Source organism: Odocoileus virginianus, chromosome 1 (genome assembly GCF_023699985.2).
Source record: "Odocoileus virginianus isolate 20LAN1187 ecotype Illinois chromosome 1, Ovbor_1.2, whole genome shotgun sequence".
NCBI classification, from domain to species: domain Eukaryota; kingdom Metazoa; phylum Chordata; class Mammalia; order Artiodactyla; family Cervidae; genus Odocoileus; species Odocoileus virginianus.
Window position 1 is genome coordinate 28663773 of NC_069674.1, and position 72089 is coordinate 28735861.

At 39.5% G+C, this 72089-nt stretch overlaps 1 protein-coding gene, 1 non-coding gene and 1 pseudogene across 2 annotated transcripts; 2 read left to right on the forward strand and 1 right to left on the reverse strand.

The window, feature by feature from the left end:
* Nucleotides 1-6209: 6209 nt before the first annotated feature.
* GPR37 (G protein-coupled receptor 37) lies at nucleotides 6210-23664 on the forward strand. The gene is made up of 2 exons (XM_020900441.2): nucleotides 6210-7924; nucleotides 22300-23664. The coding sequence occupies exons 1-2, from the start codon at nucleotides 6902-6904 to the stop codon at nucleotides 23116-23118; spliced, it is 1842 nt and encodes a 613-aa protein (XP_020756100.2). The 5' UTR covers nucleotides 6210-6901; the 3' UTR covers nucleotides 23119-23664.
* Nucleotides 23665-27504: 3840 nt separating this feature from the next.
* LOC139036677 (U4 spliceosomal RNA) lies at nucleotides 27505-27651 on the forward strand. The gene has a single exon (XR_011489505.1). It is a non-coding gene; the product is annotated as a U4 spliceosomal RNA (small nuclear RNA).
* Nucleotides 27652-46814: 19163 nt separating this feature from the next.
* LOC139037985 (large ribosomal subunit protein uL22-like) lies at nucleotides 46815-47364 on the reverse strand (annotated as a pseudogene).
* Between the last annotated feature and the right edge of the window lie 24725 nt (nucleotides 47365-72089).

Genomic DNA, 72089 nt, shown 5'->3' on the forward strand with positions numbered 1-72089 from the left:
AGAGTCAGACACGACTGAAGTGACTTAGCAGCAGCAGCCGCAGAGGACAAAAGCCCAAAGTGTTTGGGTCTCCTGCTATTAACATATCACCTTGACTAGATGCCAGCCGAGAACTTCTGCGTCTCAATGGATTTTCACCAAAAGGTGGGACTGAATTTCACAGAGAATTTACCTCTAAAGAGCTGAGAAAGGTTAGAGCATTTATTTATATATGTGTCAATGAATCTTCAGTATGATCCTTTTTTACGTTTAAGTTTCTTTCCAATCAAAAAAGACTTGATCATGCAATATAGAGTAGATTTTTAAAATACATTTTATGTAGCCCAGCAGCTACATCTTTTTCTGTCATAGTTAAAGGACTATTTTTATTATTGTTGATTCATTTAAAATTTAAAAATGTTAACACTGATTGTTGATTTTCAAGATTTTCATTGATTTTCCATCATATTGGTGGTTTTTTTTTTTCATTTATTTTTATTAGTTGGAGGCTAATTACTTTAAAATATTGTAGTGGTTTTTGTCATACATTGACATGAATCAGCCATGGATTTACATGTATTCCCCATCCCGATCCCCACTCCCACCTCCCTCTCCACCTGATCCCTCTGGGTCTTCCCAGTGCACCAGGCTGGAGCACTTGTCTAATGCATCCAGCCTGGGATCTGTTTCACCCTAGATAATAAACATGTTTCGATGCTGTTCTCTCGAAACATCCCACACAGTACAATTTGTTCCCATTCATCAGATCTAGTTGGGCTCTCAACAGGGCAAGGGACAAGATGGAGCAGGTAGTCGATAGAGGCGTCTAAATGAACAATGTGTAATTTAGGGACAGAGTTTGCAACAACAAACTGTTTGCAAAAAGACATAGTTTGACTCTCAGAGCATAATCATCTGTTGGTTGCATGTTACAGTTTCTTTTAGAAAGTGGTCCTTTTGGATGGTATGAAGCCAAATACAAGGAAAGAAAAATTACTAACGTGCATTGGGTGCTGAGTAAAACTTCTCTTGTTCAGTGATGTATCTTAGAACCTGAAATAGTAATTTCTCTTATTTTGCAATGTGCCTTATTTTAGCATGCCAAACACTAAGTGAAGTGTAATAGACAGTACAGAAATGCCGAGACAGGTGATAATTTACATGTTCTCTTTTGTATATAAAGTCAGTGTTGTATATTATAAACTCTGTGGGATGCTGACACAGAAAAATCCATGTTCAAATCAGTTCTTGCACAGATAAACTATTTCTGATGTAAAAACAATGATTAGCCAACATCTTTTCTGATCTATTTTTCTAAAACAGAAATTATAGAAACAGATAAATTGTGACTATTCCCATTTAAAAAATTGTAGATACAAATGACATAAGTTTTGGGAAAAAATTGAAAGATTTTTTTCTTTCTTTTGTAGTGAATGCTTTCTAACTTTTAAAAAATATAATAAGCCTATTACTTTAGACTTTTATTTATCAAGTATGATCTCCTTAAAAACTTTTATGTTCTTTCTGGCATTTAAATTTTGCTAATAGCAACAAACAGTTGAACTAATAGAAATAACACAAACATATATTTATAAAGTCTTTTCACACCTTTGCAATCATTATAACAACTTGGGTGGGCATAGCTGAAAGCACATAGGAACATCCTTGTTTTACAGATAAGAAATTTGTGTTTCTCAAAAGATATATGATTGACATTGTTCCAGACTCCAGGTGGTTGAAAGTCTGTGATTTTATTCATGGTCACAGTAAGTCTTTACTTACCCAGCCAAAGAATGGCACATCCAAGTTGGAAGGCATCATCCTTCAGGTTAAGTAGGGGCTACTTATGAAGAAGGTATCCTTTCAGACAAGCACAGGAAGCCCCTCCACCAGGATTTTCCTAAACCACTCTCAAAGCTGGCTACCTCAGTTGTTCAGCCTACCACTTTGAGAACAATGCCCATTACGTATTTTCATTGTATTTCTCCTGTCTCTCTAGATATTCTTATTTTATTCTTTCATTTCAAAATGTGTAAAGAAATAGAGAGTGAGAGAATAGAGTAATGGATTAGGAAAGGTTGTCCTTTAAAAAGGATGGTCAGTGAAAGCCTTTCTAATAAGCTGATTTTTTAATACTTATGAACATATATCCAAGAATCCCAAAGAAAATCTTAACAAATTGAACTCAACACTAGCTTAAAAAAAAAAATACTATAGCATAGTATAAGGCTTATCTCAGGAATGCTTAACATTTAGAAAAATTTTAAAATAATTTATGAAATTAAGATAACTAAGGACAAATATATTTATCTCAACAGATGCAGGAGAAACATTTGATGAAATGTAATCATCATTCATTATTAAAACTGTTAGCAAACTAGAAATAGAAAATAAGCTTCCTTAATATAATAAATATTAACTAATAACAATATAGAAAATATTAATGTCAGAATATCAAAAGTATTCCCTTCAAAATCAAAACAAGACATAGATCACCTCTTTTAGTCAGCATTGTACTGGAAGTACTTAACAATGAAGTAAGACAAGGCAAACAAATGGCTGTTTGAAAGGAATAAATTTGGTATTATTTGTAGATTAGTTAAGTCTACATATAAAAGTTGAGGTCACTAACAAATTTTATAGATATTACATGGGCTTTCCAGATGGTGCTAGTGGTAAAGAGCCCGCCTGCCAATGCAGAAGGCATAGAGAATAGCTACCATACCAGATATTAAGAGTTATAAACTGTAGAAATAAAAATAGTATGATGTTAGTACAAGGATAGCTAAATAGACCAATGAAACAGAACTGAAAACAGGGAAGTGTACATAAATTTATGTGGAGTTTGTTAAATAAGAGGAATTCTCATTACAAATGGTAGGAGTGGGGTGGGCTAGTCAGTAAATGGTACTTAAACTCACAACTCATATATGTGTGTGCTCAGTTGCTTCCGTCATGTCTGACTCTTTGTGACCCTATTGACTGTAGCCCACCAGGCTCCTCTGTCCATGGGATATTCCAGGCAAGAATACTGGAGTGGGTTGCAATGCCTTCCTCCAGGGGATCTTACCAACCCAGGGATAGAAGCCATGACTCCTCCCTTGCAGGCAAATTCTTACCAGTGAACTGCTGGGGAAGCCCAACAACTCATATAGATAAAAATAAAATTATTTATCTCTCTTCATATTATATATAAAATATATTTCATATTAAAGACCTCAGTATGAAAACTAAATAGTGAAATGTTGAAAAGAATGTTGGGAAAGATGTGATTATGACATCAGAGTAGGAAAGATTTATTAAGCAAAACTCAAGAAGCAAAAGTATAAAAGACAATAATGGTTAGTATTTCTAAATGTTTTATGTTTCTGAACCAATAAGGACACCATCAGCAAACTAAAAATCAAGCCACAAGTTGGAAGCAGACTGTGGTACAGTAGTAGTAAGACCCATTGTCGTTCTAGGATGGTCTCAGGAATGTCACAAAAGACAAAATCTAGGTACCAGTAAAATGTGGAAGATGCTCAACCTCATTAATAAATACAGGACTGCAAATTATAGTAGCAATGAAATGCATTAAATCTCCACTGGACAGGCAACAATGAGTGAGAAAGACAATATTCAAACAACTTTTTGAGGGGACGGGAAGAAAGTGGGGGCTCTCATATCCTTCTCTTGGAGGAGAAAGCTGATGGTGTTAATGTCCTGTGAACCTGAAACATTAACCTGGCCTACAAGTTTGTTTGGGTTTTTCTGTAAGATGGCACAGAAAAATCCGAACAAACTTTCTGACCAATATCATGCCTAAGTATAAACCCTAGAGGAGCTCTTGCATGTGGGCACAAGGAAACTTCTATGCTTATGTTTAAGAGTAAAAAGAATGGAGACAACACAAATGTTAACCAATATAGGAATGAAAAAATTAATTAGAGCATACTCATAAAAAGGACAAATTAGACTTATATGTATGGATAAGGCTGAATCTCAGAATTACGAATGTAAGAGGAAAAGAGCAAAATTCAATGTTTCAACTGTTCTATGTCGCCATTTATGTAACTCTTAAAAAGTATGCAAAACCATATGATAAATCATATATGATCTATCGTAAAAGTATAAAATATATGGATGAAAAGATACACATCAACTTCAGAATATTAGTCACCTCAGGTGACAGAGTGATGGGAACAGAGTGGGAGAAATCTTCTACTTTAACTGTAGTATTTCATTTAAAAAAATCAGAAGGGGGCAATTCAGGTTGCTTGTGAACAAGAAAAATAAAGTTGCCAAAATAAAGCCAGAGATACTGCCTCCCCTCACATCTCAGTAGTTTTAAGTCTGGGTTATACATGTGAGCTATTTTTATATCCTTACTCTAGACCACATTAACGCGTCCCTAATTTCTACCTCTACCCATAGCAAGGAATTCAAGTTCAGCAAGAAAACATCTTTTTGTACTCTCCCCAGAAACTCCATTGTATTAACAACTGAGAGGTGTCTTAAAGTGGTTCAAAAAAACACAAATTCATTATCTTATCATTCTAGAGGTCAGCAGTCTAAAATGACCAGGCAGGGCCTATTTCTTGCTTTTTCCAATTTCTGGAGATCTCCAGCATTACTTAAGTTCAGGGTCTCACTTCATTCAGACCCTCCTGCCTCCCTTTTGAATCGTGATTTCAATGGACTCACTTGGATAATCCATGGTCTTCTCCCTATCTCAAGATCTTTAACTGAAGCACATCTGCAAAATTCCTTTTGCCAGGTAAGGTAATATTTTCACAAGTATTAGGAATTAGGATGTGGACATGTTTGGGAGGGCCACTATTCTACCTACCACCATTGGCATTAGTTCTCATTGTGTTTTTCTGCTGTCTCTCTAGATGTTTTTCTGTCTTCTGCTTTTTGGCTTTGTGGGATCTTAGTTTCCTGACCAAGAATAGAACCCTGCATTCACTGCATTGGAAGCAGAGCCTTAACCACTAGACCACCCAGGAAGTCTCTAGATGTTCTTTTCTTTTTTCAAAATGTGTTTATTTCTCCCTCTATCACTTGCTCTCTCTTAATCAAATTGTCTGATATTTGTCTGTTGAATTAGCTATACCCTGACAGCAGTGACCAGAGAGTGGGATTTTATAGTATAAAGGCTGGAAAGGCCTGGTCAGCCAGGCTGGAAGTTCTAAGTTAACTTCCCCCTACCTGTCATCTCCCTCTGCTTCATCAAACATAAGTGCTTTCATTGTGCTCTGACTGGTTCCATTGTCACCCCTGGTAGGATGCCTCCTAAGGTATTAAAATGGTGTTAGTCGCTCAGACGCATCCAACTCTTTGAAATCAGGCAAGAATACCGGAGTGGGTTGCCATTTCCTTCTCCAGGGGATTTCCCCAACCCAGGGACCAAACCTGTATTTCTTCTGTCTTCTGCACTGGCAGGCGGGTTCTTCACCACTAAGGCCACCTGGGAAGCCCAAGGTATTATAAAGGTAGAATGGTTAAAGGCCATGGGGCATCCCGAGCATCCCCGTTCTGCGTCCCACTCCCCAAAATGCTCATTCTCTGTGATGGAAGCCTCTGAGCATCCTTTCTTTCCCGTCCTCAGTTCTCGGGAATACCTAAAGAGGTGAGCGCCTCACCTTACCACTCCCTCGGGGACCCGGGCCTGAACAAGCGCAGGGGCCAAAGCCGATTGGAAGCGAACGCACGGGTCTCTTCCCTCTCTCTCCCGCAACCTGGCTCTGGGACCGGTCTGGCTGGTTCCGACATCTGGGGAATTAACATGTCCCGCCCATCCCTAGCCTCGAGCCGCGCAGGCTCCGAGTCTCCGCCCTTGTTCCCTCGCCGCTTCAAGCGCCTACGTGTGAAAGCCGCTACAAAGGGCTTGAATGAAACGTGTGTGGGTTTAGTGAGTCGTAAGCCACCAGGGGATCCCGTCTCCCCACAAACCAGAATCTCTCGCAGGAGGCTGAGGAGGGGGAGGAGGCGAGGAGCGGAGCGCTGGATTTCGCGGGCGCGCGCCGCGGCTGGAGCGGCGGGGAGAGGCCGGGCCACCTCCCCCCTTCCCAGCCATGCACCGCCTCGCCCGCGGCGGTTCCAGGCACCACAGTCTCCGCCCGGGCTGCGCCCGCTGTCGCCGCAACGAGCTCCTGCGGCCGCCGGCTCCGTCCACCGAGGAGCAGCGCCAGCCCTCCCCACCCCACCTCCACCACTGATTCCCTTCTCCGCGGGGACGCGCCGCCCGCGCCGCCCCCTGGTCAACTTTGAGCGAGAGGAGAAACAACTTTGGCAGTGGCCGCGGGTTTCCAAACCCTCGCCTCCAGGTCCGCAGCAGCCTCGTGGGTTGCCGGGGTTAGATGGGGCAGTTTCCCGGGCGCATCTGAGCGGCGTCTGGCAGCTAGCAACCTGTTTCCAGCGAGCGGGATGGGACTGTGGCTTCTAGGCATCCGAAGGAGGGCTACTTGTTTTTCTTTCCCTTGAGCGACCTCGGCTTGCTGCTGGATAGAGCCGCCTCGAAAGGATGTAAATAGGCGGAGCAACTGTTACCGAGAAGGCAACCACCCCAAAGGCAGGGAGGAGCGCGGTGCTTCGTCCGGGCTTCTCCCAGTCGCAACATTAATCATCAAGCAGGTGTTGGTTGCAAGTTTTCAAGGTCAGCCACTCGGAGCAGCGAGTCCCTCCCTGAACCTTGGGGATACATAGCGCCCGGGTTGGATTTGACTGAGAAATGCTCAGGACGCCAAACAAGGAAGGATCGTAGAGGGGGAGTGTTGTGACCCCAAGACCCATCCCCCAACACCCCCGTAATCTCCCGTCCCCCGCTGCCGGGGCGGGGGTTAGTATGTGACATGTGCCTAACTCTCAGCGGCAACTTAGGCAGCAGGTGTCGGTCCTAAGCGGGAGCCGCTGCTGCTGGGTGCGCCGTCGCCCAGCCATGCGGGCCGCGGGCGCACCTCTCGCCCGCACCTCGCGGCTGCTGCTTCTGCTGTTGCTCAAGGTCTCCGCTTCTCCTGCCCTCGGGTCCGCCCTTGCGCCCAGGAAGGAAAACTGTCTGGGAGAAAGCTGTTCACCTACACTGATCCAGCGTCGCAGCAGGGACGCTTGGGGACCAGGAGATTCTGCAGGAGACCTTCTGCCAACTCGTGCGCCCAGGGAGGAGGAGCAGGAGGCAGTGGAGCGCTCGGCGCCCCCGTGGGACCTACCGGCCGGTCCCGGCGGTGAACCAGGTGTGGGCAGAGGGGCGGAGGCGTCGGCAGCTGAGCCCTCGGGACCTCCGGCTAGGCCACCTGGAGCCTGGAGGTGGAAAGGTGCCCGGGGTCAGGAGCCCCCTGAAACTTTGGGGAGAGGGAACCCCACGGCTCTCCAGTTCTTCCTTCACACCTCGGAGAAGGAGAAGGGTCCCAGAGGCGCTGGCCTTTCTGGGCGTAGCCAGGAGCAGAGGGCGAGGAAGGAACCCGGAGCCAGCGACCTTTATTATTGGCCGAGGAGAGCCGGGAAACTCCAAGATTCTCCCCACGACCCCCAACCCAAGACGGTCCATGGACCGTCGGGGCACGAAGGGCGGACGATTGCACCCCCTGGCAGGGCGCTGGCTCAGAATGGGTCCTCCCTTGAAGGGGTTCATGAACGCGGGGGTCCCCGGCGGGGGAACAGCACGCACCCACGCTTGCGACTGAAGAACCCCTTCTACCCGCTGACCCAGGAGTCGTACGGAGCCTATGCGGTCATGTGTTTGTCCGTGGTGATCTTCGGCACCGGCATCATTGGCAACCTGGCAGTGATGTGCATCGTGTGTCACAACTACTACATGCGGAGCATCTCCAACTCCCTCTTGGCCAACCTGGCCTTCTGGGACTTTCTCATCATCTTCTTCTGCCTTCCGCTGGTCATCTTTCATGAACTGACCAAGAAGTGGCTGCTGGAAGACTTCTCCTGCAAGATCGTGCCCTATATAGAGGTAATGCCGTCCAGGGGTCTCGAGCTACTGGCTTTATTCATTTCCGGGATTTATAGCATCAGGACTGCTGCTCCACACACCTACCTGGCCGCTGAACCCCGTCTCTTTTCCTGAGTCTCTCCCCCATTTCTCCTGCCAATCATGTATATACATTGGCATTTATACACTGGGTGTGGGGGGCGGACCTGAGCCGGCTTTGTCCAGTCACCTTCAAACTCAGCTGCTCCTGAATTGGGAAATAACTATGATCATATTACACATAGGGTTGTTTAGGTTTTAAATGTATTTCTCTGAATATGGTGTTTTATGGTGTGTGTGTGTGTGAGTATATATATTGGCGATTGTCAGATTGTAGGGTTAATAAGTAATCAGTCCTTGACTGTCATTATTAGAGCCTAGCAGGGATAAAGCCCTATATCATTTATCTACTAGGTTTCTAGTGCTCCAATATGATTTATTCCCTAAGAATATTATTAAATTCTTTCCTTAGATATAAAAAATTGAGTAATATTTATTTAACAGAGGAAATCTACTTTTCTTTCTCACTTGGTCTTGACACATTAGTAACCTACCAAATTAGTTTTAGGGTCTGGCTGTCTGCCATGCTATCCTATCTGAATTCTTATATTCTTATGTCATTTCTGTCCCTCTGTTTTCATTCTCCAATTTTGTAACCATTTTATTTACTTTGTATGAATGACCTTAAGGAAGAATAACACTTTGTACCTCATGGCACAGAATTTACTGAACATTCTCAAATGTATGTATATATCTGTTATTTGTTAGGGTGTAATGGAGTGACTACTTTTCTAAGACTAGAAAATTTCTTAAGAAGTAGGGGATACTTAATAGGTTCTGAACTTTGGAAATGAGAATCTTTGAGTAAAATTTTACTGTAACATCCTACAGCTAGTGTCCTTAACCGTTATTATGGTAGTTGGAATTTGCTCTTAAAGAGCAAATGGCTTCTCTTTAAACACCAGCTCTTGGATGGAGCCCAAGTGCTTTGTTGCCAGTTGTGTTTTTAGCCAGCTGGCCCTTGATTTCCTCCATTCAGACTGCCCATTTCATTTATGGAAGCAGAAGAAGGGAAACTGTAAATATTCCAGAGCCCCTGATCCTGTCTGGCACCAGGGCCAGTGACACTATGTTCAACATTGTTCCAGGGCCTAGAGCTAGGGGATAAGTAAACAGAAAACAGTACCTACTTAGAAGGACCAAGGCAAGAAGCTGTAAATAAGACCCTCTGCTATCCTGGCAGGAATCAGCTGCAGGATCATTGCATGCTGGCTAAATCAGCTGTTGCTGCTTTACCAAGATCTAGGATTTCTCTTGTTGCCAAGCTCCAAGTAGCTCCGAAACATCTAATTTATTTGGAAGACAGCTCGTTTTTGAATTGCAGAGAAGGAAGTTAAATTTATGGAAGAGAATATGTGTCTACCAGTCATCATACAATGTAAGGTTTCTCTGATTGTTTAAATAGTGCAGAAGAAATTGACATATGCAAAAAAGAGACAAAAGTAAACTAGTAAGTAAATAGGAGAGTTACTTCCAAGAAAAGGAAAGCAAATTGGCTTGTTTTAATTGTACTGAACAGGATAAAATTTTCATACAGTAGAGGGAAAACAATAAAGAGAACAGAAAAAAGAAACTGGGAAAGAAAAAAAAATAAAACACCAAAGTTCTTAGGAAAAAAACACTTTAAAATAATTTCATTCAAAATCAGAAAATAATAATCAAATTTTGGTGAGTTTTATGAAACCTATGAGTTTCAAGTGATGGTATTATGTATGTGTTTTAATTTTCTTTCTAATTCTGAGGATTTTAGAAAAAAATATATATTTTCATTTGTATTTAGTTTTTAAATTTAATTCTCATCTTCTTAAGAATAGCAATTATTGTTATTTTTTACTCTGTATTTTCTCCTCCTTCATAGCTCTATTTTTTTAGTTATTGGTACAGAGCTTTTTTTCCCTCTAGAGAATCAAAGGCTTGAAAAAAAGATTCACTCATTTTTATTTCTTGAAAAATTAAACTATAATATACATTTTTACTTTTAGAGTAACGAATAAAGACCTTAAGATTTAGTGTTTCTATATCATAATTAATCTTGCTCTTCTGAAATAATTCTATAATATTTCATAATTTTATGAGAAAATTACTACTACTACTATTACTACTACTACTGTGATCAGACAGTAGTATTAGCTCCACAGTTTCTGATTATGAGTGCAAGAAATATAACTCAAATTTCAGAATAAAGCATTTCTACCTCCAAGAGGCATTGCTATTTTCACAGAAGAGGGATCTAATGCCTATTCCATGTTGGGTTTCTGGGAAAAAAACAGGGAAGTTGAACTGTGATGCAAATGTCACAAAGACTTCAGCAGACAACACAGGAGCTCTAGGGCTGGGATCGTTCTACAGGGATGTCTTGAATGGAGGCAAGAGGACTCAACCCTTACATAACCCCATGATGGACCTGTCACTAGATGCAAGTTGCTCCCAGGAAGGGGGCATAACCTTGAGCTGGGTGGATCTCTTTGGTCAAGGGCAATCCTATAGAGGAATGCAGCTAAGAGCCATCAAGTACCAATAGTCCCAGGAGGTAGGGAAGTCAGCATTTCCATTCCTTAAAGACTTTTGGGTGGGGAAGCAATCTGTGTGGGGAGCAACAGCATCCACTACAGTGACGTTTGAATTATTATGTTGAATTAGAACCAGGTAACATTCTAACTGAATCCCCTCATTTTAAAGATGAAGCATGACACTCAGAGAAGAGAAATGACCCCCCTAAGTATGTACACTAGTCAATGGCAACCAGACCCTTTGTCTCAACACTTGATGTTGATATTTGGTTATTAACAAACATCTATGAGGCAAAACAGTGTCCAGTGACTCTTTTCTTTTTCTGCTCCTTGTTATCTTTTAAAGAGACTTTTGAATCCAACAGGCAGGAAAAAAACAATAAACCTAGTTGACATCATTTGTTTTACGATAAAATTTATAGCTTTTTATATTTTTAAATTTCATCTTCCTTCCCATAAACTGACAGTAAATTCCCTAGTTGGTAGCTCATTAAATTTTAAAAAGTTGCAGTAATTTGGAACAACTGCACTTTATTTTTTTTACAATTGCACTTTTTAAAGTGCCAAAGATGATTATCTTAATAATCAAATACAGATATGTAGGTTGTACTTTATGTTCTTAACAACTACAAAGTGTCTTAGATTGGGGAGCACATTACAGATGTTTTTAAAAACCTTCTCCACAATTTGTCCTCATTCTGAATCTTTTTCTTCTTGGCTGAAAGACTCTGAAAATTATTTGACATTTCATCTCCTTTTATTATCTAGATTTGATCCTTTCTTTACTTTTTACTTTTTTATATTTATCTTATTCGTTGGCTATTCTTCCCTTTTTTTTTCCCCATCACACACTCTCTATTGATTTATAATGTCTGAGCTACCATTTTTCTAGTAGTTGTTTTTGCCTTTTTCAATGTGTTTATTTTAAAATTTTAACCACAATTCACTTTGATTGATCTGTACAGATTTTCTCTATCTTCTCTTTTGCCTTCGTTTCCTTCTCTACTATAGATCTTTCTTCTTCAGCTTGAGTATTAGCATCATCTTAAGGAGGTATAAGAATTTAGGGGAGAGTGCTGTTTGTATAGAAAAATAGGTGTTTCTTCAACAGAAAGGATAGGTCTTTGCAATTTGCATTCAACTCTTCTTTTTTATTTCAAAGTGTTGACATAAAGTTTAAGGAGAACACTGAGCTTCCAGAGTCTATCTCTAGAAAGGGAGTTCTATTATATTTAATGTTACTGTGAGTGGGATCATAGTGGGAACATTTGTAGTTGATAATTTCTCTCTTTCTGTTCCAGGATTATGAAGTCTCTGTGGTCTAGTGAAAAGTCCCATTAAGACCAAGGGTAGATGCAATGGTAGGAAAGGGGGACAGGAGAGAAAAAAGTCTGGGTGGATGGTGGCCACCCTAACACATGCATCATTTTAAACTGGTTTATCAGAGAGTCACCAGAAAAAAACAAAACAGAAAACTATACTCCAAGCAATAGTTTGTGGAGAGAGAGTGTATGTGCAGCTTGCATATGGAAGTCTGGGTGTGGATTGCAATAGGAGGATGGCAGAAGAGCTCCCTACTGTACCATTCTCTAGGGATCTAACAAATGCTTCAGTTCAGTTCACTCACTCGTGTCCAGTTCTTTGCGACCCCATGGACTGCAGCACACCAGGCTTCCCTGTCCATCAACAACTCAATGGAGTTTGAGCAATGAAGCTTGCTCAAACTCATGTCCATCGAGCTGGTGATGCCATCCAACCATCTCATCCTCTGTCATCCCCAGTATTCTTGCCTTGAGAGAACATCATGAACAATATGAAAAGGCAAAAAAGATATAACAAATGCTTAAAGCCAAATAACTCAGGCATTGAATGGGGCAACTGGAACAGCTCTTTGCTCATTACTTGATGAAAGCCGACCAGAGTGAAGTGTTACATCTGATCCAGATCCACTGCAAAATGTATATTTCTCTTGAGATGTCAGTTGGAGGTCTTGAATATGTTCTTGTTTTTTAGTTGCTAAGTTGTGTCTGACTCTTTTGCCAGGCTTCTCTGTCCATGGGATTACTAGAGTGGGTTGCCCTCTCCTTCTCCAGGGGATCGTCCCAACCTGGGGATGGAACCCTCCTCTCCTGCATTGGCAGATAGATTCTTTACCACTGAGCCACCACGGAAGCCATGAGAGAATCCTTGTTGTTGTTCAGTTCCTAAGTCGTGTCTGACTCTTTGTGACCGCATGGACTGTAGCCTGCCAGGCTCTTCTGTCCTTGGAATTCTCCGGGCAAGAATACAGTGAGTTTGCTATACCCTTGTCCAGAGGATCTTCCTGACCCAGGGATCCAACTCCCATCTCTTATGTCTGCTGCATTGGCAGGCCTGTTCTTTACCACTAGTGCCACCTCGGAAGCCCTTATATTGCCATACAGGTATTCTATTCTACACAGATTTCCCTAGAACTCCTACATTCAAGTACTAACATGCTGATCACAACAGATAGTAACTTTGCTTGAGGAGTGCATTAGATATTGGTTTGTTTAGTCACTAGGTCATTTCTGACTCTTTGCGATCCCATGGACTGTAGCCTACCAGGCTCCTCTGTCCTTGGGATTTCCCAGGAAAGAGTACTGGAACGGGTTGCCAATGGGCTTCCGTGGTGGCTCTTAGGTAAAGAATCTGCCTGCAGGAGACGCAGGTTAGATCGCTGGGTAGGGAAAATCCCCTGGAGAAGAATTAGTTATACTGATGAGCTTTTAAGTGGAAGAACACAGTTTTGAGAGCCATTTGAAAGTTACTAATAATATTCTCAGGGAAAATAAACACACTGAGTGATAATGGTACTTAACACATATTGTATGATTTCCTATTAATCCTTTATAATAATTTTCACATTCCCATGCAAGAGAAATAATTGGCTGATAACTCCGAAGAGTTAACCAGAAAAGAAAAAAAAAATGTGTGCCTATATATAACTCTATTCATGAACAGTGTACGATGAAGTTTACTGAACTTGCGTTCCACTGGAGAAATGTTGTTGTTCAGTTGCTAAGTCATGTCTGACTCTTTGTGACCCCATGGACTGCAGCACTCCAGGCTTTCCTGTCCTTCACTGTCTCCCAGAGTTTGCTCAAACTTATGTCCATTGAGTCTGTGATGCCATCCAAACATCTCATTCTCAGTTGTCCCCTTCTCCTCCTGCCTTCCATCTTTCCCAGCATCAGGGTCTTTTCCAATAAGTCAGTTCTTCACATCAGGTAGCCAAAGTATTGGAGCTTCAGCTTCAGCTTCAGCATCAGTCCTTCCAATGACTATTCAAGGTTGATTTCTTTAGGACTGACTGGTTGGATCTCCTTGCAGTCCAAGGGACTCTCAAGAGTCTTTAGCACTACAGTTCAAAAGCATCAATTCTTCAGGTTTCAACCTTCCATATGGTCCAACCCTCACATCTGTAAATGTCTACATACCTGACATGTCATAGCTTTGACTATATGTACCTTTGTTAGTAAAGTGATGTCTCTGCTTTTTAATACACATGAAGAATGAAAGTTTTATAATAGTCAAATGTGAAATTCAAATACTTTCCTAAACTATTGATTATAAGAATGCTCTCCTTTTGTAAAGCTTGCCAATGAAGTAGAAACCAGAATATGGGTTTTTCTTTACTTGTCTCCTAGAGATATCAGTTGGCTTTCAGCTTTTAAGAATTATACACAAAACACCAGCACCCAATAAGGACTAAAGAGCAGCTTGAATAATTCATTATTTTCTATAGTCCTCTTCCATAGATGTCATTATTCACTCATTTATTTACTATCCATTCATTCATTAAACATTTATTGGGCTTTTCTTCTATGCTAGGCACTAAGTTAGGAGATAACAGGAGGGAGAGAGAGGAAAAAGCTTCCAGAGTTCAGTAACATAGATGTGTTTATACTGTGTGTTTATAGATGTATGTTACTGCTATTATAGACGAGTGAAACCATGTGCTATATAGTGTGATAATACTATAAGAGGGGCTTAAGCAAGCTGTCATGGAGGTGCAGGAATGGCCCTGGAATCAGTCATCTCACAACCGTTCTTCCTCTCTCCAAAGAAAACATTCAAGTGAAAACTATGTTCCCTTTCATTCTTTTTCAATAATATTCTTGCTATTAGTTTTCACAAACATGTACAGCCTAGAGCCATGGTGAAAAGCTACAACTATTAATTCTTGCTTTCTTGTTTTTTCAATTTGTCCTAGGATATGAGGTGTATGAGACATTTCAGCAGATGTGACTGTCCTAGACATTTCATTTAGAATACAGAATTATTCCAAATATTGTTAAATGTTAAATTATCATTTAGAATACAATGCCTGAGATAACCATTTCCGAGTTGGAATTAGTCATCCTTATTAGTCATAAAGACATTAAGTAAATCGAGTTTTAAAATTGTACTTAAATGAATGGTTTATTTAGCAGTGCAATAGCAGAATGTTAAATGATGTCCTTTTCTCCTGAAAATCTCACAAATGTCCCAATTGTTTAATTTGACCTTAGAGGACCTGGGAAGAAAGGCTGATAAGAGAGATACTTCACACCTTCTTATAGAGCCAGGGAAAATGGAAGCATGGAGAATTGGAGTCATCCCTCAAGCCCACAGTCAACTTTAGAACTTACCCTCAGTTTTTGAGGGCTTTCAAAGTATCTGGTTAAATCAACAAAATATCCCTCAACAGTGAAAAATAAGTTATGCAAAAGCAAAATAGATCTGAGCTTCTGAGTCTGCCCAAGGCTGAGAATGTAAGGTTCTACCTTGTCGTCCACCCTTGTACTACATGGGCCATGAGAGAAGAGTCCCACCTTTAATAGCTCTTCCTGTGAATTGTAGGGTTTCCCCGGTGGCTCAGTGGTACTGAACCCACCTCCAATGCAGGAGACTTGGGTTAGATCCCTGGGTTGGGAAGATCCCTTGAAGAAGGAAATAGCAACTCACTCCAGTATTCTTGCCTGAGAAATCCCATGGACAAATGAGCCTGGCAGGCTACAGTCCTAGGTTTAATGGTATCCCACTGGAAGCACAGGGCTCTGAGTCTGGGATATGGACCATGTGGGGAGAAGAATGCGTAGACTGCTATGCATTGAGGTTTGTCGCTGACATTGCACTTCTGCACCCATCCTTCAGGGATCCTCTGTCATTTTTCTTACCACGAATTGACCTGCCAGAGTCCCATAATTAACTCAACCTTGTTGCCAAGACTAACTCTTAGGTATCCTTATGAGAATGGTATTCTTTGTGCCAGAAGAGATGATCTCTTCTAAAATTTCAAGGTGGAGTGGAGAATGGAATTACTACAACCTCAAATATGGGCTCTTTCTATTTGCAAAGTCAGTACAGACACTTTCCATAAAACTTCCATAAAAACCGGATATAATCACAGTTCCAGACTTATTCTTGAGATAGAATACTTTCAGCTTGTGAATTTATGATGGTTTTCAATGTGATCTATCAGCACACTTGAATGGTTCACAGCATGAACAAGGCCAAGGTCACTGATTTGATCCTAGCCTAGAATGAGTCATTTCAATTAGGTCTATGACTGTACTCGGGGCTGCCATTTTTCACTCCGTTCTCATCACTTCCTGCCTTCAGGGAACTTTCCTCCTACCTCTATTACTTCTCCTTGGTTCAAATTTCTCTCATATAGGAAATGCATCTGTTAACTAATTCACAGTAAGATGTGACATTTAGAGATACATGCCTTTTGTAAGAAGGATGAATAAAAAGAGGGTACTAATTCCTTAACCTATTACCCAGAATGGGATTTTGGTTAAGAACAGAGAAATTTTATCTTCAAATATGGCCTCTCAATGTCATTCAAATCATAATTACCTAACAACAAATGGATGAGGACAGTTCTGATTTTGTCTTTAGTTTAGGTTCACCACCATGTTCAAGGGACTACTTGCTATCCAAGGAGTCCCGTGGACAGCAAGCAGATCAAACCAGTCCATCCTAAAGGAGATCAGCCTTGAATAGTCATTGGAAGGACTGATGCTGAAGCTGAAGCTCCAATACTGTGGCCACCTGATGCGAAGAGCTGACTCGTTGGAAAAGACCCTGATGCTGGGAAAGGTTGAGGGCAGGAGAAGAAGGGAGCAACAGAGGATGAGATGGTTGGATGGCATCCCGGACTCAATGGACATGAGTTTGAGAAAACTCTGAGAGAGAGTGAAGGACAGGGAAGCCTGGCATCCTGCAGTCCATGGGGTCACAAAGAGTCAGACACCACTTAGCAACTGAACAAAAACAACATGACCACATGCAATGGTGCAGTGTCATTAGTCACAAGAAAAAACAGGTGAAAATTTGTTACTGATCTTTGGAAACTCATTGGAACCCCTAGGTGAAAAACAGAAATTCCAGTTCATTTTAAGATTGATTAGAAACGACATCATAATATTAAGAGTTGAAATTTAGACTATGGGCTTGTGGGAAATACTATGTTTTGAAATGAATTTCTAATTATTGAGAACAAATTTGTAATGATTAAATTCCTTAAGATCTATTGATTCCAATAGATGGCTTGCATTTTAGGACAAATGATATTAATCTTGCTTCAGTTGTTGTTGTTGCTGTTTTTAACCAATAAGCATTGGCATATTTATATTTAAATTATAACATTTTAGATAAGTTGTAGCAAATTTTTTTTTAACTGCAAAGGAATGTACTTCTACAGAAGTCAGAAGTCTCATATGTTAGGAATGTCAAGGTGAGAATGATAAAAGTAAAAGGATAAATACAAATTTTACGGTGATACGTTGACTTTTAAATAGTCTCCTTTTTATTTTAACTTAGTAAGAACATGTTACCAAGTTTAAAAATGAGGGAGTAGAGTTGAGAAGGCAGCAATAATGACAGCTGACACCTTGAAACTTGTCTTTCCCTGACCCTGGAAATCATGTAAAGATGAAATAGGCTGGGTACAGTTGAAATAAATAGATATGTATGATGTGCAGTTGTATCAGATTAAATCTCAGTGATTTTGATAAAAGTAAGGAGCCCTCTTTTTGACTGTGGAAGAACTGCTTTCGTGCCCGTGAAGGGCTTCGTTTCATTCCCGAGGCCTGCGTGTCCTCGCCAGGGTTGAGACACATCTCTCCTGCTCATTCTGTATTTTGGTTTGGAAACACTAATACAAGTGTATCACTGCCACAGGATCGTGATTAGCATGTGCTCCAAGATGAAGACCTTTTGATAAAAGCCATCACATTGACAGTGATGAATAAAGTGGCTTTGATAAACAGTGATGATAAACAGTGGCTTTGAAAAACATGGTTCCTACACTGTTGCTCAAAAAAGTGTCTCTGGTGGGGAAGTTGCCCTGAAGAGTTTCGAGGAGATGTGTCATGGGAAATGCAAGAGGAAGCCAGGGACACAGGCTCAAGCCATTTAGAGTTTCACAGGAAACTCTACCCTGTGCTCCTCCTGCTTTTTTCCCGGCTGATTGTTAGGTCTCTAACCATGGACTTATAATGGGTTATCATTCATGGCCCAAATGAATGGGTTTTCTTAACAATGATGCCCTTGTTTCGAGGGTTACTTGTGTACAAAGGACAGCCCATAAATAGATGCACTTGTCTTTCTGAGGTAAAATATAAGTTAGGCGAGAGTACAGTTGTCATGACTTTGGTTAGAAATTTTCCTGTTTTATAAAAATCAGTGTATTCCAGTTGCTTCACTGTAGTTAAGCACGTGGGTTCAATGTCATATGAAAGAATTTTTGCTTGGAAGTACATCAGTCTTTTCTTTCCCCATCAGTGTTATCACTGATGTCTATCAGAGAGTTTAGCAAAATATACTATTTATTGGTATGAGTTAAACTTTCATAGCTTGACCTCATTCATAAAGGTTTCTTATTTGCTTGTCTGCAGGAAGCTTCTGAGAAATAGAGCTATAGCTACTACAGAATTTTTGTAGATGACTGTTTTTCATAACATATCCATGTGCTCTTTCTTCACATCATTTTGAATGAACGGGGATTTGAAATAGTACTAGCTGAAGACAATACTTTCCTCTCAGCCGGATGTCTGTATCGAGGTAGAACCTTACATGGTAGGGAGAACTCTTGTGCATTGGAACTGCTGCTTCCCCGCGTGAGGGTATCCACTGGCTCTGTGCCTCTCTGGGCCCTTGAAGCTACACTGCAGGGGACCACAGGGGACCACAGCTGCCCACAGCCTCACTATTCTAGATGTTGACCAGGCAGCAACATTCACTGTTGTTCTTCTTCCAGGACACAAAGAAGAGCAGAACATTGCTGGTGGAAGAAAAGATTTCAGAGTTGTTCATTTTGATTCTCTAGTGCCTGTATTTTGATGCCAGTCCCCTCAAAATGCTATATTATTTTCCCAAATAGTTAAAGATTTCTGCTTCCAACTTTCCTTTGATCTTGATTCTCAGAATTAACCATCTTGTCCATTCAAATTGTTTACATTTCTGCTTTTGTTGATGTTAATTATTCCTCCGGTTGCAGTTTAATTAATAAGAGATTGCATCTCATGCATTCCATCTCTCAGAATATTGCTTCAAAAAACTAACCATCTAAGCTAACGCTTAAAGCTTTACTCCCAAGAGCATATTTCTAGTGATATGGAATTTTAGCAATCAGATATGGTCATTAAATGCAGAAAGATCCAGCCTTCATGATACAGTTTCATAATTGTATTTAATTGCACCATTCATCTTGGTAGAATTTCTAATGAGCTGTATGTAAACAAGTATATTTAAAAATTGTGATAGAAATCTTCTCATGGCCAAATGTTACCCCAACATTTAGCAATTCTAATTACATGGATAGATTCCATATATGAGTAAACAGAAATTAGCCCACCACTCCTTGTCCAGCTGATTTTTATCCATGCATTTCTATGGCATGCAGTTAATTCTCTACAAAGGTTTACAGCCTCCTGTAAATAACCTGGGGAAGTACTGAGTGGGGACCTTGTGCCTTTCTTGCTGTTTCACGTCATGTTTCAAGTGCATAAGTGAATTTGTAGAAAAATATCTGGAGTAATAACACTGCAGGCAGTGGCAGCAGGAGAGAGTAGCTATCTAGGACTGGCATTTGGGATGCAGTTGCTCTTGGCAACTGCGTGGTAAGTTCTGTCTGTATTTGGGGAGCTGTTTGTCTCAGTGGTTCTTTTAACTCTCTCTAGCTCTTGTGACCTTCCTGGATGGTTTACCTCGTTTCAGTTTACCTCTGCAATCCTAATTACAGAGAATTTTATCAGAGAGAAGAACAATTTGAAAGTAGGAAGCTAGATGCGGGAGTTTCCTGAAATTTGTGTATGACAACTGAGAAGTTTCCCATAATCCATGGTTTGTCAAGAGCACTACTGGTCAAATGTGTTTGAAGTCCTCAGTACTGCAGCTCTCAGGAGTATGGTTGAAGAACTGAGCATCTTCAAATAAAATAAAATGTAGAAGGATTCCTCAGTAAAAAAATCAAGGCACATGTAAATCCTGCTTAAAATTTGTCCTAATTTTTTCTTGTTTAATCTTATGAGATGAGTTATACAGAATCTAGAAACACCCTCCCCCTTTTTTTTTTTTGCTTTTTGAAGCAGTGAACATCTTTTCGTTTAGAATGAAGATGCAGCAAAGTTTATGGTATCCAAGGAGCTGATAATCTAACACACCTGTTTTAGTACCTGTCCACCTACATACATTTGCTCTTTGCTGTTACCTCACATTAAATGCTTTGTAACAGATTTGAGATAGGTATGCAAATGCTAGCTCATGTAGTAATTGGTTCAGATTTTAAATCTCTAGATTTAAAATGATGGAGATCAATCGGGGAGAAGATACTATCACTTATGCGTTGTGTGTTCTCTGTAAGTAATGATAGAAAATTACCAAGCAAACAGATTTTGTGAGCCTCTAAGTAACTGCTTCTTCTCAGAGTCTAGTATTTTCATATTGCCAAGCTGTCCTTTTAATAGAAATGTTATTCATAATTTAAAACGGCTGCAGAGCATAAACTTTTGTAGCTTTGTATTTTTGGACCGACTGTGGAAACAGGGTGCCAAGGAAATATGCACGTGATTTGTCTCAGTGAAGATGGTGCAGAAAGTCTTGCTGAGGACTCTTGTACATTTGATAGCCTGAGAATTTTTTTTTTGTTTGTGCTTTACAATCTTATAGAGAGATGACTCAAAACACTTGCAAAGCTAATATATACATAGAAATTTCCAAAAATCTGTACAAGAAAATACAGCAATTTCCCAATAATACTGTTTGATGCAGACCTTTAGAAAATGACACATTCTTCTTTGATTTCCAAAAGGTGATATTAAAAAAATTATTGACATAAAACACAATCTGATCTTAGGACAGTTGCACAGTGTGGACTTCAACTGTAGAATTATTTTGAATCTCTAGCATAAATGAAAAATATATTTCTATTAAGGTGAATGACTCATTAAGTTGAAAATTAATTTAAAAAGGTAAATATAGAGATGGCTCAGGCATATTAGATTAGTATTTTCTATGCTGATGTTTATGGAAAACTTCATGAAGATTTTGTAGTAAAAGAACTGTGGTTATAAGTTTAACCATGACCTCTTGATTTGCTCTGATGTAGACTCTGTTATTCCTATTTTTCTTCATTTTTGCTTTTCATACAGCTAACCCCTCATTTTATCTCACTTCAGACTGTCTCCAGCAATAGTTATGAGAGTAATCAGGACACGCATGCAGTATCCTTATTTTCCATATGAGAACGAGTAGACACTAACTAATATGTAGTATATAAGAAGCAAGACTGCCATTGGAATTCATAGAATCCACAAAGCAAGTTTCTATTTTTCTAGGGAGAGTGACAGCTTAAATGTAGTAGGTAAACAGTTAATGTTTTGAGTGCTGAAATTGTTAGGACAAATGATTTTCCTTTTGTCAACATGGTCCTTTAGAGTCCTAGAAATTTAGACATTAATGCATATTAATTATACACACACACACACACACACACACACACACACATATACGTGCGTGTGTGCATGCATGCTAAATCGCTTCAGTTGTGTTTGACTCTTTGCGACCCTGTGGATCATAGCCCTCCAGGCTCCTCTGTCCCTAGGGTTCTCCAGGCAAGAATACAATACTGGAGTGGGTTGCCTTGCCCACCTCCAGGGGATCTTCCCAACCCAGGGATGGAACCTCATCTCCTGCATTGACAGGTGGGTTCTTTACTATTAGTGCCACCTGGGAAGCCCATATGAAGTAGGTATTTGGGGTATACCCCAAAGCAGCCCATTCACTTCAGGATTTTCTGTTAGTCTCCTGTTTTATCTGAACCTTCAGGAACATTTTACCTCCTATCCATTGTCCTTGTTTAAATATATAAATAATGACTTCATTTATTAAACATTAAATGACTTTAATTTCACCCCAAACAGTGGAGTAAATTTGGTGCTCTCAGATGATTACTCTGCTTATCTTGTGACTTTGAGAACCACCTTACCTCTCTTGGTTGACTATGACCTAGCTGATCTTTATGCATCCTTCCAGCTTTAATATTTTTTGGCTCCATGACCCAGAACCACTATATTTCTTCTCTTTTTTTCCTTCTATTTTTATTTGTTGTCCTTACTATGACTCATCAGAAGTCACCAACAACAGTTACCCATGCCTGATTCCAGGAAATTGTTCTTTTCTTTTGAGGGGTACTTTCCGTCCATCTGCATTTATTGCCTAATGTTTTGATCTTTCAGAGATGACCCAGGATAAATATATTCTATGTTCCTCGCGCAGGTTGCTTCTCTGGGAGTCACTACCTTCACTTTATGCGCTCTGTGTATAGACCGCTTCCGGGCGGCCACCAACGTCCAGATGTACTATGAAATGATAGAAAACTGTTCTTCCACAACTGCCAAACTTGCTGTGATATGGGTGGGCGCTCTCCTGCTAGCCCTGCCGGAAGTGGTGCTCCGCCAGTTAAGTAAGGAGGACCTGGGCTTGAGCGGACGAGCGCCTGCCGAGCGCTGCGTCATCAAGATCTCCCCCGACCTTCCCGACACCATCTATGTCTTAGCCCTCACCTACGACAGCGCTAGACTCTGGTGGTATTTCGGCTGTTACTTCTGTTTGCCCACACTTTTCACCATCACCTGCTCTCTAGTGACTGCAAGGAAAATCCGCAAAGCCGAGAAAGCCTGTACCCGGGGGAATAAACGACAGATCCAGCTAGAAAGCCAGATGAACTGTACAGTCGTGGCTTTGACCATTTTATATGGATTTTGCATTATTCCTGAAAACATTTGCAACATCGTGACTGCATACATGGCCACAGGGGTTTCCCAGCAGACAATGGACCTTCTTAACATCATCAGCCAGTTCCTTCTGTTCTTCAAGTCCTGTGTCACCCCTGTCCTCCTCTTCTGTCTCTGCAAACCCTTCAGTCGGGCCTTTATGGACTGCTGCTGCTGCTGCTGTGACGAGTGCATTCAGAAGTCGTCCACGGTGACCAGTGATGACAATGACAACGAATACACCACAGAACTGGAGCTCTCACCTTTCAGCACCATACGCCGGGAAATGTCCACGTTTGCTTCTGTTGGAACTCATTGCTGAAGGAGTGAGCACAGCCTTGGGTTGGCTTCGCTTTCTTTTTTGTTTGTTTGTTTGATTTTCATACCCTGTGAAAGTTTTTACTCCTATTTTTCCTTACTGGGAAAAAAGTGCAAAAGAAAAACAAAAAAGAAATATTAACTACTGGTAGAACTGATTTTGCAAATTAATATTTGTGCTTTGAAAAAGAAGTTTATATTTAGTTATTTAAGAAGTATGGGAGGCCCATAGTTTTAGATCATTTTATCTGGTATGGTGCTAATATTTTATTTGAAAAAAAAAGTGACTGCACCTTAATTAATTGCTAACTTACTTTCATTCTTTTAAAAAGTATAATCACTGTATATTGGTTATAGCCATGTGATTTTGTAGGCTCTTTTCTGTTTGAGTTGTGATTGAAAGTATATTGTATGTGGTTTTGTGAGATGAGTTGTAGTAAGAAGCATTCACCAAGTAGCACCAAATAAATGACACTTTATTCTTTAACCTCATTGTCAATCTACTTTTAACCAAGATTCAATAAATATTTTAATTGCCTTAAATACACAATTACTGGTTTTATGCACGATTTCAAATCGACCTTATTGTTTTATAAATTCTATTTTCCTTTAAGGCTTCTCTGATAGCTCAGTTGGTAAAGAATCCACCTGCAATGCAGGAGACCCCGGTTTGATACCTGGGTCAGAAAGATCCGCTGGAGATGGGATAGGCTACCCACTCCAGTATTCTTGGGCTTCCCTTGTGACTCAGCTGGTAAAGAATTCGCCTGCAATGCAGGAGACTTGGATTCAATTCCTGGCTTGGGAGGATCCGCTGGAAAAGGGAAAGGCTAGCCATTCCAGTATTCTGACCTAAAGAATTCCATGAACTGCATAGTCCATGGGCTTGCAAAGTGTTGGGCATGACTGAGTGACTTTCACTCAGTTGACTATTTTCCTTTAAGGTGGGAAACCACTATGATACAAAGAAGTTTTCCTAACAGTACTATTTATATGTGTGATCCATAAAACTACATTGTATGTTTCAAAAATGTATTTTTAATATTCAGATAGAGATGTAAATTACTTCCAAATATTTAAAAAATATGAATAAATAGACAGCAGAGTAGGAAGAAACTATCTTTAAAAAAAAAAAATTCACCTCTTAACCAGCATATAGAGCTACAGGTTTTCCCATGAGGAATTATGAGTGGAACCAAAGATGAAAAAACAATGCATTTGTCATCTATTTCATCTAAACACTGACCTCTGAAGCGCTATGAATTCTATGAAGTACTTTGAATTCTTATTTTTCTCCTTTTAAAAAATGAACTTGGTTTAATCTGTGACTTAATTCTTCAATAAATTACAGTATAGTGGAATAATAAAATATTTATTCATCTTGATTAAAACACTTAAATATTCAAGTACTACCTTTAAATTGATTTTCTGTAAACTCCCAACAGAAAAACTAGTCCTCTCCATTTGAATTATATGAATCCCTGAAGGAGTTCACGTAAAAGCAATTGTATAGGATGCCTGCCACGTGGGACACACCCCTAATCAGATGGCAGAGGCAGTGACCTAGGTGACTCAGTGTGATGTTCATGTTGCTGTCCTCAGAAAATTCATATAGGGGAACCCACTTTCTGGCTGGAAACTGCCCTGTGTGTTTTCTGCTTGTTAATTTCTGTACTATTTAATATAACTGAGTAGCACATTTTTTCTTCCTGACTAAATGTTATTTAAATCATTAAACTTTAGTGCTAGAAAAATTAACAGTACTTAATTCAGACCACTCGTTTTCTGCATGAAACCCAGAATAACTAGATGATAGTGCCCAGAATATCTCCTTTTCCCCAGTCCAGTACTCCTCAAAGGGATTCTCCCCTACTGCCTGTATTTCAAAGAACTTGAGGAGGAATAAAAACAAGGCAGCATTGTTCCTCTTACAGATCCCTGTAATAGGTCTTTGGAAATGGGGGTGCCTGAACTAGGTTTTGGCTGCTGAGCAGATCAACAATTATCATTCCACAGTGTGTCTCATGATATTTAGTTGAAGAACTGACTTACTGGAAAAGACCTGATGCTGGAAAAGATTGAAGACAGGAGGAGAAGGGGACGACAGAGGATGAGATGGTAGGATGACATCACCGACTCAACAGACATGAGTTTGAGCAGACTCCTGGAGATGGTGAAGGACAGGGAAGCCTGGCGTGCTGCAGTGCACGGGGTCGCAAAGGGTCGGACATGTGACTAAACAACAGCAACAATAAGTCAAGAAACTGATTGAGCACGTGGGATAGAAGAGATTCTGTGCTGTGATCTGCAATAAATAAATGTAAATAAAGCTGAGTGTCAGAACTTATAAAAGCAGGTAGGGGTGGGCTGAGAAGAAAGGAATAAGACATGTATATAAACAGGTATGACACCCGCTGGGACTGGTGAGGAATGTGTAAAGTTCTAGGATAATTTAGAGAGAGCGCCTCAGATGAGAGGAAATCACGAATGACTTAGGATAACTGGAGGGGTAGGCTTTCAGAAGGAGCTGATGAAAGGCAGTGGGAGAAGTGAACACTTTAGGAGGAGAGAGATAACCGAGGAACAAGGCATCCCGGCCTGTGACTGAAGAACAGATAAACAGTCCAGTTACGTTCCTATACTACGTGTGAACAGAAGCCTCGTGGGAAATCCTGATGAAAATATGTGTTTAAAACATATTATAGAAGGATAATAGCTTTATGGTTTTGGCATTCCAAATATTCTGTGTTCACGTGAGAGACCCCGCCCTCCCCCTCCCCACATTGTTGCTCAGTCGCTAAGTCGTGTCCGGCTCTTCTGCGACCCTGTGGACTGTAGCCTGCCAGGCTCCTCTGTCCATGGGATTGCCCTGCCAGAAATGCTGGAGTGGGTTGCCATTTCCTTCTCCAGGGGATCTTCCTGACCCAGGGATCAAAGCCACACCTCCTGCACTGGCAGTATTCTTTGTCACTGAGCCACCGGGGAAGCCTATCTTCCCCATCCTCATGTGAATACAATATGTACATTAGCACTGGGAAATGGGAGCTTCCTCTCCCCACATTCACACCGGTCCTGAACTAAACATTGTTTGGTAGGAGCTTGGTTCCTCTGAGAAATACTTAAGATATTTCTATCAAGACATTTTATTCTCTGACCCTTCACCATCATTTAAAAAATGGATGGACTTTTCCCAGTTTTCAAGGATTCTCCAAGATAATACGTGGAGGTTTCTCCCTGGTAATTTGAATTAATCTTACATTTTAAAGTACTCTTTGATTACTTTGTGAGTTTGGCTTTCTCTGTTCTCTTTCTGGGCAGCATACCCCCAGTATACCTGATTATGGCTAACCCTCCTCATAAAGAAAGAGGAAGGAAAAATATTACAAGTTTCTATAATTTGAAACTCATGTTTTATGAGAGTTCTCTCCTTGTTTCTTGGGAATAAGAAAATATATGCTGTATTTCTTGGTCCCTGTCTTTTAGTGAAAGCAAGTGAGAAGTATTTACTGAACCCCAGTTTGCTTTGATGCATTAAAAATTTAAATTTTTAAAATTTTTTTTTAAAAATTAAAAATTTGATGCATTAAAAATGTTAGTTTTTGAATTCAAAGCAATCAGCGTGGTACCTGTAATAGATTGGAATTACATTACTTCAGAGCTTAAAGTGATCTCAAAGTCTTAGAATATTAATTACTCAGCTCTTTCTTTGTATGTACAAAACTGATGTTCTGAGAAGTTAACCAAGTTACGCAAAATCACATAATTGGACCCTGGTTGAATATTGACTTAGTTTAAGAATTCTAAGAATAGATAGAAGACTTCCTTCCAGGGATTATAAATAATAATTCTTTTCAGCTTAACCAGTAGGCTCACAGCAATTTATGAAACACTCTTGATTAAGATATGGGACAGGATTATAAATAATAATTCTTTTCAACTTAACCAGTAGGCTCACAGAAATCTATGAAACACTCTTGATTAAGATAGGGGACAGTGAATGTTCAGTAACTACTTGCTCAATGAAACAATAAACAAATCTTTAAATGAAAGAACTCTCAGAAAACACAGTTTAGCAAAAATACGGGTGGAATACCATGACTGTGGTTAAGAAGCAACGACATAGAAAAAAAAAAACAAGAAAATATGGTTTTTGTGTAAATGTGTTCAGCACTAATCAAATGACGTAAATATGCCTGGTGTGTGTGTGTGTGTGTGTGTGTGTGTGTGTGTATGTTCTAGACAAAGTGTAAAGACTGGGTGCTACAACTGACTCTTCAAACCTCTCTATCCCAAATTTATTAAGTCCAGGTATCCTAAAATCCACTTTAGTTCTTTGCACATATTATGCTTTCAGTCATTCACTCCATTCATTCAGTTAACACCTATCACTGACTTTGCGCAGTGGCAGCATCATAGCCAATGATGTGTATCTGTGGCACAATTATTGGTAATTGAAAACACCTACATGCTAGACACTATGCTAAATCCCAGGGACAGAATAATGTGTGATTTAGATACAATTCAGTCCCTTTTGGAGTTTGCATAGTGTGCGGTGCCTAAACATAAGATTATTCCCTACACATAGATTATTCCCTCTATTGAGTATTTAGTGAAACTGTGAGTAGTGCTGAAGAAGAAAAGTTCAGGAAGAAAAGTTCTCTGAGAGTTTGTTATAGGGGCTCCTGACCTAGTGATGGCGTCAGAGAAAATTCCCTTGGCGAAAAGCTCAGGGAGAGGGAGGAAGGAAGTGCATTAAGGCTCTGTGTGGACACAGACAGGTTTCCAGGTGGTGCTAGTGGTAAGGAATCTGCCTGCCAAGGTAGGAGACACACAGATTTGATGCCTGGGTGGGGAACACACCCTGTGTAGGAAATGGCAACCCACTCCAGTATTCTTGCCTGAAAAATCCCAAGAACAGAGGAGCCTGGCGGGCTGCAGTCCGTGGAGTTGCAAAGAGTTGGACATCATTGAGCAACTGAGTGTGTGCACACGTGCGCACACACACACACACACACACACACACACACGGACACAGACAGAGCAAGCCCAGGAACCAATAAGAACCAAGAGGCCTGGCATGCAAAAAGCAAAGGCAAGTATGAGACCAGAGTTTGTATGAAACAAATTGCTGTTCATCTGCAAAGGGTTTTGGTTATGTGTAGGTAAAATAACTTCACTTCGTCAATGTTAGACTGCCCTTCTGTGGTTCATGGGGGACTACTTATCACTGTGATTAGAAAACTGACTTCCTTTTATATTTAACATAACAGCCTCAAAATTCTGAGTCTTGATTTTTCATTATATTTCACTGAATTGTGTTTCCACACTTTCACCCCAAATATTGCAATATGAAATAGGATAATTATTCATTAATTGAAGAAATCATATTGGTATAAGTAGGAGATCATTGTTATTTGCTATCAAATTATGAGATCTTTGATTTCTACAAAGATCAAAGGAAACACTGATTCCTCTGGTGCTAAATCAATAATTGTTCATTGCATTTATAAACTTACAGAGAATTAGCGATCTTTTGGCTCCAGTGTTCAGAATTTAAACATTGATTTTAAAAAATAGTATGGTAATCAATCTCAAAGTGATCATTCTCTTGAACCAGTAATACTTTAATCAATTGCATAACTGTTAAATGACATTTTCATTTCCTTATTGCTTCAACTGCTGTCAATTCCACAAACTGAATTTAATATTTTTCTTCAAGTTTTAAGAGATATAAATAATTCATGTGAAATACATTCTGTGAAATCCATAGAAACCTGAGTTGAATGCCTTGCTATATAGACAGAGATGTGACTGGTTTGTTTTACTCTTTAGATATTTACACCAAATTTAAGTATGGGTGTGCTTGTGTGTGTGTAGTCTGTGTGCTGGGTTGTGTCCAACTCTTTGTGACCCCATAGACTGTAGTCTGTCAGGCTCTTCTGTCCATGGACGAATCCAGTCAGAAATACTGGAGCAGGTTGCCATTTCCTCCTCCAGGGAATTTTCCCAACCCAGGGCTTGAACCTGGGTCTCTAGTGGTTCCTGCATTGGCAGGCGGATTCTTTACCACTGTACCACTTGGGAAGCGGTAACTTTTGTAATTTTATTCCTTTTATTTGTCTTTGAATTGATACTGTGTTTAGACACTTAGGTCTATTAGGATTTCTTTTCCCTAATCAAATAAAATATGATGAACTTGATAAAATTTGAAAGTTTGCTACAGACAGAATTTGGAAATTTAAGGAAACAGTATTTCTAAAGAGATAAAGAGTGAGAAAAAAAGAGAGGAGAGGACATTTGGAGTGTCTAGAATAAACTGGGATGGTTATGAGGGACACTTTCAAAGGAGTTCATGAAAATACCATAGTCATGTTTTTCTTATCCCTCTTCTTCCACTAATGACTTTTATTCCTGATTTTGTTATTGTTTCTAATTCTGTTCACCGAGAAGAGTGGGCTCTGATCACCAATGCTTTTGAGGCAATGGAACAGTGACCTAAATCAGGAGGCATTTCAATAATGGGGAAGTTATGTTAGGAGGTATGATTATGTACTTTAATCATTCAAAAACACACCCATGGTTTTGTTTAAAAACATGTTTTAAACATGTAGATACATTTAAAAACTCTCTATATCTTGCTTCTATCACATGGACATTTCATGATTCAGGTTTAAAGCTATTACAAAGCACCAAGTTGTGTCTGACTCATGCGACCCCATGGACTGTAGCCTGCCAGGCTCCTTTCTCCATGGAATTCTCCAGGCAAGAATACTGGAGTAGGTTGCCGTTTCCTTCTCTAGGGGATCTTCCCAACCCATGAATAGAACCCAGGTCTCCAGCATTGCAGGCAGATTCTTTACCGACTGAGCTATGTGGGAAGCCCGAAGCTATTAAGAACAGTTTGTAAAGATAAATATGTTCTTTTGTGAATTGTCCATGTGTGAACAGGAAGGGCGTGAAGAATCACACTTAAATCCCCGAAAGTCATGTGGGCCATATTTTCTTTCATTTTGAGAATATGCTCTTGTCCTGTGGGCAGAATTCCCTTATATTAAATTTTAATCCTGCCTTCACTACTTTGGCCACCTGATGCGAAGAGCTGACTTGTTGGAAAAGACCCTGATGCTGGGAAAGATTGAGAGCAAGAGAAGAAAGGGGTGACAAAGGATGAGATGGTTGGATGGCATTCCCAACTCGATGGACATGAGTCTCAGCAAACTTCATGTGAAAGGGAAGGACAGGGAAGCTGGGTGTGCTGTCATCCATGGGGTCACAAAGAGTGGGACAAAGAGTATCAGGTGTAAAATAGGTAGTGAGAAGTTACTGTGTAACACAGGGAGCCCAGGCTGACACTCTGTGATGACCAAGAAGGGTGGGTTGGGTGGAGCGGAGGCAGGCTCAGGCGGGAAGGGATATATCTATAATCATGGCTGATTCGTGTTGTTTTATGGCAGAAACCAACACAACATTGGAAAGCAATTGTCCTCCAATTAACAAATAAATAAAATTTAAAAAGCTAACTAGAAAGTTTATAATTTAGTGACTGAAGAACAACAGCTACAACCGCTACTCCTGGAAAGAAGACTTATTTTTGGTTTGTTTCCCTATGTTTGGCTTAGCCTTGATGACTTGGTGTTGGGACAGCATTTGGTCTTGGTTTATGCTGAATTCCAAATTGATTGCACAAACCCCACATCACAGGTTGGCATTATTCTACGGGCATAATACAGTGATTGTTGGAGAAGTGTGCTTGAAAGTCCACCCAGAGTGTCAGAGAGTAAATGGACCTTTTGTTAGGTTTGGGGGATGGAATATTTTTCTTTGTCTTGCTGATTTTGAGGTTTCTGGACAGAAATTTAACTTTTTCTTTTTTTTTTTCTTTTGGAAAGAGATGAAAAAATATCACTAGTGTTTCTTAAAAAGGCTTCATTGACTTCCATAAAACTTTGTTTCTGACTTAACTTTTATCTCCTGAAAACCTGTGGGCAGGACAAGCCAGGCATATACAGGGCATCTGCAACAATTAGAAAGTTCACTGGTTGGAACTGGTCTTTGGTCACCGAGTTTAAAAAGATGGGATGTTGTCATGCCCACTGATTGTGTGATTGTTCAAACCTCACTCATAAAGGATTTTCGCTGAAGAGTCTTTGTGTGGGGTAGGCCTGTGAGATGCAGCTGCAGCGGTCCTGGAATGAATGCCTTTGTTTCAATGGTCAGCTCCCTCTGATATCTGATCAGCCCCTATTTGTACGGCGACCTATTTCTACATGGCAAAGTGTGCATATAATGCTGGACTTTGTAATCTGGTTGAGAAAATGCATGGGTGTTCAGAGGTTTCCCCTAAACTGTCACCTCTGAGGATTAAGTCGAAAAGTGTGGAAAAAAGTGTTCTGTGAATAATGAGAAACACAGAATGACTGACTCAGATGAAGTTGAGCTAGAACCGTGACTTTGTTTGCAGGGCTGCAATTTCCTGTGGTCAAGATAAGTTATCAGATTTGGTCGCTTTGATTTATCAAAAGTTGTAGTAGATGACCAAGAAGGGTGGGTTGGGTGGAGGGGGCACAGGTTCAGGAGGGAAGGGATATATCTATAATTATGGCTGATTTGTGTTGTTGTATAGCAGACACCAATACAACATCGTAAAGCAATTGTCCTCCAATTAACAAATAAATAATATTTAAAAAGCTAACTAGAAAGTTCACAAGATCTTCATTTCCTCCAGACCCAAGGACTATGTCATCAGTCTCTAGTCACTGAAAAATGAGAGAAGCTAATTTCTATTGTTAGAGTCTTGGAGAGTAAAGAAAATCACACAAAACCAGCCCGCCAACACCACCACCCCCACACACAGTTCTATACAACGATACAGAAATGGAAACTTAAACTGCTCATACCGTTTCCTGATCTAGCTGCAGTAAATGCATCTAAACCCCTAGTGTCTTTTTGTTTTAAATCATAATCTCAGAAGGTCTCCAGCAGTCCTTACATCACAAGCGACTAGGAGCACTGTTTCTCTACAGAAACACAATTGCATTTAGGACAAGACAGTTCTTTGTTCTTTGTTGTGTGTGACTTTCCCAATATTGCAGCATGTGTAGTATACCTGACCCCTCAGGACGTAGATACCAGGAATGTCTCCTAGTAGTTGTGACAAGAGAAAGCTCCTTTCTTGTCATCCCCACTCCCTATATTTCCAAGTGTCCCAGGGAAGCTCTGGAGTGGTGTCAGATAAGTAGATTGAGAACCTCAGTGCAGCGTTATTTCTGAAATAATACAGAAGCATAGCCACTATCCATAGTTTACCATGTTTTGTGAAATTTGGAATGTAAAAAGAAACATTCAATCCTAAAATTACAGAATACATGCAGACAACTCTTGACTAAAAATATTATCCCAGGGGAGTTTTTATTTTTTCAATGTTTTTAGAAAATAAAAAAAAAGATTTTTTTTTACAATGTTATGTTGGTCTCTGTCATACAACAACACATATAACCATAATTATACATACATCTTCTCCCTCTGACACTTCCTTCCTCCCCCATCCCATCCCTCCAGGTCATCACGGAGGACTAGACTGGGCTCCCTGTGCTATAAAACTTCTCATCCATCTTACACCTGATAGGGTATATATTTTTTAATTAGTTATTTATCTAACTTTATACACACTTTTCCATAGGCTATATCTCCAAAATTTATTTAGCAAACTGTAGACCTTTTTTTGTTATTTTTTGAGTGCCATCCAGTAAGAGGCCCTATAGAGATGAATTTCCCAAAGTGCAAAGTCTGTTTCATGGCCTGAACTTTCTCACCATAAACCAGGGACAATGTGACCTGGGTTGAGATGTGATAGAGTATCCATTAGTTTGTATATTTCAGGGTGTATACACAAGGTCCCTGATGCTGTATCCTACTATTAAAGACCTGAGAATTTACATTAGTAACCACCGTGTGGCTGCTTGGTAGGTGAGGGAAAATGATAGATCTGGATGACTAGTGTCTCTAGGTCATGGCAATGCCTGGGCAAAGTCATTTCACAACTGAGATGCCCGTGTCCCTCAGATTCTTTCCTTTGGAAAGTGATTGATAATCTACAAAAGTTTACTTGTGTTTTCATTTCATCCATTCAATTGAATGCTGTTTCTAGCCAAGCTTTCTGTTCCTGCATGTCTAAGAAATGATCTATTACTTTCTGTTTAGGGTTGACATTAATTTTACCTTCAGGATATAGGTCTTCTCTATACCTCAGGGTTACTCTGGAAGAAACTCTGAACCATCCCATATACTGGAGATACTCATTATAGAGATAAAATAACATCAATAACAGCAAATATTTATAGTATTTACTGTGTTCCAGAATCAAAAAAGTTTTGGAGAACAGGTCCTTGTTAATACACATAAGGAAGTCTTGAAAGACCTCAGTGAACTAAGGATTATATGATACATTTAAATGGGTTGCTACCACACTTTTTCATGAGTTTATGATTCTATATTATGTTCTAGCTAGGTAATAAAAACATCATACCTCCATAAACAGTTGGTTGTACTTTTGTTTTGGCCTTATTTTTCTTCCACTGAATCATTTTTTCCTCCATTAGGCACTGGGCGAGCATTTTCCAAGCATTAAACATCACTCACCTCATTTCAGGCAGGTCCTGAAATGTGACAAATTACAATCTCCTTAGACATTAAAAATACATTGATCAAGAGAAGTTGTAAGACATGGAAGAAAAATTAATCCATATCCCTCTTAGAAAGAAAAGAAGAAATCACATTTTTGAGTAACCTTGGAGCTGAACAGACCTTGGAGTCTTAAAGGAATTTCCCAGTTTCACAGCCCTGCTGAGGTCAGTGCACTATAGTACGTGTTGTAGACAGCCCACACATATTCTGTTCTCCATTGTGGGACAGCTATGGATCATGTAGATCACTTCTCCCAGCTCTAAAGGTTCATTGTCTATCTTTTTTTATTTTTTAAATTATAAAAGTAGGATAACACAATTACAGGAGACTTGGAAAACAGAAAAAGTTGCATATAGTTCCACTGTATATTACAATTCTGTTTTAAGTAAAAAAAATTAAGATTTTTAGTTGGAGTTTCAGTATAAAACTCTCAAAAACTAGTAGAATGAATATACAGAGAAGTAGAAGGACATAGTAGACCTGAAAAGCACTATGAACCAATTCAACATAATTAAGATTTATACAATTTTCACACAAGAGTAGGATACAAATCCTTTTCAAGTTCCCATAGACTATAAACTAGGAGTCGCTGGAACACATCCAGGGATATAAAACATGGTGTAAAAATTTCATGGTCCAAAGGTATTGAAATCCTACAGTTTGTTGTGTTTTCACTGTGGAATTATATTAGAAATCAATATCAAAAGATATTTGAAAACAACCCACATATTTTCAAGTGCAACATGACATTTAAAGTAGGCTTATTGATTCTTCTTTTTTAAATCTTATCCTATCTTTCTCTTCAGAATGGTTTGTTTGGTTACTTAATTCATGCCTCAGTCAATAAGCTCATGGTATTTCCCTCATCCCTGTCATGTTCAGCAGCGAATCTAAATCTGTGCAATCTACATGTCCTAACTCAGTGTGTTAGTTCTATGGCTACTGTAACAAAATAACCATGAATTTAACAGCTTATGCAATGTGAGTTTATTCTGTTACAGGTCTGTAGTTCAGAAATCAGACACCTGTATCATTGGGCTGGTGGATACCATTGATGGCAGAAGGAGAAGAGGGCGACAGAGGATGAAATAGTTGGGTGGCATCATCGATGCAATGAACATGAACTTGGGCAAACTCTGTGAGATGGCGAGGGACAGGAAAGCCTGGTGTGCTGCAGTCCATGGGGTCGCGAAGAGTAGGTCATGACTTGGTAACTGAACAACAACATCATTGGGCTAAGGTCAAAGTGTTGGCAGGGATGAACTCCTTTCTGGGGATTCTCAGGGAGAATTCCTTTCCTCGTCTTTTCCAGTTCCTGATGGCTGAGTGTATTCTTTGGCTTGTGACACCTGCTTTCCTGTCTTCAAAGACAGGAGCCCTGCAGAAGAACTCTGACCGTTCTTCTGTGGTCACATCTTCCTCTGAGTACAGCTGGGAAAGCTTCTTTGCTTTTAAGGACACAAGTTATTAGACTGGGTCCATTTGAACAATCCAGGATAATTTCCCATTTTAACACCCTTAACTTTAAACACATTTGCAAAGTCTCTCTACCACATAAGATAACATTCGCAGATTCTAAAGATGAGAACACGGACATGATTGGAGAAGGTCAGTATTTTGCCTATGACACCCAGATTTTTGTTCTACAGTGAGTAAAATGACTTTATTCTGGATAGTTTTATTTGTGAGTTATGACTGGAACCTACTGCAGCTATCCTAAAGAAGGCCAACCTGAATATAAAGTTAATATGAGACAGCAGCAGGGCTGGGATACAAAGCAGAGAAATTGTGTAATACTCATTTGAGTGTACACACTTTCTCCAGACTTTGCAGTAATGTGAGCCACTTTAGCTCCCTTTGTGTATCAGCTGGTTGTAGTTGAATATTACATTATTTTTACCTGAAGACTCCTAACAATATATACCCAGGTGGTTCATTTTAGTTTAAGTTATACCATGATTTTTGAAACATGTAGGGAATATATTTGTCCAACTTTCTAGCAGCACACGAAGGATTGTCACAAAGACAAGCCTAAATAGTGTTATTGATGCAGCAGAAGTACACCCCCACTGAATTGGCCCAACATAAACTTTCCCAGGAAGGATAATCCACAGTTGAATAGGGCAACTGGGACCCAATCGAATCTTTCATGTTGCTATGTATTTTCTGGGTAAATAAATGGATGGTCTGGTCACTGAAGCTCAGATCATTGTACAAGCTCATTGTCCATCAGAGTTTTTGTGAACATCAATACTCAGAAAAATTCTGGGCTCATGAAGCTATTCTATCTTCCTGCAGAACACAACATGCAATCAATTTCCCTCCTCGCAGGTGACCTAACTGCATTTTCTTACTAATAAGTGTAAGAAAACTCACTAACACATTTCTCAAGACTTTTCATGTAAATTGATTGTTTACTGTTGCTCTTGGCGTGAACCAGACTTGGTGTGAAATGCTTCTGTGTTCCAAAGGGTCTCATTCTCCCACCCTCTCTCATTTTAGAGTAACAGCACCTAAGTCAATTCCTGTAACATAACAAAGTTTACATAGTGGCTCATGACTATGATTGCTGTTTATAAATCTAGCTTTTGGATTAGGTAGAAGGGTTCCAGTAAACATATTTCATCACATTTACCATCCTATTCAGCTTCTCCTATTTTATTATCTGCAATTTAAAATTTTATAAACTTTTAAATCTTTATAAATCTTAAAATGCAGATACTTCCAGAAGAGGTTAATATATAATATTTAAGTTTACAGATATTTTCTCAGAAACAGATTTGGTAAGAGAGGAAATAAAAGAATACAAAGATAGTGAATTCCTAGACTTAGACATTAGGAGAAGTTTATTTCCAAATGTAAGGAAATGGTACCAAAAGCAAAATAAACTTTACTGTTGTTCAGTTGCTAAGTCACGTTCGACTCTTTGTGACCACATGAACTGCAGCACAACAGACTTCCCTGTCCTCCACTATCTCCCGGAGCTTGCTCAAACTCAGGTCCATTGAGTCAGTGATGACATCTAACCATCTCATCCTCTGCCTCTCCCTCCTTTTGCCCTCAGTCTTTCACAGCATCAGGGTCTTTTCTAATGAGTCAGCCCTTCACATCAAGTGGTCAAAGTATTGGAGCTTCAGCTTCAGCATCAGTCCTTCCAATGAATATTCAGGGTTGGTTTCCTTTAGGATTGACTAGCTTGATCTCCTTTCAGTCCAAGGGACTCTCAAGAGTCTTCTCCAACACCACAATTTCAAAAGCATCAGTTCTTTGGTGCTCAGCCTTCTTTATGGTCCAACTCTCACATCCATACATGACTGCTGAAAAAACCATATCTTTGACTATATGGGCCTTTGTGAGCAAAGTGATGTCTCTTCTTTTTAATACGCTTAAATCAAAATTCTGCCAGGACCAACTCAAAAGAATGAGAGTTGATTAAATAAAATTGATGGTATTTGTCATATTATACAACCTCAGGTAGCAGGATATTCTTTTCACCACTAGTATGAGAAAAGAAGAGCGCCAGAGAAAACACATTACTAAAGTCAAAGGAGAGAAAAATGGATACCAGACAAAAGATATTGACATAGACACTTTTCTAAGAATGGTGACTATGTTTCTACTCATAGAGTCACCCTCAGTATCCACAGGAGATGATTCCAGGACCCCTCAGGTATCAATATTTCAGAATGCTCAAGTTCCTTATGTAAATACTGCATCATTATATTTAAAGGATTATTTGCTTATAACCTGTGTATATACTACCATATACTTTAAATCATCGCTAGATTACTTACAATACCTGTACTGTGCTATGCTTAGTTGCTCAGTTGTGTCCAATTCTTTGTGACCCCATGGACTGTAGCCTGCCAGGCTCCTCTGTTCACCGGGATTCTGTAGGCAAGAATTCTGGAGTGGGTTGCCATGCCCTCCTCCAGGGGATCTTCCCAACCCAGGGATCGAATCCAGGTTTCCCGAATTGCAGGCAGATTCTTTACCGTCTGAGCTACCAGGAAAGCCCAAGAATACTGGAGTGGGTAGCCTAGTCCTTCTCCAGGGGATCTTCCTGACCCCAGGAATCAAACTGGAGTCTCCTGCATTGTAGGTGGATTCTTTACCACCTGACCTACCAGAGAAGCCCCGTTACAAAACCTGATAGAATGTAAATACTGTGTGCTGTGCTATGCTCAGTCATGTCTGACTCTTCATGATCCAATGGACTGTGGCCTGCTAGGCTCCTCTGTCTATGAAAATTTTCAGGCAAGATTATCGGAGTGGGCTGCCATTTCTTACTGCAGGAGATCTCAACACAAGGATAGAACCCACATCTCTTGTGTCTCCTATATTGGCAGGCAAATTCTTTATCACTGTGTCACCTGAGAAGCTCAAATGCTATGGTAATAATTGTAAATACAGCATAAATGCTATGTAAACAGTTACTGGTGTGAGACAAATTCAAATTTTGCTTTTCTGAACTATCTGAAATTAAAAAAAATCTTTTTGATCTGCAAAATCATGGATGCAGAGCCTGTAGATACGGAGGGTCCACTGTACAACCATTTTTAATGTTTGATTTAACAAAAGCACTCAAATAAGTTATTAGATATAATTCATAAAGAATGCAGTGCCATAAACAGAAGTTTCAGTGTGCTTCCTTCTGATATTTCAGGAAACTAAGGAATTTGTTTTTGTTATAATTTTCAAAGTGGGTATAATAAAACTAGGTCAACATCATTTGGTAAAAGAAGACCAAAAGATTATACTTTCCAGCTAAATTCTTCCTCCTCTTTGTTTCATTTTCCTTAGGGAAAAACTTTTAAACCATGAAAACTGATAATTAACAAGGCAGTAAGGAAATAATGAGAGGAAAACATTACTTAGAAATAAAAGGGATTATTATTAACATCAGAAATCACTGGTTTCCAAACGTTTTTAATCAAGTGAGAGGATAGAAATTGTAATCATATATTTAAAGAAGTAAAAAGGAAGTGCAGATATTTTAAAAATCTTTAATAACAAAAGTATATAATCAACTCCAACATATTTCACAGAACACACAAGTAAAATATTGCAAAAAATACTCATTGGTTTCTGTAGTTTTTGTTTCTTTATGCAAATTATACATTCATCTAAGTTCTCTAATAATTTTATGTTGACTATGATTTTAAGCTTTATTTTAAACTATTTTTGCTACTTACAATCCAATATTGATATTTTTATGAGCTGGCTGAGGAAGATTAAAAATTATCAAAAGTTTTACTGTCTGGAGTCTTACCTTATGATGCAAATAAAATTTTAAAAAGATTGAAGTTGTGCTTAGGGTTAAATTAGATTTTAACACTTAATATTTTAAAATTCATGGTTTTTCCCCTCAAAAAAACAAGCTAAAGTATGATAGTTTAAAAATAAATATTCTGAAAATAATGACCATAAAGGTAGGCATTTAAATCTTCAATCTGTTGTCCAGGAAGTACATTTTTTTATGTTCTCTTAGAATAACGTGTCTGCTTCTAATTAGATGTCTGAGAAAAATTATGTGTTGTTTTGATTTATTAACAGGAAGGTAAACCTTGCCACAGTAGTCAATATCAATTACATAGAAGAGAATAAACATCAAATCTCTCAAACTGAATAAATTTTTTTTCCCATTGGAGTTCAATGTGTTGCTTAAAAAAAATCAGAGGAGCAGCAGGGCAACCTCAGTATAGAATTTTTATTAAGTCTGGGTAAATTTAAAATCAAATTGAAACTATATCAAAGAGTCCCATTTTGTCCTAATTCTCTAGAAATACTCTTGCCGGGCATTGTAAAGGAGACTACTTTATTGAATGACCTAAAATTTTGCTACTTGAGTTGTTGCTCCCAAACAGCTCCTGGCACTTCAGAACCCCATGTGGAGCTCACAGAGGCAATGGGCTTCAATGTGTAGTTTCCAATCCTTCATTCATTTTCTAGCCTTCCTGTTATTTCTTCAGGCAGCTGAAATGGAGGGGGTCAGGATAAATTTATGTTTGAAATGGATACAAAAGAGTTAGGAAAAGAATTGCAAATCTGAGCAATTTGATGCTTCTGAAGACTTAATATCAGGGTTCACCTTAATGTTGAAATTTCTTTCTGTGTATTCCTTTAAATGTGGCTTTTCTCTGTTGCAGGATGTCTGAGCTTCAGCTGGAAGACTCAAAGGGTGGGGGCAGAAGTGATCTGGAGGATCACTCATTCTCACATCAGGTGTTCACACATCAGCTGGTTGATACCGGCTGTTAGCTAAGATGTCAGCTAGGGCTGTAGGCTGAACACCAACTTGTGGCCTCTATGTGATGTGAGCTTCTTCACAATGGAGAGTCTGGTTTCTGAGGGCCAGTGCCCCAAGTGGAGCTGGATAGAAGTGTGTGTGTGTGTGTGTGTGTGCGCGCGTGTATACACACATCACATCTGACTGTTTATGACCCTATGGACTGCACTCTGCCAGGCTCCCCTCTGTCCATAGAATTTTCCAGGCAAAGATGCTGGAGAGGGTTGTCATTTCCTCCTTCAGGGATCTTCATGACCCAGGAATCGAACCCAAGTCTCCTGTTTTGCAGGCGGATTTTATTTTTTAACCGCTGAACCACCGGGGAAGCCTGATGGAAGATACATCTTTTTTATAATCCAGCCTCAGAAATCAGTGTAACTTTCTGAGCTGGAGCAGTCACAAGTCTGCCCAAATTCAAGGACTGGGGAAATAGACTCCATCTCCTGATGGGAAATCAACCCTAAGCATTCACTGGAAGGACTCTTGCTGAAGCTCCAATACTTTGGACACCTGATGCAAAGAGCCAACTCATTGGAAAAGACCCTGATGCTGGGAAAGATTGAAGGCAAAAGGAGAAGAGAGTGGAGGAGGATGAGATGGTTAGATAGCATCACTGACTCAAAGGACATGAATTTGAGCAAACTCCGGGAGATAGCGGAGGACAGAGGAGCCAGACAGGACTTAGCAACTGAACAGCAACAACAGCCTGAAGGAGAGTGGAAGTTCTGCACCAGAATATGGGTTTGGGAATATATGAGACCAGAAATATTACTGTGGTTATTTTGAAAAATACAATCTTTCACACTGTGTAAAAAGGCAGATCTAATCACTTAACTATTTTGTCATAGAAAGTATAAACCTGTTTTGAAGCAGCCCATTCATTCACTCTAACACTACTCGCTGCATGTGAATAGTGTAAACAGTGTTACATGACAGCTCTTCAAACTCTTGAATTCTGTCACTTTGAATTCCTCTTTTCTTTATTTAAAATTCCTATGGATACACTCTGACTTATCAATGTGCTTTAAATGTGATATCCCCAAATGAACACAATATCCCAACATTTCAGGCTAGGTTTTAGTAAATAAAATAAATTGTAAGCCTTTTTAATTCACATTTTATACCTTAGATAGTGTGGTGGTGGTTTAGTCGCTAAGTTGTGCCCGACTCTTGCCACCCATAGACTGTAGCCTGCCATAGACTGTAGCTCCTCTGTCCATAGGATTTCCCAGGCAAGAAAACTGAATTGGGTTGCCATTTCCTTCTCAGGCGGATCTTCCTGACTCAGGGACTGAACCCAGGTCTCCTGCATTGTAGGCAGACTCTTTACCAACTGAGCCACCAGGGAAGCTACTAAAGTAGCCTAAAGGAACTAGCTTTTTAAAGTAAGTCACACTATTAGCTTAAATTGGGTACATTGCTAACTAAATCATATTCTCTTTTGTTGTGAAAGTTTCACCTTAAGTGATTCCTATTTTATTTTTTTCTCTTCACTCCCTTCCTTTCTTCCTTCTTCCCTTCCTTCATTACTTCTCTTCTGTCTTTATTCATTGTTCCCTGAGTTTAAAATGTGAACAAATATTATTTTCTCCTGCAAATGTTCTTTATATCAAATTTAGAACCAAATTGACTAATTTAGCCTATCAATTTCTTTATGAAATTATAACATTGTTCTACTCTCAGTAAACCATTCTCTCAGTTCAAATACCTACTGGCTCAGTTCTATATACATGGCAGATATAAACTTCATGACCATGAAAATTAGCAATGAGAAAAGAAAGAAAAAGGTGTTCTATCACTCAAGGAGGAAAATACATAATGAAAACTTAGTAGTAAACACTAGTTTAAATCCTTTTGAAAAAGCCTGCCAGGGCTTGACCTATTTAGATGAATCTTTGAGTAATGAAAGTAATGATAAGAACATAAATGAAAATAGGTGAGAAAAGAGATGTGAAATGCAAAAGAGGGAAGGAAAAATATACCCAACTGAGTGCAGAGTTTTAGAGACTAGCAAGGAGAGATAAGAAAGTGTTCTTAAGTAAACAATGCAAAGAAATAGAGGAAAACAATAGAACAAGAAAGACTAGAGATCTCTTCAAGAAAATTTGAGATACCAAGGGAACACTTCATGCACATGTGCACAACAAAGGACAGAAATGGCAAGGACGTAACAGAAGCAGAACAGTTGAAGAAGAGGTGGCAAGAATATACAACTAATACTACAGTCATTTAAAAGTACTCATCATGTGTGTATTACAGAAATGGCTTCTTGCAACAATGAGCATTGCAGTATTACTATCCCCATTTTAAACTGACAAAACTGAGCTTTAAGGAAATGAAATAACTTGTTTATGATGAAAACAGCTGGTAAGTGGCCCAACTTGGCATTCAACTGTTGACAGTTTTAATCATATATTGTATACATTTCTAACTATATCATGGATTTGTCCTTCTGCAGAATGCAACTGATTTTTTTTTTTTTTTTGCAAATCAGTTGTCTTATAATAATGCAAAGGCTTACAGCAATGGAAAGACTCTTCAGTTAATTTATGTGAAAGAATAGAGGTGCTTATATCTGAAAATAAAGGTACCATGGTAGCTCTGGGATCCAGATGTTTTGTTATTGTTGAGTCCCTAAGTTGTGTCCAACTCTTTTGAGACCCCATGCATGGTACTCCGCAAAGCTCCTCTAATCATGGGATTTTCCAGGCAAAAATACTGGAATTGGCTGCCATTTCCTTTTCCAGGGGATCTTCAGGACCCAGGAATCAAACTTGTGTCTCCTGCATTGGCAGGCAGATTCTTTACTGCTGTTTCATTTGGGAAGCTTGGGAACCAGATTAGGAACTAATATAAGGTCTTTTCTGAAGGGGAACACCATCGAGATGACTCTGAGCAAACTCCATTTTGCTAAGATTCAAAATCTTCAAGAGAGCTTCACTGACTCTGGTTGGATAGTATGCCCACTTTGTGGCTTATGGGGGAATATTGCGATTGACAGGGCTTCCCAGGTGGCACAGTCATAAATAAACTGCCTGCTAATTCAGAAGATGCAAGGCACATGGGTTCCTTGGGTCAGGAAGATTCCATGGAGTAGGAAATGGCAACCTACTCAAGTATTCTTGCCTGGAAAATTCCAAAGGCAGAGGAGACTGGTGGGCTACTGTCCATGGGGTCGAAAGAAAAGCCTGAGCAACTGAACACACATATATACTGTGATTGACAGTGCTCCTAAGATTGCCGTAATAGGTTCTGGAAAATGGTGGGCGATTTTCTCAAAGGAAGCAGGATTTTATTACCAAGTGAAGGCAGAAGGATGGTGGGCAGTTAAAAATAAAAGATATTCACTATGTAACCTTCTAGGTTTGTTGGGGAAGTTAAATGAGATAAAAAGTATGAGATGGTTGGGACCCAGTGCTCAAAAAGTAGTCATTGCTAAGATAATAGTCATCACTTAAACAAAACTCAACCATCAGTGCCTGACACACCAAACATTAACCAGGTTTTTGTATGGGAGAAAGACTTACCCCATGGGAGGCTGATCCACATACGCCTGAACATTCAGGGTTTTAAGCCAACCAGCTAAACACTTCATGTGTGGTTAAAGTGAAAGTGTTAGTCACTCAGTGGTGTTCTACCCTTTGTGAGTCCATGGACTGTAGCCTGCCAGGCTCCTCTGTCTGTGGGATTCTCCAGGCAAGAACACCAGAGTGGGTAGCCATCACGTGCAGAAACACCAGTAACTATCTCTCTCGTTCCTTCCCAAACTAGTGCCTAGACAAGAACAAGCCCTACCACTGGGGAGGGCAGTCCAAGTAGGCAGTGACGATAGGTTTGGAACCAGTGTTCCTTTCAAGATACTCCAAGCAAGACAGTAGTTGGTTCACTGGATGTTGCTCAAAGGCACATAAGGGTCCCATTGGGCAGCTTAATCTCAAATACCTTCAAGTGATAGAAAAGTGGTCCATGGCCATGAAACCAATAAGAAGAATTGCTGGCAGCAATTTGGGGAGAATGTGACTGACCCCAGGAGGGCACTTGATACTTTGTTCCAGCCAATGTAGTGAGGAGGGGAAATGTAGGTGTTGGGTGATCAGACTACGTGATTTTTGAAAGAACTAGAAATCCTGATCCTTAGATGAAGTTAGTTTGCAGAGAACTCAAAAGTTTGTGTGTGTGATAAGTTATTTTAATTGTGTCTAGCTCTGTATAACCCTAAGGATTGCAGCTCACCAGGCTTTTCTGTCCATGGGATTCTCCAGGCAAGATTACTGGAGTTTTTGCTGTTCATGTGCTCAGTTGTGTCCGACTCTTTGAGACCCCATGGACTGCAGCATGCCGGCCTTCCCTGTCCTTCACCATTTCCAATACTGGAGTGGTTGCTATTTCCATTTCCAGGGCATCTTCCCAATTCAGGGATTGAACCTGGCTCTCTTATGTCTACCTGCATGGCAGGTGGGTTCTTTACCACTAGGGCCACAAAAGGTTTTAAAAAATACTTTGTAATTTAACACTGGGCAGGTCGAATAAAACCCATTTGTTGATTAAATTTGCCACATGGTGGTCTGTTTGCCATTTCTATTTTCCATGTGGTCAGTAAAAAGTTCTCTTTGTTCATAGTTGTGCACTACATGGGTTGCTGCAATTTCTACATTAATTTCTCACCCATGCCGCCATTCATAGCTGTTCGTATTAGCATAGACTCAATTATAGAGGAGAGGTGTTGGGGAGAAGGCAAGAAGAGCTTTGGGAAGAATTTTCTTCAGGCAATGACTCACACTACTGTACCCATTCCTCAGGCTTAGGCTACGAAGCTAAACTACCTCCGGACACCCAGGCTGAAGAGGGTGGCTACACTTGGCTCTGGGAAAAAGGAAAAAAGCAGAACGTTCTCTCCATTCCCCAAGACTCTTCACATGATCACGCCACAAAATACTTGTTGAGTTGACAACTGGGATAAGAGACACATTATTATGCTTGGTTTTTCTTTTATGACATTTCCTTCCTTCCTTCCTTGTTGGGCTTCTCTCTGTAAAGCTATTCTGGGGAACTTCTGCTTTTTGAATAAGATCTTTGCTGGATTTTTATATAGTGATAAACACCAAAGGCTTAGATTTTTGCAAGCGGCAAGATTTAGCTTCTGGGCAATTTTCTCCCAGCAGCTGGGCATTCCCAAATGACACTGCAGTATCTAGATGGGTCAAAGAAAATTAGACATCTTTTTCAGCAGAGCTTTATCTTATGCTGTGTTGTTTCACAGAACCTAGCTTACTACTGAGCACAGAATACATGCTTCTTGATTTATAATAGGAGTGACCTTAAATAAAGCAGAAATATAAGACCATGTCAATAGGGTACCTTGAAAATTCATAAAGATATCTAGTTGTAAATATCTTCTCATCAAATTATTAAGGTACTTAAAATTTACATCATTAGTCATTCTTTTTGACTTTCTTCTGAAGACACAGTGTAATTATCACCAAGAGAAATGTGCTTTATTCTATGAGTTGCCATTACTTCTAAACAATAAAATAATTGTAAAATAATGAGTAAAATAAAAAATGGAGACCAAAGACCCACTCAGGACAATGGCTGCTTAAGGCATGAGAAGGATCCTGGGACTCTAAAGGGTAGGTGCTCTTTACCAAGAGACAAGACGAAACTGTCTGGAGGGAAATCGGGTTGGTGAACATTTTTCTTCTATTGAATGTTTGTCAAGATTTTTGGTCCTAGTATAGTTTCCAATTGTGGTGCTGGAGAAGACTCTTGAGAGGCCCTTGGACTGCAGAGAGATCAAACCAGTCAGTCCTAAAGGAAATCAACCCTGAATATTCATTGGGAGGACTGCTGCTGAAACTGAAGCTCTAATACTTTGGCCACCTGATGCAAAGAGCCAACTCTTTGGAAAAGACTCTGGTTCTGGGAAAGATTGAAGGCAAAAGGAGAAGGGGGAGACAGAGGATGAGACGGTTAGACACATGGACCAACTCAATGGACATGAGTTTGAGTAAACTCTGGGAGATAGCGGAGAACAGAGAAGCCTGGCACGCTGCAGCCCATGGAGTCGCAAAGAATCAGGCATGACTTAGCTACTGAACATCAACAACAGCAACATAGTTCCCAGTGGATCTCAAAGCTTCAGAAAATTTACCAAGGTTCAGGTTATATCTCCAATTACTTCAAGGAGAACAATTTGCAACCTTCGGGATAGATAAGAAAGAAAGTGTAATAAAATATGTTGCATCCTCTAGTTTGTAATCAGTGTAGGATTGAAACTGTTGAGGTTTCCAGCCTCTTTCACTGATATCACCTTCAGTAAACTCCACATATAAAAGAAGAGAAGGGTCAAGTGTGCTTCCAAATTTAAATGGGTGTCTTGAGTGTTCTTAATTTAATAGAGTATCTAAAGGACGTTTTGAGAAATCTGAGGAGGAGGTGCACTGCAGCCACATAAATACACTTGTCACATTGCAATGGAAGCTGATTGCTTAAGTGGTTTAATAGTCCTCGTAAACATTATCAGCAAATCGGTCACATCTCGTTATGAATTATGCTTTGTTTCTCCAGCTCTAAAATTACCCATTTGAAGTTTCCTAATAACCCCAGAGTGTTAGTGACCACGTTCTGCTGTTAGGCTTCTGTCTTCTCCCTGTGTCAACACTCAAATCTCACCCTGGGTTTATTCAGTCTTTTGAGAACAAATGAAAAGAATAACTGACCAAAAACTCTCAGGTTTTATAATACTGTAAACCTACACATTTAGTTAAAGAGTTCAATAACTTTATGGATTTTTTTTTTTTAAATTTGCATTTATTCTCTGCAGCCTTTTTTTCCTGGGCCATAAGTTTTTGTTTCTTCAGTTTCTCCTGGGGTATCTTTTTCTTCCATTCAGCCTCTTCTGGCTTAGGAACAATCTGTTCTTTTTCAATAAGGAAAGTTTCAATGTGGCAGGGAGAGCTCATGTAGGGGCTGATCCGATCATGAGCTCTGTAAGTCCTGCGGTGCATCTCGGGGGCTTTGTTCACCAGGAGGTGGCCAGTGCCCAAAGAACCTATATCTAAGCCCTTAAATTCAGCATTACTGTCTGCATTTTTGAGCATATGCAGTAAAAATTCAGCACTCTCTCTGTGCCACCAGCCCTTTATCCAGCATCAGTTTGGCCTGGGCTTACCTAACAACTGCGCCACCGTAATGATGAAACAGTACACATCACTTCTTTAAAGTGACATCCTGCAGATGCTTGGTAGCTTTCTGGATATGCATACCCTTAATGGCCAGGATGGCTTCACAAGTGTTCTTCAGGTGAACATGAAGATTTGAACCTCTTGAATTGCATGATTTTGTTGGGGGTTTTGGGGTCAAATGAATAGCACACCATTTTTAGAGATCACGTCGGGCTGCTTCCCAGGTGGTGCTAGTGGTAAAGAACCTGCCTGCCAATGCGTCAGACGTAGAGATGTGGGGTCAATTTCTGGGTCGGGCAGATCCTCTGAAGGAGGGTATGGCATCCCACTCCAGTATTCTTGCCTGGAGAATCCCATGGACAGGGGAGTCTGGTGGGTTCGCAAAGTGTTGAACACAACTGAAGTGACTTAGCACACTGAACTTTATCAGGTTGCTTACTGAAAAAGCTATGGATGTGTATTTTTTAAGCAAACATATTTTGAGTATTTCAGAGCTGCACCATTGGGCTTCACTGGAGCATATGCGTATATAAGATACAAGATACAAGTCTATTCCAAGTCACAGTGGAGCTCTGCTCTACACCTGGATGCTTGTTGATAGGCATGGAGGTCACAAGTAAGATTGTTGGAACATCTTGATGGAATTTGCCAATATCATCATACTACCTTTGTAAATGAAAGGTAGCCTGGAGTAAGACAGGTATCAAATATGCACACTAAGACTCTATATCAGCAGAGCACATTGTTGGACAGGAAATGTCCAACCCGATGTTATGACTATCGGCAAATGGTCTATGCGTGATGAAGTAAACTTTAGGATCCTAAGATATATACACATGACTGAATAAATTACTGTTTGGTGCAATTTGTATTTATTTAATGACAAATGTTAAATGATCAATTATTAACTGTCTATATAAATCAATGAATTAAAATGGTAAATTGTAATTATCATTAAATAATACCTTATAGTCAATAATTTTACTCAGAAGAATAAACAAATTATAAATGCATTTATACTATACCTAGAAGTTTATAGAAACATTTCATTTGATCACAGCCATAGAATGATGTAGCCACAGATCATGAGTCATGAAATTGTCAGTTTCATAGATGAAGACAGTCAAATGTTGGCGGCTTCATCTAGCTCAGCCTAAGAGTTGGGAAGGCCAAAACTCTGAATGATTCAATGATTTGTACAAGCTCACATAGTTTGCACTGACAGAGCCAGCTTTGATCCAGTCTGTCCATGTGCAGCTCTCTTGGCCATTTGACTTTCAGCGTTCAGTCCTGTCCAGTGTCTCCGCGACAGCTCCAGTTACCTGGCAGTTACACTGCAGTCAAACCACCTGAACACAGAAGCATGTTCTGGTGGGACACAGGGATGCACTGCAATCTATTACACGCCTGAATCACTCCAGTCGGCATCAATCATTTTCCTCCCTTTCAAAAAGGTCTTGTCCTTGCTTATACAGCCCGAGTGAGCAATGAAGCAGTCAAGAGGAGAACTTACCCCACTTTCTTTAGAAGCTAACTGACCAGTATATTAAGGAGTATATATAGGAGCAAACTAACCGAGTCCATTGAAAGACAGAGCTCATGCATACATCTTTTATAAGCCAATAAAATTGATTATAATTAGTGTTCTAGATGTGCTCACCGAAACATTGAACTATTGTACGAGATGTATATCTCCCCCCTATGCCATGGTATTTGAAGCAGGGAACGAAAATAGCCTTGGGTCTTATCATAATTCATTTCCTTATTTTACTATAGGTTTGAATTCATTTGCCATAGCCACCTTTCTTGTTTTCTTCTTTTCCCTAGCAGTTCAAAATGCATGATATTAAAATAAATTAATTTGAGACTGATATTAAAAAGAGCAAAATTGTTTTGTTTTCCTTCTAGGAGATTCAGGTATACATGTATTATAATTTCTTTCTCTTCTTTTTCTTTCCAAGAGTCTCCTGTATATGTAACATTTTAGTGGTTTTTTATTTTGAACTATCTCCTGTATATGCAACATTTTAGTGGTTTTTTATTTTGAACTAATAAACAAAGACCTAATTTGGCACAGGTTAGTGTCTCCCTGGAGGGGAGATGTTAGATAACGTCAGTCATGATTTCATTTTCTGAAAACAACTTTATGGATCCATTTCTATTCTGCAGTGGCTTCTATCATCATTTTCTTTCCTTTATCTCACTAAGATTTTTATCTCTTGGTATTTGTAAGGAATAAAAAATAAATGTTTCCATTAAAAAAATTCATTTCAACTGTAACATGGGGAAATAATAGGCTTTTGAAAATCCTACAAAGATATAACTTTTATTTTAGTTCTCCTTTCATTTTTACATCTAGCCCTACAGAACTAGTATTGTAGAGCTAGATGTAAAAAAGAAATAAGAAACTAAAATAAATGTTATTTTTAAAAAAAAAAGGATATTAAGCCCAGAACCTAAATAGGGTATGTATTTTATTTCATGATTGTAAGAACATCAGATAAGTTGTCAGATGAAATGTTAATTTCATTAATATAGTTCCCAAGTTAATATAGTCATGCTATCATGATAGCTGATAATATGGAATTACATAGATGTGACTTGAATTGGAAATAATATCTAAAGCAAGATTTGACAAATTATGGCCCATGGGCCAAAATCAGCCTCCTGCTTGTATTTGTGAAGAGACACACTTATTGGTTTGTGTGTATTGTCTGTGGAAGCTTTCATGCTACAACAGAATTGAGGAGTTGCAACAGAGATCATATGACGCACAAATCTGAAAATATTTACTGTCTCACTTATTTATCCTCTTAACTCCAGATCTATAGCAAAAGTATTTCAAAAGAAATCCTATGAAATGACTTCAAGGCAGAAGATAAAGATGCAATCCTATTTTACATCCAAATTAAAAGGCAGGTAAGAAATCTTCCTAAGGTCATGGCTAAACTGGCATTCCTTTAAAATATTTGCAATTCAAAGAAAAACTGCTAAGAAATGGGTGAGTGAATGAAATGATGCAGTCAGTAGAGCATTGGTTTATAAATAATCTTATTGGACACACTCATCTTTCAGTCAATAGTTGCAAGGAGTGGTATGCTTTACTGAAAATATTAAACTAATAAAAATTGTAAAATTTGATGATAAAGTTGCAAATTCCTTTATTCTAATGTAAAGCTCTCTTCTAAATTAATTGTCCACTGATTTTGATGCCAAAGTATTAAGGCATTTGTTTTGTTCATTCCAAGTCTTCAGGGAAGTTGGAGCTTGTATTAGTCAAGATAGACTAGGTTATGGTGCAGCAAAAAACAACTTACTTCCAAATGTTAGTGGTTTCAAAACAAAGGTTTAAATCCTGTTCAAGGTGCACTATGCATCTAGTGACCCCACCCAGGTTCTTGTCCTCCATGTGATGGTTCAGCGTTCCATCTCCATATCAACACATGCTACCATGATTACAGCAGCCAAGGAAGAGGGTTCTGAAACGTCTCCAATGGCAATTAAATGTGTCTGCCCAGAGAAGACACACCTGTCAGTTCAGTTCAATCACTCAGTCATGTCCAGAGTCAACTCTGCGACCCCATGAATTGCAGTACACCAGGCCTCCCTGTCCATCACCAACTCCTGGAGTTTACCCAAACCCATGTCCATTGAGTCGGTGATGCCATCCAACCATCTCATTCTCTGTTGTCCCCTTCTCGTCCCGTCTTCAATCTTTCCCACCATCAGGGTCTTTTCAAATGAGTCAGCTCTTTGCATCAGGTGGCCAAAGTATTGGAGTTTCAACTTCAAAATCAGTCCTTCCAATGAACACTCAGGACTAATATCCTTTAGGGTGGACTGATTGGATCTCCTTGCAGTCCAAGGGACTCTCAAGAGTCTTCTCCAACACCACAGTTCAAAAGCATCAATTCTTTGGCACTCAGCTTTCTTTATAGTCCAACTCTCACATCCATACATGACTCCTGGAAAAACCATAGCTTTGACTAGATGGACCATTGTTGGCAAAGTAATGTCTCTGCTTTTTAATATGCTGTCTAACCTGATCATAATTTTCCTTCCAAGGAGTAAGCATCTCTTAATTTCATGGCTGTAATCACCATCTGCAGTGATTTTGGAACCCAAAAATATAAAGTCTGACACTGTTTTCATTGTTTCCCCATCTACTTGCCATGAAGTGATGGGACTGGATGCCATGATCTTAGTTTTCTAAATGTTGAGCTTTAAGTCAACTTTTTCACTCTCCTCTTTCACTTTCATCAAGAATCTCTTTAGTTCTTCTTCACTTTCTGCCATAAGGGTGGTGTCATCTGCATATCTGAGGTTATTGATATTTCTCCTGGCAATCTTGATTCCAGCCTATGCTTCATCCAGCCCAGCGTTTCTCATGATGTACACTGCATATAAGTTAAATAAGCAGGGTGACAACATACAGCCTTGACATACTCCTTTTCTTATTTGGAACCAGTCTGTTGTTCCATGTCCATTTCTTACTGTTGCTTCCTGACCTGCATACAGGTTTCTCAAGATGCAGGTCAGGTGGTCTGGTATTCCCATCTCTTGAAGAATTTTCCACAGTTTGTTGTGATCCACACAGTCAAAGGCTTTGGCATAGTCAAATAAAGCAGAAATAGATGTTTTTCTGGAACTCTCTAGCTTTTTCAATGATCCAGCAGATATTGGCAATTTGATCTCTGGTTCCTCTGCCTTTTCTAAAACCAGCTTGCACATCTGGAAGTTCATGGTTCACGTATTGTTGAAGCCTGACTCTAATGCATCACCTGTATTCATATTCTATTTTCAAAAATAAGTCATATAGCCATTTATAACCTTAAGGTGAAAATGAAAGTGAAAGTGTTAGTTGCTCAGTCATGTTGAAGTCTTTGTGAGCCCATGGACTGCAGCCCGTCAGGCTCCTCTGTCCATAGAATTCTCCAGGCAAGAATACTAAAGTGGGTAGCCAGTCCCTTCTTCAGGGGATCTTCCTGACCCAGGGATCAAACTCATGAAAGGCTAAATATACTCCTAAGGAGTATAATTACCCCATGTATCCAGAATGAAGGTGGGAAATTTTGAGAAGCAGCACAATAGTAGTTTTCCATATTTTCCCTCAACTTCCTCTCACCAGCTCCCAGGAGTGTCTTCAGAATATCACATATTTAGCCTTTCATGAATAAGAGTGAATCGGTGGGGAACCTGTTGGTATTCAGAGTATATGCGTGTAGGTTGATGGTACTGTTGCAGAGGTTAAATTGGATTTCTGAATTTCATTCTCATCCCACTAGTCTGCTTCCTTTAGTAACCAGTGTTTGATAGAAAGCAAAGGCCTTTTTCTGACTGGGTTCCCAGTGCAACAACTAATTTGAAATAAAACTATTATTTGTGCACCTACAATCCCAGCTTCAATGAAAAGCAAAGCAAAACAAAACTGAACTAATTGCTTCTCACTCTGAATTCCACACGAAGAACATTCCAAATCAGTTTTTTCCTTGTCCTTCAACCCAGAGTCAACTCTAAAAGCCATCTCTCAATTCCTTCTTATCCTCTGTATGTAGGAACATAGGTCAACATTTTTGTTCCAGTGGCTTTGTTGCAATTGATATTTTTCCTTTGATTTCTCTCTTTGACCATTTTTGTCTCTGTTTCTCTCATGGATCAACAGTTGTGTTACAGACCACATATCTATCCCCTAACGCTTCCCAGGTGGCTCAGTGGTAAAGATCTGCCTGCCAATGCAGGAGATGTAGAGACTTGGGTTCAATCCCTGGGTGGGGGAGATCCCCTGGAGAAGGAAATGGCAACCCATTCTTGCCTGGAAAATCCCATGGACAGAGGAACCTGTTGGGCTACAGTCCATAGGGTCACAAAGAGTCAGACATGACTGAGCATAGCACAGCACAACCCTTACCCCAGTGTGATGGTGTTTGGAGGTGGGGGCCGTTGCAAGATACCTAGGTCATGAGAATGAAGCTCTCATGAATGGAACTAGTGTTCTCATAAGAAGGGGCCAGAGAGCTAGCTCACTTATCCTTCTACTATTTGAGGGTACAGTGAGAAGTCAGCCATCTGCAATGGAGGTGAACACACTCACCAGAACCTGACCACGCTGGCACCATAATCCCAGACTTACAACCTCCAGAACTGTGAGAAATAAACCTTTGTTGTTTAAGTTACCAGTCTGATTAATTGTTCTGGCAGCATGAACTGACTAAGGCTGCTTTATCACAAATATGATGAACTTCCCTGTAGCTTATACAGTAAAGAATCTGCTTGCAATGCAGGAGACCTGGGTTCTATTCCTGGATGAGGAAGATCCTCTGGAGAAGGGAATGCAACCCACTCCAGTATTCTTGCCTGGAGAATTCCATGGACAGAGGAGCCTGGTGGGCTACAATCCATGGGGTCACAACTAGGCACACACATATATCATAAATGTACAGCATCATATAATATTCATGAGATAACGTGCGTCTCCTCACACACACAACAGGAGAAAAGCTTTTCATGATGGTCATTATATTTATGACATCAATTTTAGTAAGATTTTGTTAGAACAATGGGTGATTTTATTTTTGTTTTTTTTTTTTTCCTTTTCTGTAGCACAGATGAAATAATGGATGGTGGCTCTGTGTCCCAAACTTCTCAAACCTCTCTGTGCCTATCCCTATCCACTCATGCATGTTTGTGTTGCTCGTAAAACTTTCCTGTCCCCAAATCTCTTATGTTTTTCTCTAGTGTGATGAATTTTTGTTTGATTCTCTTCATGTATACACATTGTACAATGGTCCTCAGTCTCCTTCACATTAAATTTCTTTTCCTAAAAATAGCAAATGAAAATGCTGACTTAAAAATAATCATTGCCATGTATGGACTAAAGGTTAATTCTGGAAATTTCATAGCACATACAATTCCCCATGCTTTAAATTGAGATCTCTCACAAAAAAAGGTATTTGAGTTCTTTTGGTCAGTAGGGTCCTCAGTTGCTAGTAAGTCCTACTATATTCAGCTTGTATTTCTCACTTTAAGGATCATACATGGGACAGAGCCCACAGTAACTGTATCTCTATTCTGCTGTTTAGTTCTCAGCACTTCAGTATCAACTGAGGTCCTGCATTAATCTCATGTATCCCTTTCCCAGTATCCAATTTGGAAAGGACTAGCCCATCTGAAACTAAAAATAGCTATCAATTGATTAATATCTTGCAGGTGTCTGAAGGAGCAATAAGTAGAGCCCAGCTTCAAAATGGTGTCCAGAATTCATAAGTCTTTGTCTTGCTATTAGAGCAGATCAATGACCATCACGTGGGCAACTGAGCATAGGCCTGACAGTTTCTATTAACACTGGGTGTTATAGATGATGCCCTCTCACACCCAAATATTCATGTGATTCACAGTTGACATCTTGCTGAAGATTAATGGCGCAATGTGAAATGATGGGTTTCTGATGGATTTCACTGATGACTGTTTTTTGACTATTTCACTTAACATTCTTCTTCAGCTGGAAATTCACCAGCTTGAATCACTGAACTCATTCAGTACAACAGTTTAAATTTTCACACATTTACCAGCCATGTCTTTTTAAAACTTTCTTTCCTCTAAAACTGTGAATCAAAGAAATAATTTTTCCCCCTCATCCAGCCAATGGAAATTGTTCTTTTGTAGGTATAAATTGTTGACTGTTTCAAGTTTCAATTCACTATAGGGTATACTTTATAATGTAACAAATTTGTATCACATACTAGTCATAGGCTAGTCATAAAGCCCCATTCTTAATCATTCAAAGGAATATAAAAGAAAACAAGACAACAATGAGAAAAAGAACATTTTCGACATTGGAATTGAGTGTTCAACAAAAATAAAAATAGAAGTTTAAAATTAAACCAAACCGTTTAGTAAAACTTGAAGATTTTAGTTCTGGCTTACTTTTACAATACTCTTTGTATTATGATGCTTGTTGGCTAATTTCAATTTAACCACATATTATATTCTGGCCTCTCATTTCCTTGACTCTCAGTAATGTCCTTCATACAATCTCAGTCACTTGCTCCCATATTTACACCTGGATAATGAATTCTCTCTCTCCTAATGATTACTTCTTACCCTCACCTCTTTTTCACATGGCCAACTCTGATTCCACTACCCTCACTTTGCAATAAAAACCTTGATTCTTATTTTATGAATTATAGAAACAAACAAAAAAACACTTTCCCCAAACTACATGACTCTCTCTATTCATGTGTATCATCATAGCCTACCTCCTCTGTCTTCCCATCATCGCTATGGATCCATCATCCCCATCATCACTGTGGATCCATCATTCCAGCTCCTAATTGAACAGCTATTTCTGTTGAGCACTACCGCCCATCCTCTCTCTCCTAGTTAGTTGCTTTGACTGTCATGTCCTCTCTCTCCCATCCATTTTCCCTCTCTGCCATATCATTACTTTAAATATAAAATATGTTGTTATTTCTCCTTGTTAACAGAAACAACCATCTCTTAACCCTACTTCCTCTCTAAAGACTGTCTTTTTAGAGCAAAGCTTTTCAGAAGTGTCATCTATAATCTAATCCATTTCTTCCCCAGTTCTCTTAAACCCACTATAAATAGGCATCTTTTCCTTCCATGTTACTAAAAGTTTTCTTGTTATAGTCACTAGTAACCTCCCCATCCGCTCAATCAGCAAATCTCGTTGGGTCTAGCCTCACAGTATATCCAAAATTTCATCACTTTATATCACTTCTATTGCTATCACCCTGGTCAGGTCACCTGGACTGTAAACCACCTGGATTACTGTAATAGTCTCTCAACATGTCTCCCTGCTTCAACCCCCCATGACAGCCTCTCTCTTATAGCACCTGTTTTCAGCACAACAACATGATTTGTTAAAAAGTAAGATCAGCTCAGCACCGTTTAAAATGTTCCAGTGTTTCCTGTCTTCAAAGTAAAAGTTGGTGTCCATATAATAGCTGGTGGGATTGAATTCACCTCCTTGACCGCATTCTGCTACTAATCTCTCCTTTGTTCATTTTACACCAGCCTCTTGGATGTTCCTTGAACATTCCAGAGCACTTATGCCTTTCAGTTTTTGCCCTTGTTTTCTTTTTGAATTTTCTTAACATATATATTTTATTGAAGTCTAGTTGCTTTACAAGATTTCAGGTGGACAGTAGGTGATTCAGTTATACATATGCATGTATATTATTTTTCAGATTATTTTCTGTTATCAGTTATTACAATACATTAACTATAGTTCCCTGTGCTATACAGTAAACCTTTGTTACTTGCTGCATATCTATTTTTAAATTAGAAATATATATATAAATACTATGTATAATACATATTTTTTAGAAAACATGAATTTTTGAAAAGCTTCTGATATTTTGGTTCCAGTTGTTTGATTTATTATGACTAGAATGCTAGATTTCTAATGCCCTTTTTTTCTTTCTTTTTGTCTGGAATGCATGCCCCTATGTTGTTCACTGGGCTCACTAGCTTGCTTTCTTCAGGCCTTGGATTAAATATCTCTTTCTTGTTAGAGTCTTTCTTGATCATTGTTTAAATTTGCCCCCACCCCTGCCATTCTCCCCACCTCCCTCTCTGGCCTAATTTTCTCAACATTTATCATGATCTGGAATACTGTGTTATTTTACCTTATTAATATTTGGACTCATATTTCACCACTGCAGTGTTAGCTCAAGGAGGGCAGGAATTCCAGTCATTTGCCTTTGTTACTGTAGCCCAGCCAGACAGCGCCTGGCATAGGGTAGGACTTTCATAAAACGTCTTAAATCATAAATCAATGGTACTTCACACTATGCTTGGTTGGAATTACATGGCTGAAATGACAAAATGACTAAGGCATTTCTTTAAAAGTGTTTCCCTCCACACTCCAATAGGAAACTGTTACGAAACTGATTTGTCAGTTTTGTCAATCATTTATCTGTCTTCCTAGGAATGGTTTGGTTTCATGAGGGCACATATGGTGATTTTAAGTTTTATGTTTTTACCACCTGGAAAAAGGGTGTATGCAATAAGCGTTTTTTGACTGAGTCAGTATGTTACGGACAGAGTATACTTCGGTGGACAGCAAAGACCTAGCTCTTTCTGTGTTCTGCAAGCCAAAGCCCTGCATGAAGATCAAAGTTCTAACATCCTTTTCAATAGCGTTATGAGGATGCTAATGCCTCAAATTACTCTCTGATAGTAAAGAATAATTCTATACTTCTCTGAAACTAGTTCAGAAATGAACATTGTGGATAATCTCAGTTGCCCTAGAAATCAGATTCCCCAAATGAATTAGATTTTAAAATAAGTAGAAACAGAATTAGTTTTCAAGGCTACCTTTAGTTTCCTTACTTGGTCACAACTGCTAATGGCTGATTTCCTAACATCATAATCATCGTCATTGTCATTTACACATACCAATCAGAAGCTTTTCAATTTCTTTAGCAAATATTGGGCATTTGCTACCCTGGCCTCTTAGACTTTACAGTGATTATGAATTACTACTATGATACAGAATGGGGTATTTTTTAAATTAAAGAAAAAAGCTTTATTGAGATATAATTTCCCATACTATGATGCTCACCATTTTGAAGTATACATTTCAGTGTTCTTTTTTTTTTTTAGTATAGTCACAGAGTTATACAACCACTTCCAGAATTTGAGACTATTTTGACATTCCCCCCAAAGTCCAGCACCCAGCCACTCCTCAATCTCTACTTGCCTTATCCCCAGGAAAACACTAACCTTTGTGCTTCTGTGGATTTGTCTACTGTAAGCATTTCATATAAATGGAATCAGCCTATATGTTGTCTTTGTGACTGGCTTTCCTCATTTATTATAATGTTTTCAAGGATAGTTTATAGTTTGGCATGTATCAGTACTTTATTTCTTCTTATTGCAGAATAATATTCCATTGTAAGGATATACTGTATTTTGTTTAACTGTTCATCAGTTGTTACACATTGGATTCTTAACAATTTTTGGCTGCTGTGAACATTCACATACAGGTTTTTGTGTGGACATAAATTTTCCATTTTTTGTGTTTATACCCAACAGTGGAATTGCTGCATCCCATGGTAACTCTAAGTTTAACATTTTTCAAAACTGTCGAACTGTTTTCCAAAGTGGCCGCATCATTTTCAATCCCACCAACAATATATAAGGGTTCCAAATTCTCTGCGTCTTTGCTGATACTTGTTATTGTCTGTTGTTCATTTTCACCTTCCCAGTGAGTATACAATGGTGTATAATTGTGGTTATGATTTGCATTTTTCTGATGAATAAAAATATTGAGCATCTTTTTGTTTGCTTATTGGCTATTAAGAATGGTATATTCTGAGAAAATGTGTTTTCAGGGAAGGCCTTTCTGAGAACAAGTTATTTTAATAAATATGAATATAAGTAGGATTCAGCTGGAATGAGGATGACAGAAAAAATTCTTCATGCTGGGAGCACAGCTGTTCCAAAGATCCTGAGGTTCAAAGACACTTGACTTTTGGAGGAACTTAAAGAAAGTTAGTGTGACTGGCCAGTAGTGAGTGAGGCAAAAGGTGGCAGTGAAAGGTTTAGAGAGATCAGCAAGTAGGAAAGAATTGCAAAAACTTCAGAGGACATAATTCAGCAAATTAGTTATCAGCATATAGATTTTTAAGCAGAGAAATTAAAGAAACTGATTTATGTTATTAAAATAATAGTGGATGCTGCACAGCACCTAGCATATTGTAGGCACCATTCAAAGTGATTTATTTGTACATATATCTGTTATTTTCATGAAAGTGTCAGTGTCTCAGCCATTTCCAACTCTTTGTGATCTCATGGACTGTAGCCCACCAGGTTCCTCTGTCCATGGAATTCTCCAGGCAAGAACACTGGAGTGGGTAGCAATTCCCTTCTCCAAGGGATCCTTCCAACCCAGGGATCAAACCCTGGTCTCCCACAGTGCAGGCAGAATCTTTACATTTGTGCCACCAGGGAAGCCCCATAACTCTATAAGGTAGTGTATTATTTTCTTATTGCTGCTATAACAAATTGCCATAAACTTAGTGGCTTAAAACAGCATGGCTTATTGAATCTAAATGAAATCAAGATGTCAATAGTGCGGTGTATCTTCTAGAAGCCCTAGGGGAGAATCTATTTTCTTGCTTCCTTTCTGTCTGGAGGCTTGACATTTTTGTTTCAGAAGACACATTTCTAGGCTCAGGAACCTGCATCACTCTGACCTGGGCTTCTGTCTTCACATCTTCCCCTCTTCTAGGGAGAAATTATTCTTCCATCAAGGTACGTGCTATTATTTTCTGCAAAGTAATATCAATAACCTCAGATATGCAGATGACAACACCCTTATGGCAGAAAGTGAAGAAGAACTAAAGAGCCTCTTGATGAAAGTGAAAGAGAAGAGTGAAAAAGTTGGCTTAAAGCTCAACATTCAGAAAACAAAGATCATGGCATCCGGTCCCATCACTTCATGGCAAATAGATGCAGAAACAGTGGAAACAGTGGCTGACTTTATTTTTTTGGACTCCAAAATCACTGCAGATGGTGACTGCAGCCATGAAATTAAAAGATGCTTACTCCTTGGAAGGAAAGTTATGACCAACCTAGACAGCATATTAAAAAGCAGAGACATTACTTTGCCAACAAAGGTCCGTCTAGTCAAGGCTATAGTTTTTCCAGTGGTCATGTATGGATGTGAGAGTTGGACTATAAAGAAAACTGAGTGCCGAAAAATTGATGCTTTTGAACTGTGGTGTTGGAAAAGACTCTTGAGAGTCCCTTGGACTGCAAGGAGATCCAACCAGTCCATCCCAAAAGAAATCAGTCCTCGGTGTTCCTTGGAAAGACTGATGTTGAAGCTGAAACTCCAATATTTTGGCCACCTGATGCAAAGAGCTGACTCATTTGAAAAGACCCTGATGCTGGAAAAGATTGACAGCAGGAGGAGAAGGGGATGACAGAGGATGAGATGGTTGGATGGCATCACCGACTCAATGGAGATGAGTTTGGGTAAACTCCAGGAGTTGGTGATGGACAGGGAGGCCTGGTGTGCTGCGGTTCATGGGGTCGCAAAGAGTTGGACACGACTGGGTGATTGAACTGAACTGAACTGAACTTGTTTACAGTCCCATAGATAGTGAGAGCACCAAGATTTAAACTAGAGGTCTGATTCTGGAGAGCACTTTGGGTCTCAGTTACTAGATTTTCACCAATGTATGATTATTTATTTCCAATGCTAATACCCTATTGAACTCTGCATCAGAATATAGTTAATATAATTGATGTGATTCTTCTGTGCTCTTGTGGGTGAAGCTCAATATATCTGGTTCCTTTTAAACTCATGGGCTTTTATTTTCTGGTTTTTTTTTAAATGCTCTCCTATGTGTTAACGTTGGTATTTTTCTTTCACTTTTTCAAAAAGCTGCCTATTCCATCGAAAACCCTAAATGGTAGATTGCTGCCTGTTATTACAGAAAAGAAAATTTGACCTTTGTGAGAGTCAGCTGTTATGAATATCCTAATATAATTATCAGTCTGCACAAATTAGTATAGTGAGGAAATGTCCAGGATAGTTCTGTCATCTTTGGCCACTTAAAACTCTCCAAAACTAAATAGAGATGAATAATTTCTGCCTCTGAGGGTTTTTTTGTGTAGAGGATTTAATGGAGAGAAAAGTATGTGAAATCATTTTATTAGAATAAGAGGTATACATATTTAGTACAGGTATGGAAAGACATCCTATCACTTGTCTGTTAAACCCTGAATATGGTAAATAATAGCAGTTTTAAAGTTTTCAGTTTAAGTCTTGTCAGTTATCCCATAAATTGAATAGAAAATGTAGCTTACAATGTAAAGTTTAATATCTGAATTTGTATGCTTTCAATTAACTGCTGTTGGTAGAACAATTACGTTTGTCTTTTGGGGAAAAATTTGCCACAATTTTCCTTCATCTGTAATTCAGGCTTTCTAATTTATGTTTTCTAATATAAATAGAATAATAATTTCTAATAATCATGTTCAAAATAAATACAACTTTTTATCATTTGGGGGAAGCCCAAATCTTGGAAAAGACCCTGAGACTGGGAAAGATTGAGGGCAGAGAGAGAAGGGATCGACAGAGGGTGAGATGGTTGGATGGCATCATCGACTCAATGGACATGAGTTTGACCAAACTGGGGGAGATAGTGAAGGACAGTGAAAGCTAGTGTGCTGCAGTCCATGAGGTCACAAAGAGTTGGACATGATTTAGCAACTGAATAACAACAAGTATTAGAACCAGCAAATATGTTATTCATTAATACACAATGTCTTATATCATACTGGAACAAATCTTTGCTTTATGAACTGTTAACTAGAACTCTCCTAAGTTGTATATATATTAAGATGTGTTCAAGTAATTAGCCTCCAACTAATAAAAATAAATGAAAAATAAAAAAAAATAAAATAAAAAAATTTAAAAAGATGTGTTCTGAAAATAAGAGTTTTCTGTGAAATGAAACATATATCTTTAGTACTGAACATGTTGATCATACTGTGAATAAAAAGTCTTTGTCCGTAATGGGAAAATGTACCCTTAAATAACAGCAAAGGTGTTTACACATACAGATTCACATCTAACTCTTGCAAGTATGTAAAATGATTTAAAACATGACTGAGATCTTGGTGAAAAAGAGGATGACTGAAGCTTCTTAACTGTTGTGTTTCTATCCTTTTAATTGGGCTTCCCAGGTGGCTCAGTGGTAAAAAATCCATCTGCCAATGCAGGAGATGCAAAAAGACTCAGGCTAGATCCCTGGAGGAGGAAATGGTGATCTGCTGCAATGTTCTTGCCTAGAAAATTCAATGGATAGAGGAGCATGGAGGGCTACAGGTCATGGGGTTGCCAAGAGCTGGACACAACTGAGTGACTGAGTACAACATACTATCTTTTTTATTAGTCTCCTTGTAAGCTAAACGGCTGTACTGAGATGACACACCAGCTTACGCCATCTTGTCTGGTTCATTTCTAAGACACGGGATGGGGCAGGGGTACTCTTAGGGGTTTCCTGTATGTGTGGTTTTCTCGTCTTTCCTCTGCCTCATTTCATGCTTGCTGCTGCTGCTACTGCTGCTAAGTCACTTCAGTCGTGTCCGACTCTGTGCGACCCCATAGACGGCAGCCCACTAGGCTCCCCCGTCCCTGGGATTCTCCAGGCAAGAACACTGGAGTGGGTTGCCATTTCCTTCTCCATGCATGAAAATAAAAAGTGAAAGTGAAGTCGCTCAGCTGTGTCCAACTCTTAGCGACACCATGGACTGCAGCCCACCAGACTCCTCCATCCATGGGATTTTCCAGGCAGTACTGGAGTGGGGTGCCACTGCCTTCGCATGCTTGAGTGGAGCACAGTTCAGAGGGTTTTGATTTGTAGCACCAGCTGGGACTGAGTGTGGAAAACTAGATTTCAGACTCAGCTCTGCCATAACTATGACCTAGGGCCAATCATATGGGCTTCGCTAGTGGCTCAGACAATAAAGAATCTGCCTGCAATGCAGGATACCTGGGCTTGAACCCTGGGCTGGGACGATCCCCTGGAGGAGGGTATGGCAACCCACTCCAGTATTCTTGCCTAGGAAATCTCCAAGGACAGAGGAGTCTGGCAGACTAGAGTCCAGGGGGCACAATGAGTCAGACACGACTGAGCGAATAAGCACGGGGCCAATCACATGGGCTTCCCAGGTGGCTCCGTGGTAAAGAACCCGCCTGCCAATTCAGGAGATGAGGGTTTGATCACTGGGTTGGGAAGATCCCTGGGAGAAGGAAATGGCAACCCACTCCACTAGTCTTGCCTGGAAAATCCCATGGACAAAGGAGCCTGGCGAACTACAGTCCGAGGGGTTGCGAAAGAGTTGGATGTGACTCTGAGACTAAACAACAAGCACCAATCATGGAGCCTTTGGGGGAACTAATTTGCTAAATTACAACCTGGAAGAACTGGACGGGGTGATTCTGAATGTATCTTCCTGTACAAAGTGTCCATATTATAAAAGTAATAAATAAACAGCAGCATAATTTTCTAGGAGTTGATGATGTAACACAGATTGACACTGTCCAGGGATGGCCAGCACAGGACCATTTCTACTTTGCATTCTTAGGCTTGGAAAGCCTCTGCCCAGACACTGAAGCCTTACCTCTCTCCAGCTGAAATCCATGTTTTCTTTCTTTTTTTAAAAAACTTTTTGGCTGTGCTGGGTCATTGCTGTGCTCAGGCTTTCTCTAGATGCAATGAATGGGGGCCACTCTCTAGTGGTGGTACATGGGCTTCTCATTGTGGTGGCTTCTCTTGTGGATCATGGGCTCTAGGGCAGGGGGCTTCAGTAATTTTGACACATGGACTTAGTTGCCCTGTGGCATGTGTGATCTTCCCGCACCAGGAATCGAACTTGTATTCCCTGCATTGGCAGTAAGATTCCCTGGACCACCAGGGAAGTTCATGTTTTCTTTGAACTATGTTTTCTCAGATCCTCTTTGTTTTACCTTCAAACCAAATTTAAGCTCTTCCTGGTCACTGAACAAATCAGCCTTCTTCCCATTGGTTTTATTTATTTCTGTAAGATGGAGAAAGTAGAATAAACAAGGTCTTAAACCCCTACATTTCTTACATGCACAACTATGTGTACCCCATAAAGCTAGAAAACCCCAGTTTGTTTTTTTTATTTTACTGACTCTGCTTTTTGGCTTATTTTGTTCATGATTCCTCATTTTTTCCCTATCTTTCTATGACCATGTGTGGGGTATGCTTCTCTTCTCTCTCTCTTGCTATTCATTTTCTGTATCAGCCAGTTAACCCAGTCAAGTGTATTACCCTTTTGCAAATTAGCACATTTCAGCAGCTTCTTCTCTGAAGAAGACATATTTGTGTAATGACTACTAGCAAATTTAAGGGCATAAAAAGGGCCTATACTCACTCATTTCTACATATTTTATGGATTTTGCTATTAAGATTATTACAGCTTAGACTTGAGAGGCTTAATGGTCAAGTTTCTTGTATTTCTTTAATGAATTCTAATTAAACATCTCATCTGAAATAGCAAGAGTAATCATCTTTTTCATATTCAGTGCCAGAAAAATTTAAGTCAGTTGAAAATACCATGTTTGTAAAGTTTAGAAACTTTCCTAAGACTAGAATGTGTCTGTTTCCGCTATGTTAACATAGCCTCAATTCTGTTCCAATGATAACTCATAATTCATAAATACAAAATTTAAACTAAAAAAGAATATTTTTCTTTGGTGAATACCTGTTTTGGCACTTAAGAGGTACATTGTAGACAAAGCCTTGTTGCTTAGCGTGGCCCTTGAACATATGCATCATTCAAGAGCTTATCAGAAATGAAAAATTAAAGACTAATATATCAGATTCTGCATTTTACAAATATCCCTAAACAATTTTTACGCACACTAACATGTGAGAAACATTGCTGTAGAAAGGATTAATATGAAAAAAGACTAGAATAAAATATCCATATATGTATGAAAATATAAATACATGTGTTTCATTGGTTGATTTCCCAAACTTCCAGGGGAATTAGACTTACGTTAAAGTGTCTGCCTGCAGTGTGGGAGACCTGGGTTTGATCCCTGAGTTGGGAAGATCCCCTGGAGGAGGAAATGGCAACCCACTCCAGTACTCTTGCCTGGAAAATTCCATGGATGGAGGAGCCGGCTACAGTCCATGGGGTTGCAAAGAGTCGGACATGACTGAATGATTTCACTTTGACTTTACATACATAAATAGCACACAGTTAAACACACACACACACACACACACACACACACACAGTAGTTTCATTACAAATAAACCCAACTGTCTCCAGAGAAAATTGAAATTCAGAGATAGCACTATTTACAGGTTATCCTTTGACAAAAATATGTGATAATAATTTCAAACAAAACACTAAAAGTCGTCATGCTTGGGAGGTGCTATATAAGGAAATTTGCTTTTCTATGCTTTGATAAAATAAGTAAGGTAAGTAATATGGTGTGTAGAACATCCCACAGTTTTAAAAGCAAGTTGCCTTTATTCTAACTTCATGTGTTTGTCTGTACTGTGATCCCCACTTCCATTAAGGGAGTTTTCACAAAGGCTTAATCATACTGTTCTTTGCGTCTCCCACCTAATTATAATCACACTACCCTATTCAGTCGAGGGCTAATTGTTTCAAAATAGAGTTCTGAAGCAAAAGCCTCAGGTGTATAGTTAAATGAGGTGTTAATTGGATGGCAGATGCACTAACTTGAGAGTCAGAAAATCAAGGGGTGATGGTTACACACTTGGCTAGAAGGCCAAAGGGTCACTTTAAGAGTTCACCAGTCCATTTTTTAAGATATATTTACATTCTTCTATAATCATGAGATCTGAAATCTAGGTGAGGGAGAAATGAAATTGTGGTCAAATGCTAAGCGTGGTTAGGAAGTAGAATTATAACTCATTTCTTTTTGATGGCATTTTTGTGTTTACTTGCGCAGAATGGGGACCCAGTTTGAGGAGTCACCGCTACTGGATTCTCCTTGCTGATACTCCTGCCTACTTGCCTGTCCGTTCAGACCAGTCCAGCTAGGGATGTTTGCTGCCCCCTCTCTCATCTTCAGCACTGCTCCCCCAGCCAGCATATGTATCTGTGTATCCACCAGGAGCCATAACCACTTCCTAATCACAAAATGGGCCTTCCCTGGTAGCTCAGCTCGGAAGGAATGCACCTGCAATGCTGGAGACCCTGGTTCGATTCCTGAGTCGGGAAGATCTCCTGGAGAAGTGATTGACTACCCACTCCAGTATTCATGGGCTTCCCTGGTGGCTCAGATAGTAAAGAATTTGCCTGCAAAGTGGGAAACTTGGGTTCAATCCCTGGGTTGGGAAGATCCCCTGGAGGAGGGTATGGCAACCTGTTCCAGTGTTCTTGCCTGGAGAATCCCATGGACAGGGGAGCCTGGTGGGCTACAGGCCAGAGGGTCACAAAAGAGTCGGACATGACTGAGTGCCAAAGCACAGCACACAATCACAAAATGGGTGTTTCCTTTTGTTTATTTCTTAACTTCACCATTTAGCACCTGTCCTGAGATGTTTAGCATTTACACTCTTACTTAATAAACAAGAAAAGGGTTAAGTTTAGCATGCCAAAGGGAAAGTGAGCCAGAAACAAAGAAAGGGCAGGAAGAATCCAGAATGATGTCCTGCATCAGCGTGACCTCTCCAAGCCTGCCTCTTTTATCTATCCCTGTCAAGTTCACATGATTACTCTGTCTTGCATGTGCCAATCCTACAGATAAAATCAGTGTTTTCAAACATGATTGTAAACCACCCTGATTATTGTTGCCTGAAAGCGTGGATTGTTTCAGTTGTGTCTGACTTTTTGGGACACCACGGACTGTAGTCTGCCAGGCTCCCTCTGTCCATGGGATTCTCCAGGCAAGAATATGGGGGTGGGTAGACATTTACTTCTCCAGGGGATCTTTCTGACCTAAGGATAGAGTTCAGGTCTCCTGCACTGTAGGTGGATTCTTTACCATCTGAGCTGCCAGGGAAGCCCTAGGAGACTGTTAAAAATTCCAGATTCCTGGATCTCACTTCAGTCCTTCAGAATCAGAATCATGGGATATGGACTTCAGAAACTTTACACAAAACCCACAAGTGGCTAATTTGATCAATGAACCACTACTTATATCCTGGCATAGACAGGACATGAGCCTCAGTCAGCACATTGTCTACGATCGCCAAAGCAATTCCCTGTCAGTCATCCATCCCTGTCTCTATACACACCAGTAAGCAAGCCACCAAACCCTTCACTTTTTCAGTATGTTTGAAAAAGTGTAGAATTTTAAGTATGAGAAAGACAGGTGAAACATGTATAGGTCTTATTTTTTTTAGCTCTCCCTTAATGCTCAAAGTGAAGTGAAAGTGAAAGTCGCTCAGTTGTGTCTGACTCTTTGTGACCCCAAGGACTGTAGTCCATGGAATTCTCCAGGCCAGAATACTTGAGTGGGTAGTCTTTCCCTTCTTTGGGAATCTTCCCAAGCCAGGGATCGAACCCAGGTTTCCCTCATTGCAGGCGGATTCTTTACCAGTTGAGCCACAAGGGAAGTCAATGCTCAAAGTGGCGGTATCCTTTAGGTTGTTACTGTTTAGTTCTCAGTCATGTCTGACTCTTTAGAGACCCCATGGACTGGAGCCTGTCAGGCTTCTCTGTCTGAGGGATTTTCCAGGCAAGAATACTGGAGTGGCTTGTCACTTCCTCCTCCAGGGAATCTTCCTGACCCAGGGATTGGACTCGCATCTCCTGTAACGGCAGGCAAATTCTTTACCACTGCGCCACCAGGAAGGCATATTCTTAAGGGCTCTTCAGCAGTTAAATAGAAATATAACCAAACCACTTAGCAGCAACACTCTGTAAGGATGACCAATTTAACTGAAAAGTAACACAAGGATAGATTAATGTCCGTGTTATCATCCTTTCACAATACATACTTTGTTCACACAAACATGTATAGGATATGATTATTCTGAAAAGAAAAGCTTTCTGCATTCACGTCATGATATATGCTCAACATGGGCTGTGTAGAAGCCATATACGTCAATAAAGCCACAGAAAAGCAAGAATAGTTGAAAGAAAATGAGAAAGATGATGAATGGGAGTTCCATCTGAGGAAGCAGTTGTGGAGTCAATTGCTATAACCTTTGGGGGCTAATTAGCAATGTCCATAGGGTACCAATGATGCAGTGTGCCCCAGGATACTGAAAATGTAATAAGGTTTTCTAATTTAAAAGGCAAGTTAGATATTTAAAGTAGGATTACTTCTTTGGTTGATCAGAAACTTTATTTTGCTAATTAAACTGTTGATTGTTAAAATACCATTAATAAGTACTGAAAGTTATTTTCATGACCATATAAATTTACATATTCTAGAAAATTAAATGATAGGGAACTGCCTATTATTCCTTTAGTACCCAAAAATTTGCAGCAAATGACAGGGAGAGTATATATAATGCATTAAAACTTGTTAATTTCTTATGGAAGTTTTGGTGTAACATTAAAACATTTTTTAAAAGATCACTAAAATGTTACTATTTTCTAAAAAAAGAAAGATGTTACAATATAGTCAATTAAGAGAGAAAAGCTTTTATTACTGATATTATGAAGATTCAAAGAGACTGCCACTGATTATTAACTGCTAGTTAAGTGCCTTTTGCAAATTGACTTTAAAATTTTAGATGCCAGACTGAATTATGTTCTTTTGAACCTTGGAAAGAAAAACCATAGTGGTTTTCTGACATAATTACAAAACCTTTTATATCAAACTATATATCATTCTTACAGGGTAGAATTCATTGACTTAAGGGAAAAAAATTCATTTATGAGTTATTTCCTTTCTGAAATAATTGCAAAAGTGTATATTTTAGCCAAATTTGTCTAGGTGTATTCATATCAAACACCATGACCAAAAGCCTCATGGGATTCTGAACAGCTACATAATTTTGTCTTTATGTCAAGTATATTCACCATCCAAACTTCTTATATAATCAGTATTTATAAACTGTCTCCCTCTGAAGCAAAAGTTTTCAAATGTATATTTAACTCCCTATTCCTTTATCCTCTTTTGGTTGATTATATACTGCAGAACTTAGTAGAAAGAGCTGATTTGAGCTTCTTTTTATCATTGTACCAAAACTATAGAGGTAGAAACACTGCCCATAAAGCTTCAAGTCAGTAGCTTTGAAATAACTCCTAAACCGTGCTCCATAACTTAGTCCAAAGTTTTATTCTTTTTACAGAGTTGCTTTTTATGACAAAGGGCAATAAGAAATTAATTTGTGGGTGACTAAGCAATAAATTTGGCTTCCCAGGTAGCTCAGTGGTAAAGAATCCCCATGCCAATGCAGGAGACATGTGTTCGATCCCTGTGTTGGGAAGATCCCTTGGAGAAAGAAATGGCAACCCACTCCAATATTCTTGCCTGGGAAATCCCATAGACAGAGGAATCTGGCAGGCTACAATTCAAGGGGTCATGAAAGTGCTAGACACGACTCAACAACTAAACAATAACAAAGCAGTAGATGTCAAACAAAGGTCTGGAATTAGGATATTAAATAAAGCTTAAGTGGCTACAGCTGTTTTCGCCTCATGATTATTCCCTGGCATAATTTTTATATGTTCATGTGTAATGTCATCTCTAATTCTCTAATCTCTAATTAGATATTAGGGATAATTAGAAAGAAAAGAAAATTATAGATACCAAGGGAACATTTCATGCAAAGATGGGCACAATAAAGGACAGAAATGGTATGGACCTAACAGAAGCAGAAGATATTAGGAAGAGGTGGCAAGAATACATAAAAGAACTATACAAAAATGATCTTCATGACCCAGATAATCACAATGGTATAATCACTTACCTAGAGCCAGACATTCTGGAGTGTAAAGTCAAGTGGGCCTTAGGAAGCATCACTATGAACAAAGCTAGTGGAGATGATGGAATTCCAGTTGAGCTATTTCAAATCCTAAAAGATCATGCTGTGAAAGTGCTGCACTCAATATGCCAGCAAATTTGGAAAACTCAGCAGTGGTCACAGGACTGGAATAGGTAGCTTTCATTCCAATCCCAAGAAAGGCAGTGCCAAAGAATGTTCAATCTACTGTACGATTGCATTCATCTCCCATGCTAGCAAAGTAATGCTCAAAATTCTGCAAGCCAGGCTTCAGCAGTATGTGAACAAAGGAAAACTTCCAAATGTTCAAGCCAGATTGAGAAAAGGCAGAGGAACCAGAGACCAAATAGCCAAAATCTGTTGGATCATTGAAAAAGCAAGAGAGTTCCAGGAAAACATCTATGTCTGCTTTAATAACTACGCTGAAGCCTTTGACTGTATGGATCACAACAAACTGTGGAAAATTCTTCAAGAAATGGGAATATCAGAACACTTTACCTGCCTCCTGAGAAATCTGTATGCAGGTCAAGAAGCAACAGTTAGAAGCGGACATGGAGCTACAGAATGGTTCCCAATTGGGAAAGGAGTAAGTTAAGGCTGTCTATTGTCACCCTGCTGATTTAACTTCTATGCAGAGTACATCATTCAAAATGCCAGGCTGGATGAAGCACAAGCTAGAATCAAGATTACTGGGAGAAATATCAATAACCTCAGAAACACAGATAACACCACACTTATGGCAGAAAGCAAAGAAGAACTAAAGAGCCTCTTGATGAAATTGAAAGAGGAGAGTGAAAAAGCTGGTTTAAAACTCAACATTCAAAAAACTAAGATCATGGCATCTGATCAATAGCTTCCTGAAGTTAAACATATACCAGCAATTCTACCCCACATACAAAACTTTACCTAACATACAAGAAAACATGTCAAAAATTTTGCCAGAATGTTAAGAGAGCCTTATTTATAACAATAAAACCTGAAAGCAATACAAATTTTCATCAACAAGCAAATTGAGGTATATCTATATAAATCCTGCCATATGACCCAGCAATCCCACTTCTGGGCATACACACCAAGGAAACCAGATCTGAAAGAGACACGTGCACCCCAGTGTTCATCGCAGCACTGTTTATAATAGCCAGGACATGGAAGCAACCTAGATGCCCATCAGCAGACGAATGGATGAGGAAGCTGTGGTACATATACACCATGGAATATTACTCAGCCATTAAAAAGAATTCATTTGAATCAGTTCTAATGAGGTGGATGAAACTGGAGCCCATTATACAGAGCAAAGTAAGCCAGAAAGATAAAGACCATTACAGTATACTAACACATATATATGGAATTTAGAAAGATGGTAACGATAACCCTATATGCAAAACAGAAAAAGAGACTCAGATGTATAGAACAGACTTGTGGACTCTGGGAGAAGGCGAGGGTGGGATGTTTCGAGAGAACAGCATCGAAACATGTATATTATCTAGGGTGAAACAGATCACCAGCCCAGGTTGGGTGCATGAGACAAGTGCTCGGGCCTGGTGCACTGGGAAGACCCAGAGGGATCGGGTGGAGAAGAAGGTGGGAGGGGGGACCGGGATGGGGAATACATGTAAATCCATGGCTAATTCATTTCAATGTATGACAAAAACCACTGCAATGATGTAAAGTAATTAGCCTCCAACTAATAAAAATAAATGAAAAAAAAAAAGCCTTTGATTGCATGGATCACAATAAACTGTGGAAAATTCTGAAAGAGATGGGAATACCAGACCACCTGACCTGCATCTTGAGAAACCTGTATGCAGGTCAGGAAGCAACAGTTAGAACTGGACAATGAACAACAGACTGGTTCCAAATAGGAAAAGGAGTCTGTCAAGGCTGTATATTGTCACCCTGCTTATTTAACTTATATGCAGAGTACATCATGAGAAATGCTGGTCTGGAGGAAGCACAAGCTGGAATCAAGATTGCCGGGAGAAATATCAATAACCTCAGATATGCAGATGGCAACACCCTTATGGCAGAAAGTGAAGAACTAAAGAGCCTCTTGATGAAAGTGAAAAAGGAGAGTGAAAAAGTTGGCTTAAAGCTCAACATTCAGAAAACTAAGATCATGGCATCCAGTCCCATCACTTCATGGGAAATAGATGGGGAAACAGTGGAAACAGTGGCTGACTTTATTTTGGGGGGCTCCAAAATCACTGCAGATGGTGATTACATCCGTGAAGTTAAAAGACACTTACTCCTTGGAAGGAAAATTATGACCAACCTAGATAGCATGTTAAAAAGCAGAGACATTACTTTGTCAACAACGGTTGGTCTAGTCAAGGCTATGGTTTTTCTAGGAGTCATGTATGGA

Bases quoted from the DNA above. Each gene is read 5' to 3' on its own strand.
- GPR37 (XM_020900441.2), top strand. From the start codon at position 6,902: ATGCGGGCCGCGGGCGCACCTCTCGCCCGCACCTCGCGGCTGCTGCTT. The intron at 7,925-22,299 runs GTAATGCCGTCC...TTCCTCGCGCAG, and splicing joins AGATCGTGCCCTATATAGAG to GTTGCTTCTCTGGGAGTCAC.